This window comes from Castor canadensis, chromosome 3, assembly GCF_047511655.1.
Source record: "Castor canadensis chromosome 3, mCasCan1.hap1v2, whole genome shotgun sequence".
NCBI classification, from domain to species: domain Eukaryota; kingdom Metazoa; phylum Chordata; class Mammalia; order Rodentia; family Castoridae; genus Castor; species Castor canadensis.
Genome location: NC_133388.1, coordinates 163,419,898 through 163,491,986, shown reverse-complemented (window position 1 = coordinate 163,491,986; position 72,089 = coordinate 163,419,898). Strand labels below are relative to the sequence as shown.

The following is a 72,089-nucleotide window of genomic DNA, read 5'->3' as shown; positions in this document are numbered from 1 at the left end:
GTAAGATTTATTTAGGAGAAGCAAGTGCAAAAGTACAGCCTCAGAGGAAATTGAGGGTGGGGAGTTTGACCAAGCAGTCAAGGGTCCTAGGCACTTTTTTTTGAGACAAGTTTTCACTATGTATCCCAGGCTGGCCTTGAAATCATGACCCTCCAGCCTCTGTCTCTCCAGTGTTGTGCCATCAAGCTTGGCTGTCCTAGGAACTTTTATGGATGGGGTTTAATGATTATGCTAAGTATATGTGCATAATTGTGGAGTTTTCCAAGAAATAGGAGGGCATTTCTAAAAACCAGGGGATACAGTGGTTTACCTAATAAGGTACCCTAGGAGCCAATATGGCAATTTGAGGGGAGGGACATGCATGAAACCGCAGCTATAATGTGTGTATATGAGATCTCTGGGTAAACTTTAGGGTTGGGAAAGTCCCTGTCAGGGACAGTTGCTGGGGATTGTTGGCTATTGTACCAAGTAGTTGGTCCTCTGTGGCCAACCTTTACACCAGGGCAATGGTGGAGCAGTGTGCTGACAAACAAGTACTTGAATATGGTGTTGCGCTTGTTTTCTGGCCTTCCTTTCTGCCTGCCTCTACCCACTCAGTTGCACCTCTGTACCAGAAGTATCTTGGGGCTCTTTGGTACACGGAAAGAAACCACAACTACACATGGCAGACATACACATCTCTTTGTCCCACAATGCCCTGCTGTAAAGAAGGGTAAGGCCTGGAAGCTCCCCCAGCCTGTGCCCTTCAGAAGGAAGTTCTACTTGTAGACAGGAAAGGAATTAGATATAGTCACAGAAAACTGCTGATTCACAAATCCAATGGAAACCCAGGTACACACATGTGGTCACCAGGAACTGTCACAACAGCATAACAACAATCAATGGACATCGATAATGACCCTATGCTGGGCTCTGTTTGAAGATGCCAATGCTAGACCCAAGGGAAAGGCCCCAGGTTACAAAATACAAAGGAAAGATGAACTAATGTAGAGAGTTGCAGGGTCACCCGCTAAAGCCATTCCTCACAATGAAGAAGAAAAGTGATGCAAAGGGAAACTCATGTTGCTATGGTGACACCACATCTGGGCATTTGCACTTGCTGTTCTTGCTGCATGGATGTTCATACTCCAACAATCTAAGACTCCTTTCATCTCCTTCACTCAGATCTCTTTCTCAGCAACCCTGTTGTCTTATTTAAAAATATAACCCCTCTCCTCCATTGCTGAGGGCTTCCTGGTTTTAGTAGAATTTCCATTCCATTTACCATCTTACAGTCTCTGTTCTATTTGTCATTTTTATTTGAATTCAGAGGTAGAGGCATAGAGAAGCAAATTAGCAAATTTATTTAAGCAAAAGCTAAATTTTATTGAAGCAGAAGTAAATACAAAGCAATAGCACAACCCCAAAGGAAACAGGGTGGGCAGCTTAACCAAGCAGGCAAGTGTCCTGAGCCACCAGTCTTAAGCAATTTTACAGATAGGGCTTAATGATCATGCTAATGATATTCTAAGGGCATGTATATAATTGTGGAATTTTCCAAGAAATAGGAGAGCAGTTCCAATAACCCAGGACTGGGGAGGGTTTTACCTAATAGGGTGTCCTCAGAGCCACCACAGCAGTGTGAGGGAAAGTGCAGGCCTGAAATGGCAGCTACAATGAGGTGTAAACTCATTGTAGAGTCTGGCTAAACTCTAGACTTGGGAAAGTCCTTGTTGGGGCTGTTGCTAGGGACCATTGGCCTCTGTATCAAGAAGTAGCCTCAACCATAGTCAACTGTTACTTCAGGACAATGGTAGAGCAGACTGTTGGGCAAAATGTAGCCGACATGATTCTGCACCTGCTCTCAGGCTTCTTTGTGTTACTGTTCCCCCATCACCACGAGTCCAAGTAGACTATCCCTAGGAGTACTATGGGTCAGAAATAGAACTCAATTCTGAGCACACTGGAGGTGGCATTTAGTTCAGTAGTAAGTAGGGCAAGACAGTTGTTGCTTTTCTATTTAGCACTTGCTGTTTCGAAGAGCTAAACACAGGAACATTGCATCTATAAGTAAAAATAGAGTTGAAAGCTCCATCATCTATATCCAGATCCATTTACTGGAAATAGCCCAGGAAAATTAAGAATGGATAATTAAGCACACTAAATAGAATGGACCAAATAAGAATATCAGATAGGACATAAAAATCACAACTACACCATACATCCAAATCCATAATATAATGCATTATAAAAACAGCATGGGGTTATGGATTGCTTAAATTGTTCTCTTTGGTGGAAAACAAAAACGACAGAAGATGAAATTCATTTGGTTTTTGACATACGAAAACAGGGGTTCCAATGCTTCATTCCTTCTTCACACCAATGGCCACCGGGCCCCTATGTCCCAGCCCCACACTGTGATGGCAGCTTAGCCAGTCAGCTTAGCTCCAGCTCCAGAGAATATGGATCTGGTTAGGACCAGAGGAAGAAGAGAAGGAATAGCTGTATCTCCATGTTTAAATGTATGTCATGTGTGGTTGTCTCAGATATGTCTCTTAGCAGACATTCTATGTCATCAATACAGTTCACTGGTTTATATGAATAAATCTAACCGTGTCATTGCATAGCACAATGACAGCCTGTCCTAGACAACCTGCTCCAGGAAATTCTGCTTCTCAATCTCTCCATCTAAAAGAGTATCTCTCCTGGATCCTTTATTGATGGATCTGAAAACTTCACGATTATATGCGTACCTCTGACATTTCGCAATAAGAAGTCCAAGCAGGAAGAAATTCTCACCATGTCATTAGTTGCTGTCTAGTTTCCTCGTGAAATTACAAAAGTATGGTGTGCTTAACAGAGCCCTTGAGCAGAGCAGACCAGTTCCTTCATCAATATTTACAACTTCTTTGGGTTCTGCTTTTCAAAGTTAAATTTAATGAGCAAACGGTAAGAAAGAGCAAGAATAAACTTGAAGTGCTTGCTTATTTTTTTTCCCAGAGTTTAAATCACTCAAGATAGTGTACAGTACAAATACACAAAAGAAAAAGATTCAGTCTTCTTTTAGCTGCCTCACAAAGTCATGAAGAAAATGGGTTCAATTGGGTGTGGGGGCACAGGCTTGTAGTTCCAGCACTCAGGAGGCTGAGACAGGAAGATGGAAAGTTCAAGATCAGCCTGGGCAACTTAGTGAGACCTGTCTTGAGACACAGTCACAGTCTTACCACACAGCTGAAGTCTAAGACCTATGGGTCCCAAGCCCCATCCTGGGCCTCTTCCCAGAAGCGCCTGCTTGCCAGGCCTTTTCCAGGCATCTACACAGACATGGGCCAATGGGGAGATGGCATTTACTTCACATTTTAGTAATAGCATTGCCGGGATCTAGCATCTGCAGCCCCAAATCACAACGCCTTAGCACTTGAGAAAACCATAACAGTGGGAAGGTCCCTGTCAGCTTCCCCATGCTTCTCTCTGAAGCAGGTCATAAAACCCAAGAAGGACTTCCTGACCTCCTGCTAAAGAAGGTCATAAGAGTGTTGTATGTGGTTGCACATGCCTATATTCCCAGTTACTCAGGAAGCAGAGGTAGGAGAATCACAGTCTGAGGCCAGCTTGGGCAAAAGCATGAGACCCTACCTGGAAAACAAAATAAAAGCAAAAGGGCTGGGGGTACAGATCAATTAGTAGAGTGCTTGCCTAGCAAGTGCAAGGCCCTGAGTTCAAACCCCAATACTTCCAAACAAAAGTCATAAGACTCTCTGTCCTTATCCTTTGACTATGTGTTTAAGATCTGGTCTTCTTGTTGACAGATGGGAACCATTGAGTCTCAGGAAGATTAATTATTTTGCTGAGGACACATAGCTACCAAATGCTCAAACTGGGATTTGATTTGAAGCAATTGGCTTTGTTAGCCCTGGGAGTCCCACTGGGGTGTTGGGTGCTAGACACCTGACCAAGTGCTAGCTTTGCTAAGCTCATTACCACTAGGTCTTCTTCTCTTTGTTGTATTATATTTCTCCATGACTGCTCGCTCTTCAGCCAACAGCATAAAATGTACAGACTTACTTATTTAAAAATCTTTGTCCTATTCATGTTTTCCTCCACATTTGTCTCTCTGTTTATTGAGTTGGGTCCCTCTCATTCCCCTTGTTGGGTTTCTATTTTTATTTTTTGAGTGAAAGAAACAGGACTATGTTTATATAATACATACACAAAGGGGGAAAATAAACAGAAAAGTGGAGAATGTCATAGAAGCAAAGTGCCAGAACTCTGTGCACAGAGGGAGGGCACTGGATGGTGACAATGGAGCACAGGGTTGCCTGTGGAAGGGGCAGAGATGCGCTGGCTGGAAGAGGACATCATTTTCCAGAAATGAGAACAGAGCATAGAGAAGTCCAGAGGTGTTGCGAAATGAGATTGGTTAGCATTTGGCCAGGTGCCTAGCACCCAACACCCAGTGGGCTCCCAGGACTACTGAGACCAATTGCTTCAGCTCAAATTCCAGTTTAAGCATCTGGTAGCAGTGGGACCCTAGCAACGTAATCTTCCTGAGACTCAATGGCTCCCATCTGTGAACAAGACCAGACCTTAAGCACATAGTCAAGGGGCAGGAGTTTGGGAGGATCCTTGTGAAAAGGGAGGGGATTTGGGACACTTGTTTGGGAAATGGGAGACAGCTGATCACAGACCATAAAGAGAACATGTACAAAACATGGCAAAAGGGAACATACACAGGGACTGGGGCGTGACTCAAGTAGTAGAGTACCTGCCTAGCAAATGCAACACCCTGAGTTCAATCCCCAATAGCACAGAAAGAGTGAGAGAAATAAGGAGGGAGAGAGGAAGAAAAGGAAAGAGGAGAGAAAGAGAGAGAGAGAGAGAGAGAGAGAGAGAGAGAGAGATGGAGAGAAAGAAAGTGTCTAAAAGAAGGGACAAACACAACCAGGATATAAGACCAAGGTGGTACAAAACTTAAACAATGCTACAGCTGTGGACTAAAGTTCTGATTCTTTTTCTTTTGGCTTAATTTCCACACATACCAAGTAATAAATAATCCCAAACTCAGGATTGAGCTATATGCTTACTGAGAGAGCAGGAGTTGCCTGTACTAGCTCATTTTATGCCAACTTGACTGGGCCACAGGGTGCCCAGAACATTCTGGGGGGTTCTGTGGTGTTCTTAGATGCAGTTGACATTTTAAATTGGTGGATTTAGGGCTGGCACATGGCTCAAGTGGTAGAACACGTGCCAAGCAAGTACGAGGCTGTGAGTTCACCCCCTAGTATCACCATAAATAAATAGATAGATAAATAAATAAATAAGTGAATTTGAGTAAAGCAGGTCACCCTCTATAATGTGGCTGGGCCTCATCTAATCAGATGAAGGTCAGAAGAGAAGAAAACACCAACCCTAGGGAGAGCGACTTCTCTGGCCTGATGTCCTTCCTATTGGGTTATTGGGTCTTCCAAGTTTTACAGCCGCTCTGACCTTCAGACACAAATAAGGACATTGCATGTGTTCCTATGTGTGAAGGCTCCATTTCTCTGGAGAAACCTGACACACTGCCTCACTGTGGGATTATCATTTACTTCCCACAATTGCAGAACAGATTTTAAATGGCTGCATAGCTGCAGGAAGGTTCAGGCAAGCAGGATTTCTTTTACAGGAAAGAAAAGCAGGTTCATTGGAAAGAAATGCTGAAATGAAGCAAGAAAAGAGGAAGAACGAATAAACAGAATTACCAAGGTGAAATAGTCAAAAGGGAATAAGAAGGTTAAAATAAAAGATTTTTGACCAAGTAAAATTAAGAAGCAAAGAATAGGGTGAGAACCTGGCAGAGAATAGCTAAGAAACAAACAACAACAACAAAAAAAAAGCAAGAAAAGTAAGTTAATAATCAATGGTATTTCAAAAAACAACAACAGCAAGAGAAGCCTAATAAAAGAGACTGTCCCCTCAGTGGGACAACCAGGTGTACCAGATGGTGGCTGAAGAGTTAACTTCCCTGGTCAGGAGGAACTGGAGCTGTGTCTGGCTGTGGAGATAAGAGACTTCCAAAACCTTTAGAGAAGAAACTCTGACGTGAGGGCAAGCAGCCAATTAAAATCTGGAAAGCTGTGACTATGGAAAATTTTACATTTTCTTGCAACATAAGTGCCTAATTACCCTGGCCCCAATTCCACAACTTCAGCAATCAAGTCAGTATTCCACTCTGTAAGGCGGCCCTATTTCCCCTGGAAGAATGGGAGGGATTCCACAGAGCTGCCCAAACACCTTAAATGACATGGAGTCGGAGGAAAGAGACACTACAGCAGGGGCTGCTGTGACATTTACATTTTTGTGGATGTGTGGATATCACGCAGGTTGTCTGTCCACACGAGGCTGTAGCAGTTGGAACCAAAAAGACAACCCATCTGTCTAAGAGGAGTAAAAGATACTAACATATTGAAAAGAAAACCAGTGTCCCTACCCCACACCACCCCGCCAAAAAAGAAAAACACTCTATTGTCACATGTTGGCTATTATCAAAAGACCACTCTGACTAACAGAGTGCTACAGGGTTAGCCAGTTCTGGATCAAATATTATTTTAAACGCCAACAAATTTTATAAATGTGACAGTTTTGCTTTTTAAAGAATTCAGAGTAGCTGCAAAAGAATTCAGTAATAAACGTTATAAATTACTAAATTCTGCATGGATCTCCACTGAGTGTCTGTAAAACACTCTTAAAGAAGAAGAGTCCTTACCTAGCATGTGTACCCTTGGTTTGATCCCCAGCACTGCAAAATTAGAAAGAAGGGAGGAAGGAAGGAAAGGTGGGAGGGAGGGAGAGAAACAGGGAGGGAGGGAGGCGAGAGGAGGGAGGGGAAGAGACAAGAAAAGGTGGAGAGAATTTCAAGTGCAGAGTCTGGCACACTCCTGGCATTGACAAGACTCAATGAACTCACCTACTGGAGCCCAGGACCCAGAGCCTACTACGCACGTGCCAAGTCCAGTGTAATAGCTGGGCTTCCAGAGACATGAGTAAGACCACTTCCAGGGCAATCTCTGAAAAATGCAGGTGCAAACCTACAATGGGATTCCTGTTATTAGAATCAAATCTAAGAATCAAATCACTGTCCAAGGCAGTCCTCTACTGGCCCCCAAGCTTAGAGAGAGAAATCCTTTGTCATGGTTCCCAGCCTGGTGCTAACAGAAGGGTGGATCCCTTTGGAGGTGGGACTTAGTGGAAGTAAGTTAGGTCACTTGGGAGCATGCCACTGAAGGGGATCCTGGGACCCTGGGACCCTGGACCTTCCTCTCTCTCTTCCTTCCAAGGCACCATGAGACGAGCAGCTTTGCTCCACTAGTGTTCCCTGCCATGATGGTCTGCCTCACCACAGGCCCAGAAACACCAAAGCCAACCAAACAAGGACTAAAACCTCTGAACCTTTCCTCCTTTGAAGTTGATTTCTCAGGTATTTGGTCGCAGCCATGGAGATCTAAGAACATTGGTACCAAGAAATGGAGTTACAAGACTATAGCTGACAGCATGGTTCAGCAGTCTTTGGAACTGGTTTGTGGGAGGAGATTGGAAAAGTTTGGAGAAGCAGCTAGAGAAAGCCTAGAATGCTGAAGGCAGAGTTTGATGGGAGATTGTGGTGAGAACCTGGGAGACCAGAGTGCGGAAAGGAATGTAAAGGTTATGCTCACAAGGTTTAAGATGGAATGGAGGGCTCTATTGGGAGTTAAACTTGAGGCTACACCTATTACATTCTGGTGAAGAACTTGTCTACATTTTGTCCATGCCCTGGGACTCTGAGTGCGGCCAATTGTAAAGGTGATGGACTTGATCATCTGGCAGAGGCCATTTCAAGGCAGCCCAGCACCCAGGCTGTGGCACGGGAAATGCTAGCTGGTTTTAATCAGATTTATAGTGAGAATCAGGAGCAAAAGGGGGAGTGAAAAGATTTTAAAAATTTGCAGCTTGACCAGAAAAAGAAGTGTGTTCAAGATGATGCTGGCACCATTAAAAAGAAGACAGATACTTTGCAGTGGGACAGTGGAGATGATGCCATGATGGTCTATGAGGAATTAGCTGGACACCACCCCGCTCACTGCAAGCTCAAGGACATAAAAGTGTAAACTCAGTTCAAAGACTGCTTTGAGAAGAGAACCCCAGCATGTGGCGGGGTCAGAGTCCCTGCAGGCAGCCTAGGCAGGGTGATGCATGAAGTGTGAGAAGGAAGCTAAAGCTACAGAGGAGCCCCCAGGATACTGGAGCTGCCAGGAACACAGAAGACTGGCTAAGGGGAGTCGCAGGGAGTGGGCAGAGCCTGCCCAAGAAAGTGGCCATGTGGGCTGCAGCCAGCAAAGTCACAGGGGTGGGGCTTCCCAAGTCCCTTGGTGTCCCATCATGAACCATGTGCCTCAGGTGCTGAACATGGAGCTACGGGACTTAGTGCTGGCCCTACTGGCTCACAGTCTTACTTTGGTCAGAGTCCTTTTTGGTATTTTCCTGTTCTTCCCTTTGGGAATGGGAATGGGAAGGTGTACCCTGTGCCATTGTGTGTTGGAAGTATGTAGCTTTCTTTTGGGGTTTTACAGGGCCTCATGGGGCCTTCTCAGAAGAGACATTAGACTTGGACTTTGCGACAATATTGGACCAGTTCAGATTTGGGGGACTCTTGGGTGAATGCATTTTGCATTGTGAGTGGGCATGGGCCTTTGGAGTCAAAGGGACTGTTATGGTTTGGACCCTAAATGGTCCCCCAAAATCTGGTGCACTAAAGGCTTGTATCCCAGCCTGTGGCACTACTGGAAGATGGTGGAACCTTTAGGAGGTAAGGCACATGGGAGAAAGTTATCTCCTTGAAGGAGATACGGGGACTCCATCCTTCCTGTCTCTCTCTGCTTCCCAGCCACCATGAGGTGAGCAGATATGCTCCAACATGTTCTGCCTTGCCACAGGCCCCAAAACAGAGCCAGCCAACCAAGGACTGAAACCAAAGCCAAAATAAACTCTTCCTCCTGTTTAGTTGATTTTCTTAGACAGTTTGTCACAGTGACTGAAACCCAGCACAGGTGTTATCTTGCTTAGTAGCTATTATTGTCTGGCACCCAGCAGCAGGTGAGCTCCAGGTGGTGGGGTCCTTTTTCTTATTTAAGGGCTCCTGCCCCAGCACCCAGGTATTCAGCAACAGTTAAACATTTGTTGAGTGAATGAGGATTCTGCTCTCCATAAGTGGCAGGTGAATGAATGATCTAAGAACAAGGTGTCCTTGGGAAGTTGTTGGTAGCATGTACTAAAAGCAACAAACAGAGCCTGAGAACAGGAAAGTCAGACACCTTCTTCTCTGCCAGTTCTTTTCTTTGGGGACTGCTGGAGATGAATGATTGTGGACATGATGACCAGTGACCTGAACCATTCTGACGATGGTTCAGTGGACAAGGGTTTGCAGATGCTAAGTGGAACTCGTGCAAACAAAGAAAAAGACAAACAGGAAGCTAAAGTGAGAGTGAGACCCTAACCTTCATACTACTACTACTTCATACTACTTTCATAAAAGAGAATTCAAATCAATTTTTAATTATATAGATTATAAATATCAAAGAATTAGGAGAATTTTAGGTAATCCCTAGTAGGCTTTTTAAACTGACAAATAATTCATATATAATGAAACTCCTTTTTTTTTGGAGACAGGGTCTTGTTATATAGGCCGCACTGGCCTCGAACTCACCATTCTCCTGCCTAAGCCTCCCAAGTGCTAGGATTACAGGTGTGCCACCCTTTTCAAGTGTGTACCGTTCAGTGAGCTTTAGTATGTTTACCACTATCTAATTTCAGAACATTTTTGTCACTTTCCTAAGAAACCCTGTGCCCACTGGCAGTTGTCACAAACCCCTCTCCTTCCCTGTACCTGCCAACAACTAAACTCCTTTCTCAATCTTTGGGTTTGACTGGCATTTCATGGAAATGGAATCACGTGTGACTTTTTTGTGCCCAGCATCTTTCACTTAGCATGTTTTCAAGGTTCATCCATGTTGTGGCATGGATCAGTACTTTGCTCCTTTTTATAGCCAAATTATACTGTACAGTATACGAATAGCCCACATTTTGTTTGCCCATTCATTCACCAGCTGATAGGCTTATACGCGCTTTGCGCTTTCATGTCCAAGTTTTTATGTGGTACACCATTTCAGTTCCCTTAAATACATACTTAGGAGTGAAATTGCTACTCACGTGACTGGTGTTTTTGTTTTGGGTTTTTTGTTATTGTTGGATGGCTGGTTTGGGGTTGTTTTATTTGTTTTGAGATAAGGTCTCACTATGTAGCCCAGTTTCAAACTTACAATCCTCCTGCCTCAGCCTCCCAAGTGCTGGGATTACAGGAGTGTACCACCATACCTGGCTGTGGTAGTTTTAAATGAGGAAACTGCCTTCTAAATAGATGTAGTTAACTAGGACTAATTTCAATTTACATAAGACAACAGAAGGCAAGAATCAAAAAAGAAACAAAAACGTGGAAAAAGGTTCACACTAACAACAAAAGCAGCATTGAACATCTTGGCCCTCCTCAGTGCCAGCCAAATACATTGCCAGAAAACTCGTAACTGAGGTTTAACCCATGTCCTCCCAATCCTCTAGCATTACCCTAATCAGCCCTCTTGGGGGGGGGGCAGGAACATGGTTCAGACCCATGCTAACCATGTGGCCAGCCCCAAGGGAGAAGGAGACAAGGAGGCCCCTGGAACATTCCTAGCCAAGGTCCCATGGTCCAATCCCCGCATCAAAGAGGCTCTAGTCAAATTTAAAAGAACAAACATTAAACAATATTCTGCTTCCAGAAAACAGAGAAGCCAAGTTTCAAAGCTGGGGAGAATGCAACTTGGACAAAGGGCCTTTATTTCATGGCTAAATGAGGAGTTCTTCAGGGTTTGGAGCAGAGACGAGCCAGTCCTCTGCAGCAGAGCCAGGGTGAGCAGAGATCGACTGGGGACAAGGTGGCCATGGAGGGGGCTGCCAAATGCACTGGAGAGGACATGACAGCCAGTGGAGATGGCAAAGGAAGAGCCAGGAGGGGGGAACAAAGGAGCCCCAGAATGCTGGGTGCAAGGACGAGTGGGTCAGATGGGAAGCAAAAGGCAGGTGGGAGTCCCAGGGTGCAGGTGAGGTTTGCTCTGACACACATGCCCTCCTTGCCAGGCCCAGTGTCGGGCAGGGTAGTGTCACTGGGCTCAAGAGGGAAGTGAGACCCACGCCACACGCCATTCCTAGACAACCCCTTTCCTAGACAATGTGCCTCTTCCTCAGGACACCATAAACTGACTTCTCCCAAGAAGCTGTAACTGTTTCACCATTTTATGAACTTTTAAAATTCCTGTCAGTAATGACAATGTCGTTCAACATGTGCTGAGCACCTCCTTTACATCTCCTGAGAGCAAATGCTCTGTGTATAATGGATGCTAAGTGAGCACTGACTGACAGGAAATTATACTCCCACACAGCTGTGTTTTCAATTTTGCTGATTCAGTATTTTCCATCAGAAACAGCTTTCGGCCTTTTAATATGGCAAGTGGTTTATCCTCAGGCACAGAAAGGCACAATGTGTACATAGTGTCTTTAATGCTGTCTGTGCAGCAATCTGAGGCACAACAGTGATTCAGACAGCAATCCTTTGCTCTCCTGGCTTCTCAGATTGTTGGGAAATCAAACCTTGCAATAAAAGCAAATACAAGCTACAGGGGGGAAGAAAGGCAAAGCATTTAGCACATGTTGAAAACTAAAGAGAAAAGTGCTGATCGCTCAGGTTTGTCCAATCAGCAGCCACTGGCCACATACAGCCAATGTTAAAACTCCACTCCTCAGTCACACTAGTCACATTTCAAGTGACCTACTGTGATATGTGGCTGTAGGCCATCACCATGGGTAGTGGGTAGTACGGATACAGAACGTCACCACAGAAAGTTCTGTGCACAGCATTCAGCCAGACCTGGACATCTTTAAGTCAATATGTCTTAAGGCTTTAAGCTTCACAGATCAATGAAATCCTTTTTCTAATCTGGGATGACCAAGTTTGTGTTTTTTCAGATAAGGCAGATGAGCAGGCTGTAAGCTCCATGAAGACAGGCTGTGCCTGATTGCTCAGCATCTCCGCCCCAAGGCCTAAAACACCTGGCTCACAGTGGTGCTCAGTCACCATCAGCTGATGAGGGGTTGTATACACACTCACACAAACACACATGCATCTTTTTTTCGGTGGTGGCACTGGCGATTGAATTCGGGGCCTTGCACCTACTAAGTAAGCACTTTACCACTTGAGCCTCACCCAGCCCTTTTACTTTTCCTTTGTTTTTCAGATAGGGTACTGCACTTTTTCTCAGGCCAATCTTGGACCATTATCTTCCTAGCTCCGTCTCCTGAGTAGCAGGGATTACAAGTGTATGCCACCACACCTGTCTTAGCTTTTTAATTTTTTCTTTGGTGAAAATTAAAAACTAAAATTTGTCATAGGCTGATACCAGACTGCTGAAACGTGTTTTGGGTTTTACACACAGGCTGGGTTAAGTCACAAAATGAACACAAGTCTATCATTTTCTGAGAACTCTGTATCAATACATTTGTAACAAAATATCCCAAATCAGAATGCTACCTAAGGTGGGTTTCTCTAAATTGACAGTAACCATGAGCAGAAGACAGGACAAGAAACCACCAGCTTGCTTTTCAGTGGCATTAGAGTGCCCTCTTGTGGTAAGATAGAGGAGTCATAATTTTTATTTTAAAAGCAAGTGACTTCATGCTTCTGATAACACAGAAAACCTATACTGACCTATAACTGCTCTGAGAATCAGTCCAAATATATACTTAAGTAAATATAAAATACGGCCATATGTGTTGGTGAAAAAGATAACTAAGAATTGTCACAGATCTGGTGAGGTCATCCATGTACCTAGGAAGTAGCAAGATACGTGAAAGCTGCTCTTGGAACTTGATATTCTAGGATAGTTTCTGTCCATCTTTTGGTTACTCCACAATGATTCTCAAGTTCAAGGTAATATTGTACATAGTTTATTCCTTCCTCTGACACCAACAATAATCTTTCTTGCCTCCACTTTCATCTCAACTTCTTCCTTGTTTTCCTCATACAAACCATCTTTCGAAGTCTGTTTTGGTTTTCTTTTACACTTTTGACATTGATAAGTCATGCCGTGTGGGTTCTTGCAAATGTCAATTTGGTAATTCTATGGCCTTGCAAGTGAAGCCCTCTGTACTGATCAGCCTCCTCGGAGGTGGTTCTGTGACACGGGACACTTCTTCAGGTGACACAGCAGGAAAAGGTGACTCACCACAGTAATCCTATGAAGTACAGTTTCTATGACAGACAAGAATCACTACTGAATAAGGCCTAAAGATGCTCACAAAATGCAAGTCAATGCCTCAATCTGGGATTCAGATGAGGAATATTTAAAAGTGGTCTCAAGAGTGTAACTGACTGACCATAAGCACCAGACTCTCTTGGATGTTTGTTTAAAATGCAGATTATTTGGGAGATGGAGATGGAAGGATCACAGTTCAAGACCAGCCTGGGCAAAAGTTAGCAAGACACAATCACAGAGGCAAGCCAGGAATGGTGGTTCACACCTATAATCTCAGCTATGCAAGGGGTACAGGTAGGAGGATTTTGGTCTAAGGGTGGCTCAGGCAAAAATTCAAGATTCTATCTGAACAATAAACTAAAGGCAAAAGGCTGGGAGTGGAGCTCAAGTGGTAGAGCACGAAGCCCTGAGTCCAATTCTCAGTATTCCTCAGACCTACTCGACTATAAACCACAGCTGTGTTTAATAATAAATCTGCATTTTTATTAAATTCCCAAGTAAGAACCATTGCAGATATAACCAATTTCAGTATTAAATGGCCCCTCTGTGTTTGTTGACTGCCTTCTGCTCTGTTTTAAAGCTTTTTTCTTCTTGCATTATCTTGGACCATTTCTGACTGCCTTGTTTCTCTTCCATTTTATCTTCTGCAGAGCTTATCAATCCAAGGAGGCATTTCTCTGGCTGTTAATGACGCCACGGTTTTACTCTGGTCCTGTCCCTCTCTTAAGTCATGGGACTCAGATCTAAACATATTATAAAGGCGAATCTGCTGGTGAATTAAATGGTTCCAACATGCCATATTCCTTTTCATTAAAAAAGTCAGAACTACATGCTGATGTTAAAGGATCTCATGATAGAAAAATAAAAGCCATGAATAAATGTACATTATTGAGACAAGTGCTGAATTAGGAAAGTTTTCCATGTTTTCTCTACAACATAAATACTGTTAAAAACCTACAACAAACCATCTTTTACTGATGTTAACAAAACAATAACCATAGTTTTTCTAGAGCCAGGTAAGGTTTTCAGTGTAAGCTATCTGTAGTATTTGTGTGCGTGGCTTTTACCATTATGCACGTGTTACTTTGATTTCCTCTTAAAATGAAAAGGCAGCCAAGAATGAAGGAGAAACCCTTGTGTCTAGATCAGTTTCTTATGCTTTATTTCCAACACGTGAACTGAAAATAAGAAGTTCACATTGCTATACATATATGTACAAAGTATTACTTTAAAGGAACTGCTTGATATGCACTCATTCCAAAACCATGTGGAATATATTCTACAAAGGGTTTCTGCTGAACAACTTCAGGATTATCAGAGGCAGGAAAACCTCCCAGGCTGAACAATGTACGCTGCTAACATTGGCATGCAGCAACTGAACACATCATCACCCATCACTGAGTGCATGTTTTGGACTCCTGCCAAATACCAACACAGTTTAATATCTGATTACCCCCCCAACCTTGAATCCTCTTCTGTATCAATGTCTATCTTGGACAAAGGTTAGAGGATGAGTTTGACTTGCTCATACAATACCTGGTGGAGGATGGGAGTTATGCCATAAAGAACCCAGCAGTCAGAAATCTGAGGTTCAAATTAGACTCTGACTCAAAAATTGTGAGCCCAAATTTTTGAGCTGGGAACTGTAGCTCGGTGGCAAACTACTTGCCTAGCATGCCGGAGGCCCTGGGTTCAATCCCCAGCACTCCAAAAATAAATAAAAATTTGTGACTTTTAACCAAGAAACCACTTAACTTTTTTTGACCCTGACGTATGTAAAAGGGGAATAACCAGTCCCCCATCACAAACAAAATGGGGAACAGCTAAGGTCATGGATGTGAATGGTCTCCATATGTTTACTGAGTCTCAAGTTATCTGAGCCCCATCCAGAACAGCCAGGAGGTTCCTGGGTAAGGCAAGTGGATGGGGACAGTCTTTTTCCAGGATGGTGGTCATCACAAACAATATAAACAATTCAGTTTGGACTGAAGCTCAGTGACACTCAAACTGCTTTAATGTTGTGTTATAGACACAAACTCTTAACCCCCCTACACACAAAACTACCCCTTTCTAACCTTCAGACTGTATAAATGTATGCCTCAAAATTCCCAAACTAATCACAGCAAAAAAGTTACATATACTCTAGAACTGTAGATGCATGTATCACACAGGATCACACTTACTCACTACAATTCCCTAACTATCTCTAACGGAGATGGAACGCTCCAGTCATCCAAGTTCTATAAAGAAGGACCTGGGATGCGGAGCTCACGCTGTGCCGGACCGCAGCACTCATCAGTAGCAGAGCAGGGGCTGGCTCCAGAGCCACATCCTGGCTCCTTTGCTACACTGTATCCGAGTGGAAACTGTAGCGAAAGGACCATAGCTTAAAACACACACCAGGACTCCAAGCCTGTACTTGCATCAGGATAACAGCCTGATACAACCTTGTCCATCATCGTGTGGGCCTACCAATCACTAATTGTCCAAACACCTTCCCCTAGGTTAGAAAGATTATTCCCATTTTAAGAGATACTAAGGCTTAAAGAACACTTGCAAAAGACAAAAAAAATTCTGACATCAAAGCCAAAATTTTCAACTTTCTCTCATCCAAAGGAAAACTGTAACTAAAATTGCACTGCTGGCTCTGTCCCAGGATGAACAATCCCTCAAGAAGCTGGGCCTTGAGTCTGCGCCTGCAAACTCCTAAGACTTCTCAGAGTCCCGTGGACAGTGCCCGAGGAGATAAACTATGCAGGAACACTCCTGTGTTAGTCCTGTGTGTTTTAAGAAAAATTTGGGGCTGAAGTGTGACTCAAGTGTGCCTAGCAAGTAAAAGGCCCTGAGTTCAAACCCCAGTGCCATAAAAAACTGCATTCCTAACATGTGCGGAACTTAGAATTCTGTCCAGTAACTCAGCAGTGTGTGCCAAATTTTGGTACTAATCAAGTGCACAGAGATCTGTGCAAGGAGGCTTCCTGCAGCAGTGTTTGTGAAGAGCAAAACTAAAAACACACATCACTGGCTAAATCCATTATGGCACAGATGCATGATGGAAGGCCACGTGGCCAAAGGAATGAGGTAGCTCTTGCTAAACCCACACAGACAGGTTATCTTAATATACTATCAAGCAAAGAAGCAAGTGACAGAATATGTGTCGTAAGGTCCTAACTTTATTAGAAGGAAGCTCTATGTGTTCGAAAGAAATGTCAGACACAAAAGAATTAAAAAAACTTCCTCTGAGATAGAAATTGGAAAGTTGTATGGGGGGGTGTCTCTCAAGTTCTATTTTGTAAACATCTGTATTTGTTTAAAGTTAGTAATTACTTATGAAATAACAATGTAAAATTCCAAAATTAAAAGGATTTGGGAGGCTAATTTTCTAAAGGGACTGTAGTTTAGAATAGTTCTCCCATTTGCAAAGCTGTGTGTGCACAGTAACTGTAGCACTGCCACAAATCCTACTTTAAAAGCTCTTTCTAGATGTAAAACTAGTCATTCATTTCAAAGATTTTAAAGGTGAGCAATGCCTCTATTTTCAGACTATGTGATAAGTGACATACATTTCAAAACGATGCCTTTATAATTACAGGTCTTAAAAAGCGAACATGTGAAATAAAGACTTAGACAAAACAAATGACTAACGCTGCATAGTTTTACTGTATTTTATTCAAAACAGGCCCTACTTCTTATTTGGGAGAATTAAAAGCCTAATGTCTAAACTTAAGTACCCATCATATATTGAAAAATAATCTTCAGGTTTGTGCTCTGACCCAGATTTGGCACAATTAAATCATACACAAGTCAGACACAAATGGTCCCACTCAGCATGTAATAAAATCCTGAAAGTAGCATAGCAAGTCAGCTATGGCATCATTTATTAAACTTTCACAGTGAACTGTAATCTTCTGAAGTTAACGCACACCACAATACACCTTTGCACAGGTACTTTTATTCTTTCCTGTGGGTGTCAACAGTGCTTATAGATAGTAATTTAAATATTCAGAAAGCACATACCTGAATATTGTCACATTTCTTTACATCACGATTCAGTAACTATTAAACAGTTATGTCTACTAAGTACAGTGAACAAAATGGTATCAGTGTTTACACCATTCCCTTGTAAACAGGCTTTTGTACACAACAGTAACAAATGAAATTAATGCATACCACGGTATCAATGAGGAAAAGACTTTCTCTTTAAATAAACTCTTCTGTTTATAAATAAACTCTGATTTTTTAGTACACATTTACAGACCTGATCAATAAAAAGAAGCAACATATGTTTTTTCTTTAAAAAGAAATGCTGAGCGGGAGCACTATGGGAGAACTCACCAAGGGAAAGGGTAAGGAGCAAGCAAAGGTGAGAGAGTTGAGTACTGTCCTACGGCAGCCTATTCTGTTAGCACATAGCAACACAGGACAGGGTTGTCTGGGGTGGAGCTCATTTTTACTTGAATTCCAGCAAGTTGCAATCTATTTTATAGTACACATAAGGGTAGTATTCTTGTTGACTCAGGTTTAAGCCAGGAATATCCATAGGAGCCTATGAGAAAACCATAAAAATTAGTTACATAGGTACAGAGAACTTGAAACATAGTATATCATTTACCTTTTCCTAAACACTACTCTGGCTAAATTTATGTAAGTATGCAGATTTGGACTAGGCATTCTCTCCATTTTGCAAATGACGAAAACAGTCTCTGACAGCTGCTGACTGAACACAGACAAGTGAGGAGTAAAGCCAGACTCAAGTTGACTTGAAACCTTTGTGTGTTTAACCATGGCTCTACCTTCCTTTTTTATACTGCAAAAGTAACTTATGTTTTAAAAATCAGGCTTAGGATATTGGGTTTATAAGACACAGGGCTTAAAAAATGTTGTATAAAAGTAAACCAAGTATGGTTTTAATGATTCCAATCCATATGCATGTTATAAGAATTTACTGGTTGGAAATTATGTATCAAAGAGTTACGCCTCTTATTTTACCCACAATTACATTTAAATGTAGCAAGTCATTTCCTGCATTTTCTTCTATCAAGAAAAACTGATTTTCTTCATAGTTCTAACTAATGCATATATAGGCTACAACCACCTTAAAGAGAAAAGAAAAGCCAACAACACATGTGAAGTTAAATATATAAAACAAAAAGCCACTACAAGGGTAAACAGCAACAAAGGTACATATACTGCTTCTTTTGTTTAAAAACTATTTTAGAAAAATGATGAATTCTTTAAAAATGCTCATCTATTGAATTCATTACATCTGCCCAGTAGAATTAAAATAACTATGTATCTTCTTCCTCGCTGCAATTTATAGGTTTTGCAAACAATTAGTAACACAGGTTGCTTCGTATTTATTCAGGCATAAATAAACATCTGATTTACAACAGAATCAAAACAGGCTTTGAGAAATACCAAGAAGCATAGCAAAGCTATAAGTAGCATATAACAGGGTAAAAACAAACTATGTGTCAAGTTTACCTAACTAAAATGATTAAGTATCATGACACATATTTATATCCCTTTCCTGTGTCTACTCATGCAAAAATTTTTTGCTGGCCCTGCAATTCCTATCTAGTAAATACTCACATCAATAATAGCTGCTGCGCTGCTGTCTAGGTGTTTATATAGTTCGTATAACACTTCTCTCAGTTTCTTCATTGTTTTCTTATTAGGCTGAAGTAGCATTGCTTGGAAGTTCACTGGCAAGCCATACCTTACAAAGAAGCAGATAAAGAAATTTTTCTTCTAGAGCAAACATTCTCCTGCTACTCTTGTAATCACTGTTCAGGGTGTTATCATTTTAATGACTCCCTTTACAAGTTCAACTAATATCCACAGAAACTTAAGCTAATGTACAAACACAAATCTTTGGTCTCACTGTGCACTAAAAATCTCTCTTCAAAAAATGAGTCAGATGGCTAGGCACAGTGACTCACACTTATAATCCCAGATACATACATAGGCAGGCAGAAACTGGGAGGATCATGGCTTGAGGCCAGCTTAGGGAAAAAGTTATAAGAGATCATCTCAACCAGTAAGCCAAGTGTGGTGTCACCTCTCTATGGTCCCAGCTATGAGGAGGTATAAGAAGGTGGATCACAGTTCAAGGCTAGTCCTGGGCAAAAATGTGAGACACTATCAGCAAAATAAGGCAAAAAAGAGTTGGGGACACGGCTCAAGTGGCAGAGTGCCTGCCTAGCAAACTCAAGGCCCTGATTTCAAACCCTAGTGTATCCCTCCAACCCAAAAGAGCCAGAGCTGGACATGGTGGTGGACATCTATAATTCCAGCACTCTCTGTGGAGGCTAAGGCAGGAAGATTATGACTCAAGGCCATCCTAGGCTACACAGTAAGATCCTGTCACAAAAATAAGGAGCCAATCAATTATTAGGAATTACTTCAATTAGTATTCAATTTTTAAGGTAAACAATGAATGGAAGGAAGGCTAACACATAAGGCTAGTAGATACACTTATAATAAAAACAAGATTACTCACATCTACTTTGAAAATATTACCTATTTGTAATATAAGCAACATGTATAAAGGATCACAAGACAAGTGAAATTAAGTATCTCAAAATACTAAAATATTTTAGGTTAATATAAAATGATTTCAATAAGTCATTGGTATACTGTGTTCCAAACTACATGTAACATATTTGAAAGACCTTTTTAAAGAAACAATGGCTAATATTTTACAATCCACTGTTAGCTACAAGTCATGTGCCACGTATCAATGCTTTTGGTAACGACAAACCACAGGCACAATGCTGGTCTGTAAGACTGCAATAGAGCTGAGACGACTGCTGTTGCCCAGTGATGCCACAGCCACTGAAATGCATGGCTCATGTGTTTGAGGCAATGCTGGGGTTAATAAGCCTATGCTGCCAGTCATACAAATATATAGCCAATACAATTACATACAGTACACAATACCTGATAATGACAATAAATGACTATGTTACTGATTCAGTATTACAATACTACACTTTTTATCATTATTTTGGAGTGTATTCCTTCTAATTAGAAGTTTTAAGAGCGATGCCATGTTATGCCAGCAGTGGTCTCACACATCTTGTGTTCACTGCATCTCTTATGTTGTATTAAGAGGCCACAATGAGCTGCATGTGGTGGTGAACAACTATAATCCCAGCACTTGGAAGGCTGAGGGAGGAGGATTCTGAGTTTGAGGCAGCCTGGGCCGCACAGTGAGTTCCAGGCCAGTCTGGAACATAGCACTACTTTGTTTTAAAAAACAAGAAAAAGATGCCATGTCCAGTGACTGACGTATAGCCCGTGGGCTTGTGTAAGTGCACTCTATGATGTCTGAAGAATAAATCATCAATTTCTCAGAACGATCTCCTTAAGAAATCCAATACTATACATAACAGCCAACAACTAAAGCAGAATGAATCTTTCTCTAAACCTGGTGGTAAAGGACAAGAAAAACACACTCTTGATTAGCTGTGTAATGCTGACAAGTCTTTCCCTCAGGACCGACCCTTGCTTTCTTCAAATCAATTTTGTACTGCTGAAGTGTGCTGTAAGAAAGAGCTCCAATGAGCAACTCAGCATCTATCAACAAACTTCAGCTCCAAGTTTCCGGCTAATTTTCTTTACCTTAAAACAGACTCGACAAAAACCCGTAGTGCTTTCACATGAATCCACGCAATGAACGCCTCGCTGAAATTCACTTTCAGCCACCGCACCAGTGGTCCCTTTAAAAAGAAAAATAAAAGACTACAAATTTGGTCTTGCAAATGGCAGTTATGTAGCCCAAATATTTTTTAAAGAAGTGATGTCATTGGGAATACACAGAATTAAGTCATATCGTTGTTTCACTTCTCAAAAGCTTCAAGTATTATTCTAAATATACTGGGTCTCAGATTATTTTACTTCACTATTTTAAATTAAGACTAAAAGATTAGCCACTTCTTAGTAACCTCAATAGATCAAAATTAATTACACCAATTCACTAATAAAGAAAAATGCATAAATTTTTATGAAAGTAGTGTAAACTGGTACAAAATAGAGGGGTGCCCTGGGTTTGAAAACTAAAATATAAAAATCTGAATTTACTAGACAACACTCTAAAAGATTAAATACTTTTATAGAAAATTCAACTTACACCTTTTCAGGAATAAATACACAGTTATGAAGGCAAATACTCAATATCCCTAGCTCTTAGTTTTCTCATCTGTGATATAAGGGGCTCCAAGTCTGTAAAAACTCTTGTTCCAAATTTTCAATTCTATTATGTGGTAAAGATCTTTTTGAGCTAAAAATATCTAGGATGGTTAAATACTTCTTTAAAAACACAGATTCCAAATAATACCTACCCTCCACTCTTAAAAGACATGTGTGTTATCCACTCAGCTAACACTTAACTTAGGGAACATTATGAGGCTCTTTTCAATGTACCAACCAATTAATTTAAGCAAAAAGGTTAAAACAAAAGTAAAAATATTTGGTTAAAATATTTGTTCTTTCATAGGGTTTTGGATCACCAGGCATGGTGGTATGCACCTGTAATCCCAGCACTCAGGAGGCTGAGACAGAAAGATCACAAGTTCAAGGCTTGCCTTGGCTATAATGTGAAACCTTGTCTCAAAAATTAAAAAAAAAAAAAAAAATTGAATATCTTACAAGCCAAATAAATCAGAGAACTTTTGCTTTTCTTTCAGGTCAAAGAAAAATAATACTGCTTTATCTTCTGCTTAACATTGATATTACTAGATATTAAGAACACCTACAAACTGCTTCTTCTTGTCAGTAGAAAGTCTGTTCATTTCTTCTTTATCTGCTTTCATCTCCTCTTCATTATACTGGAAGTCTCGAACAATGAATCTAAATTTAGAGAAAAAAAAAATTTGTCCACACCGTACATAGCTGATCTAATAAATTAAAGAAAACAAAATCATAATAGCCTTACTTGTTTTCCCTGGCTTTGTGTCTGAAATCATCAACTGCCTTCCTAAACAAGGTGACATTACAAAGGTAACTGTCTTGATCCTCTGAGAGAACACTAGGGAAAAAAGGGAAAAGTTTATTTAAAGTGCTATACTTTAAATACTGTTCTTTATCATCTTAAGGGCAGGATTCAGAAACAGGGAGGAAGAGCAGCAGGAGGGCAGAAGGGGGCACTTCCTGAAGCACCTCCATGCTCTCATGAGCACTGTCTCCAACACTGAAGACACTGGATGTTTGGGTAGTTTTGCGTTCTGATGCCTTCATCCCCTCTGAACATTTATTACTCAAGTAAAGCATCAATGCTCTAAGAAGTCGCTTTCGGTGAAAGGCTGGTTGGTTACAATGTCTCCTTGCTAAGCAATCTTTTCTGGAGGACTAATTCTCTCCTCCTCTCCAGAAGCCCACCCAGCTTCACCCCCCATCAAGGGTTGGCCCAGCCTCTCAGCACTGCTACAACCTCACACCTCAGATCACACCTCAAATCAAAAATTCACAAACACAACTCTAAATAACCTCTGAATGAACACACTTGTGCACATCTAGGCTTTAGAAGATGCCAGTGAGCTTGGGACTTCTATTTAGTCACAGTAATGTAGATGTTACTGGAAAGACCTTTCCAGACACAACTGCCCTGGGGAAAAGTGCACTAACTGTATGGCTCACACAATATGTAACCTGGCTGTCAAAAATCGTCTAATAGCTCCTTATGAACAGAATCCTAGATGCAATATTTACACAGCTGAACACTTACCTGTTTCAACAGTCATGGCCTTGGGGTAGAGGCTCTTTTGCTTTCTATATTTCATGTATTAGGGTGTTCTAATACTTAATTTTATTGATAATCGACTTACAAAAATGCACATACTTATCGTGTATATAAGCTGAAGTTTGACACATGCATACACCCAGGAAACCAGTTCCATAATCAAGGTAATAAACATCCATCACTTTTAACCCTTCCCTATGCCCTTTGTTGTTTCTTTGTTGTATTTCTGTAATGATTTTATTTACAATGTGGTACATTTGAAATCAGAAAAAATAAGTTTGATGTAACTGAGGGAGGGCTGTGGGATTTAAAGCTCCTTCATTAATTTTTTTTTTTAAAGGCAAATTTCACTGCTCCCAGAAACCTAAGAACAATCTTATCAACCAGGTAAATCCAGGTGCCAACTACAGAGTGGAACTGAAGACATGCTTAAGAACTGCACCTGCCTGGCTATTGACCAGGCAGCCAGCAGGTGCCACCCCTAGCATAAGGCCAGCACACACCTCAAAGGTCCCACTGGTGTATGACTACAAACGTGCAGAGGAACTCAATTACTCTATATTTAAAACATTTAAACCTCCTTTTCAATTATGTCTTATAAAACTATTACCCTTAGTTCCTGCCTTTCAAACCCAAAAAGCAAAACAGCTACCAAGTGGGCAGTGCTCAATTTAAAAAGCTTTGAAACCAAAGGTGGTAGTACATGCTTGTAATCCCAGCATTCAGGAAGCTGAGGCAGATAAACCTTCAAAGGCCAGTCTGGGAACAATAACAACAACCTGTCTCAAAATACAAAAAAACAACAAAGCACCTCTCTGAACAATGTTCCAACAAAAAGCAGCAGAACAGCAGCCCAGCCCCTACTTCCTTAGTCGTAACACTGACATTCATTTATACATGTCCCTGAATTAACCACACAGTGGTAGTATTTCAAATTCTAGTTTTTTCAGACTTATGTGGAATATCTTGCAAATAGATTTTGTACATTTTAAAAATGAAGCAGGTGTGGTAGCTCACACACAGGGGGCTGAGGCAGGAGGATCATGAGTTTGAGGCCAACCTGGGGTACATAGTGAGACCTGAGACCCTGTCTCAAAAACACACACTAATTATTTCTTTCAAGTTTGAGGGTGGTATTTTTCAATCTATCTTGTACCTCAAAATCCCACTTTCATCTTCACTGCCTCAAAGGCTGGTTGGTCACTCATGCATAATGCTAAAAAGTATCAGTAAAGTGTTACTATCTGTATTTAGCTGACTTGTGTAAAACACTTGGAACAGTAACTAGCACATAGCAATTACTCAAAAAAAGTTAGCTATTATGCTAAGCAGCATTCTGCATCAAGTCACAGAGATTTTCCCTGAATAGGGAAGCAAGTGCCAGGCTGACCCCCCAAAGCCTGTCTGCTCAGATGAATTCCCCAAGCTCTTCCCAATGCTCTCTGAGCCAGTGCTCCATTATCTATGACAATGTATAAGAGCTATGTTTTTGAGTCCATGATTCCAAATGTACTTTCAACTGAGAAACAGGACAGATGCTTGCACTGAATGAGGTAGGGCTGTGACTCTAGGAAGATCTTTCACAAGACAGGTATTGCTTGCATTTAATTGTTCTCACCTGGCATTTTTTCCTTTAAACCACTAAGGTAATTTGCAAAAGATCTAAACTCTGAAGAAATATTTTTAAATGATCAAATGTGGCCTCACTTAACTAGCCTAACAGCAGTCCCTGCTACCCAGGCCTGCACATGCCCCCTCTAGAGGACAACGTGAACCGAGGCATCACCCTCCCTTTTCACCTCTCTCCTGGACACGAAATCAATCAAATGCCTATGGATAAGAAGGCATTACCTGGCAGCCTACATGAAAATCTAGTATCGACACAACAAAGTCTTTGGTCTCCTATGTGAAGGGCTGGTTTGAATGGAAGGTATTCCCTTGGATAGGAAAAAAATCATGATGAGCACAGGTTTGTGGTTTAGTTCTTAAAAGATCAACATTTGTGAAATGAACACATTATCTATCACCTTGTATTTTCATATACTCTATCAAATCTTAAACTAACTTCATGACATATAAAAGGAAAATGCTATGCTCATTTTACCAAGAAAATGAGGCCGAGAGAAGTTAAGACTTACCCCAGGTCACACAGCAATTTGGTAGCAGAACCAGCAAAAGAACTCAGATCCCTGGGTCCAGGACTCTTTCCATTATACTAAGCTACCTCCCATATGACACAATGAACTGGAAAAAAATTATTTCATGGGCCTGACCTTACTAATTCCACCTCTTTACTATCTACTTATACCTTTCTTTCATAAGGTTGTCTCCTCTTGAGGTATTTTATATACAAAAGAATTTTGGGGTGCACATATACCGTATTTAATATTTTCTCAAAGAACATCTTGTGTGGCAATGGCAGAATACGGGAGACGATAACATGGAATAGAGTTAAAGAGTATAGACCCTGGAGTTAAAAGATCTGAGTTCTAGTTCTAACTTTGCCTGAATACTTATATAGCCATATGCTTTAGGTAACCACTTAAGCACCTGACTTCCTCATCTCTACCTAATAAATCACTTAACAAAATTGTTGTAAATATCAAATTAATATAAATTTGTTAAAACCATAAATTTAAAAAGTGTTAATAAAAGGGGAGGTGTAAAGGAATGTATAGATTCCTGGTAGCTACCTCGTTTATTTTCTCTGTAAGGTAAAATGAAGACTTAGAGGTATATGCTAGGCATGCAGTGCACAGTGAATAAGGGGTTTTCAGAAGACAGCAGAGGGCAGCAGAAAAAGTTCCACACCAGAGACCTGGGTTCTGGTTCTAGCACCATTACTAATGACGTGTGACTCTGGGCAAATGACTTCACCTCACTGGCCTCAAACTTGTTAAGTCTAGAAACATGAGTGTGTCAAACAGACTATGCCAGGTCCTGCTCAGGTTTGAAATGATGATAACTAAATACAACTCGCCTATAATGTAAAATTGAAGGCTCTAAAATTATAGATTTACCACAAAAGAAAGACAAAGGTATTTCCTAATCCAACATCTAAACTGTAAGAGGAGTTTGAGGAAATAAACTTTTTTTTTTTTGCAGTGCTGGAATCAAACCCAGAGCCTTCCACATGACAGACAAGCACTCTACCCTGTGAGCTACATTCCCAGTCCAGAAAAAAAAAATGGTTTTATAAAAACTACTACTTACTTGCTAGACCTCGGAACGACCATTTCAGCTAGTGTTTCATACTGCTTAATCCAGTCATTGTGGTTTAATCTGCAGAAAAAGTACAATAAGCACTAGGGGATGGAAAAAAAAAAAAAAGTACTACTTCTGACCATATCCAGGAAGAGAAAAAATTATGGAACAAGTAGGAAATTTGGTCAGTACAATATGTTAAATATATGTCATAAAAAAATTTAAGTTTCCTACTGAGAATGATCTCAAAAACACTGAATGAAGCAGGAAGCACAAAGCACCACTCTCATAGCCAGTAACAAAAAAGGCACATCCTAAAACTGCAATTGGAAAGGAAGCAAAGCAAAGTATAGATTCCACATTATTTTCAAACTGTATGGTTGATAAATATTATGCCTTATTTATATTTAAAAAGGGTCATACTGAAATCACTATCACTTCTATTCAGCAGCCATTATGAAGAGCTGACTAAAACTTTATTTATAGAAAGTACAGAGTACCAGGAAGCAGTGAATAAATGAAGTCACTGTAAATGGTGCTGCCACAGATCATTGTGCAACAACCTTCTCTGACCACTGGTTTCTGGGAGTGTTGGGGGACAAAGGACAACTAAGTCTGTGGGCTAGAATGGAGAATAATTCATAATGAAAGGTAACCTCCATGCATCCTAGGTTTCAATTACAATATACAAAAAACTACAACAAATTTTAAAGAAAGGCTGAATGAGATAAATCCATGGGCAAAGGTTATTTTCCTATAGATACATACAAATTTCTTATAGTTAATTGGTGTTGCAGTATAGCAGGGGAGTTATGCAACTAAAACACAAAACTTTCAGAGCCAAACCCTTAGTTTTAAGCCCTTCTCCACGTGCAAAGAAAAGTCCAAAAGGCTGAATGTTGCTCAAGTCAGGTAACATTGTGGCCATTGTATATTCCATGGAGCCACTGTTTTCTAATCAAAGGAAAATGCAAAGCAAAGCAAGAAAGGCTTCATGCACTGATGCTATGAAAAGGCCTCAAGTCTCCCCTTCTGAATTTGGATCCCCCAGAATCCAATAAGACTTCAAGCATAAGAAGTAAAACCATTAACAGTGTTACACATGGTTCTACTCTTCCTACTATTGTCCAAAGGTTTCATCTTTATAAAAATTAACTACGATCAAATACTAATTAATACAAAGAATTATTCAAATGGACGTTTTCAAGAGTTATCTAATCCAGGGGTCAGAAAACTATGCCTATTGCAGAACCTGTTTGGCAAACAGTTTTACTGAAACAAAGCCACATTGATTTGTTTATATATTGTTTGTGGCTGCATCATCTCTAACAACAAAGTTGACATGGTAGAGTTGAGTAGCTGTGACAGAGATCAGACAGCTGGCAAAGCCAAAAATACTATCTGGCCCTTTACAGAAAAAAAATATGCACTCTGATCTAATCCATTCTTTGCTTCTTACAGGACTTAAATTCATCCTAACTATAGATTTTTGTTTTTTTTAGAAAAGCAAATCCAAAGATCTTCCTATTTTGAAAAATCCAAAATCTTTATTTTAAAAAAATACAATAACTTAGCATTATTTAATTTTTAATGCACCCACTCTACCAATCTCAATTTACAAGTGGTGTCTCCATCATCAGGTTATGAACTCAGTTTCTACTGTATGTGCCACATGAGTAAATGCTGGTTGACAGAAAGAATTGCAAGGTCATATTCTTTTTACACTTGAGTTTTGTGGAAAACTTCAAATTGCAATATTACAAATTAACATTTTTTTCTTATATTTTAAGAAATAAAACCTTTTATAATAGAAAGACATACTTGGGAACAACTACCAGTAATGTGACGAGATACTCTGAATCAAGAACAAAGTCATCCTTCTTCACAATTTCTGCTAGACTTCGAGTTAGCAAACTTCCTCTAAGGAATTAAGAAAAAAATTGGTGAATAATCATGTTTTTCTGTAACATAAGTAAAGAAACCGTAAACCAATCCTATTCACATATGCTACGTACACATCTCAAGAGAGGGATGAGTCTTAGTTAACATCTTTGATTTATTAGAAGTCACCAGTTAGCCAAATACATCGCATCCCTGCAAGTAAAGAAGTGTCAACATTTATCAAAATTTGCCTCCAGTGTCTACCTTTATGTCTGCTTTAATTATTATAGCTCAGCGCTTCCCTTGATCACACAGCTTCACTGGGAAAGTGCTATTCATTAGATATCAAAGTCTACTTCCTCATCATTATGATACTGTCATCTACGCATAACCTTTGGTTTTTCCTCCTTCTCCTTGGGTTTCATTTGGTACCAGGCAATTTTGGTTACTTAACCCAGTAAACAATTCCTTCAAATCAGTCTTTATTTGGTCTTCCAGTATGATGTACCCATAATGAAAATGACTTGTTGAGTTTATATCACTGATAGTCTCCAAACAACTCTCCCTCTGGGCTATGCATACACAACGTGAACAGTTACATGCTTAAAACTGTATTTGTAGTAGTTATCTAAGGAGATCAACCAAAACAAGGATATCCTATTTTTATACTGTGTGAAAAACCAAAATCTGGAAAACAGAGAAAGTAGAGAGTAATTTTTACAGCATGAAAGGACTCCTCTATAGAATGTTTTAAGCAGCAGGTAATTGCTATACAATTACACAATGTGCTGGTTTAAAATTATTTAGGCAATTTTTCAGTGAAATATCAAATGGAGAAAGGGATAAATTAGAGCCCAATTTACAAATATTACTTATGAAATAAGTACAACAAATCAGTCTCACATCTGTTTTTGATCTTTCTGAATTATGTTAACTTACATTAATGAACTTTCTCCATGAAATTAAAAAACACATCACTTTGATTACAGAAACAGCATAACCTGGAGCTTACTAATAATCCCAACAATATCTCATTCAATGCATGCTAGTGTGCTACCCCACTCCTAAAATTCTCATATACTTGATGTGCTTACGCATTCTTTCGTTCCAAATTCTGAAGATTCCCTTTCAGGTTGTTATATGCAGATGCTCGAGATTTCAGGTCATTATCAATCTGAGTTACTCCCTTCAAAAAAGAAAAAAAAAGGAAAACAGGCAAAATTTTCCTAAGTCTGCTTTTAATATAATCAAAGTAGCTGAACTTTAGCTTCTACAAAAAAAAAAAAAAGACAAAAAACAAACAAAAAAACCACTAGTTTCTGATGTAAGAGTATCTTACTATCTTAAAAGTACATTAAAGGTCATTTAAAAAATAACCAACTTTTTTTTAATAGGATTCATACATACATCTCTTATACTACTAGTCTAACTCACATGTATTGTACTTGTTATTACTATATTACCTCTTACACCATGAAAATGGAATCTAGGCTTGAAATTTTCTAATTAAAAGGCTTCAATTCATGAGACTGAAGGACTTAATTCCAAAAGTAGTTAAATTACAGTTTTTCTATCTCACAAATTCCACTATTATACAAAATATTTTCTCAATGACTTGAAAATTATAGTTGAATTTATAAATGTTACAAAACATTTGTAAAAAAAAAAAGTTGAATTTATAAATGTTACAAAAGCTGATTTTTCCAAAGAGGATTAACACTAGTTACTTCTTAATAGTTAATTAACTAGTTAACAGGGAGAAAACACAAAGTATGATTAACATCTGAAGAAGTGGTTTCAACTCAGCTCTACTTTACAGTTATGTAGCACTCACTGCAGTAAGTTACTTCACATCTCTGAAACCATTTCCTTATCTACTACAGCCACAGAAAGCAAAAAATTAAATCCCAACAATATCCAAAGAATGTAAGGCTCAGTCATAGAACAAACACTATCAGCATTATCAAACTACTCATTTTTCTTAAAATTATGATGTCAGTTGCAGTCTTTTAACAGTCTACTCATTTCCATTTAAACTAGAGCTCAGTGTACAATTAAAGTCAAACAGCTGAAGGAAGTCTATCCAATAAATTAAAACTTGCCTCAGCTAGGTCACTTAATGCTTTAATGGTCTAGTTTCTGTTAAGACTTAGATTTTCTCTTAAGTTCAAAGACTTTTCAACAAAAAGGAGCTTTTAACATAAAATTATGTGGTACATGAATATGTACATTTGTGGGCAGAGGATCAATACTAAACGGAGTCAGAGAACACATAAGGTTTAATGTCTGAAGAGATAAACAGATACTGCACACATACATCCCTAAGTTACTGTTACCTACCTGGATAAGTCATAAATCTCTACAAGTTTCCCACTTCCTATTCTACAAGATCTAAGTTAACTTTAAACTTTGTACAAGTAATAATAGAATTTGAAAGGTTCCTATTGACACACTATTGATGCAACATTTAAATTAGCCAGTTAAATAAGCAAATTACACAATCTACACATGAAAGTGCTGTACAGTATAGCATCTTTTAACATCTGAAGTTACAGTAAGGATACCTCCTATTTCTATCTGTGACATGTAAATAAGCTGCTTGTCAAAAACCTAAAAGCATTTCATAGCTAAATTATAAAATAAACAAAGCCACTATATATCAATGGATCTCATCTCTCAATTTTTGTCTTACCTTGCCAATTATTTCAGAAATATTTTTCAGAGACTGCTTGATTGGATATTTGGCCATGTCCCACTGGAACCTTGTTATATAAGTAACCAAGTCAACTGAAATAAGGGAATAAATTAATTGCTGAAGAGAAGCAATACCATTTTTTAGAATTTTTTTTAAAAAATAGCAATACACTTTAATGCTTAAGCTGGCATTGGAGAAATTAGTGTAGATGTCATTTCTGAAGAGTCCTGATTAAATAAATGTAGAATTATGTTAAGTAACACGTATTAACCAAACTTTTTACTATGTGATCTCTTCTCCTAACTCAGCTTACAAACACATAATGTAATGTACATATAATATGTATATACACATTAAGATGTTCCTAATTTGATGACTTAATGGAGTATGTCCATGACAAGCCTCATATGTAGGAGAGAGACGTAAGTATTAAGAAATTACTTCAAAGTGTCTGTTGTGTAAATTTAATTTGACCAGTAATAGTCTTTCTTTGACAACTCTGCCTGTAATCCCAGCATTTGACAGGCTGAGACAGGAAGATGACAAATTTTACCTGGGCTACACTGAGAGACCCTGTCTCAAAGAAAAACAAAACAACAAAAACTACAGAGATACTTAACAACAAATTTCCTACAAGTGTAGTTATCTAATACAATTTTACACTTGAAGTCTAATGGAACCAAGAGACCAGGGAGATATGTGTCAAGTACAACAAAGTTAACTGACAAAAGTAATCTATATCAAATCTCTCTCCCCTCAATTACATGAAACCCATGAATCAACAACACAGATTTTTTCCAAAAGCAATTCTAGATGTGTCACCACCATTGTCAACCACCTAGAAGATCAGCAAGGTATATCTGCTTCCATTCTGTCGTTAAAGCATAAATTAACAGAAACAGTAAGCAATCAGATAGGACAAAGAGCAAGAATAAATTACTACATTTTACTGATTAAATATTTATTGAGCATCTATTATTTACACAGAGAAGAAATAAGAGGAACACTAGATTAAAAAAAAACCAAAAAACAGTGATCTCACCAAGCTTGGTAGTATATGCCTATAATCCCAGCACTCACTAAGTGGAGGCAGGAAGATCATGAGTTTGTAGCCGGCCTTAACTACATAGTGAGACCCTATCTCAAAACACCAAGGGCTGGGGACGAAACTCAGTGAGATAGAGTGCTTGCCTATCATGCTCCAAGCCCTGTGTTCAATCCCTAGCACCACCACTACCATCAACACCAACAACAAAAAACAGTGACTATTGCAGGCGATATGAATAAGAATGGATATTTACTATTACAATGACATATCACTAAGGATGGACCTAAGTGAAGATGAAACAAATGCTAACGTGCTATTTCATAAGAAAACAAGTCCAAGTAAAAATAACAATTATGAGGCCAAAGCCATCTTTATAATGCTGTTATTACACACAGCAAACTCTACATAAATATTATTTTCTAATTGCAAAACATCAGTAGTCTATTTTATGGGTATAAAGAAAAGCCATATTAAGGTTTGAGGGAAGAAAGGCATTATTCTGCAATAAAATTAACAATTTAATTCTAAGACTTGAGCAGTTGGATGCTGTTAAGTAGAAAAGCTAGAAAAGACAACAGGTATTCATCTGGAATAATGCTTATAAATTTAGAAAGCCCCAGAAAGAGCTGAAGTAAACTTTGTAATACTGCTCTTGCAGAAGACTTGACATTCTGTTATAAGCTACATTATGTATTATGTAAGATTATCTTATTTGAAATTGTGTTTCACGGGTTAATAATGACCAAATCATGAAATACTAGCTTACCTCCGTTGGCCAGCAGATTCTCCTGAACTTTATCTTTACTGTCCTCCAGTACATCAGCCATGTATTGAGCCACTTTCTTCACCACCCTTAGGGAGTAAGGAAAAAAAAAAAAACACCACTATCACCATTTCAGGAAAAAGACCTCTATTCCATATTATACAATCCCATTATACAGAGCTATTTAACATAGAAGAAATGAGTACTACTTTATATATAACATTTTAAAGATAAAATTGACCAAGATTTTGTTACATACAAAAGTCAACTGAATACAAGGTTGTAAAGAAACTACGTGTAATGTGTCCATTAGCCTAGAAAGAAAAGGGGTGGGAAGCTAATGAGAAGTGGTCCATAAACAACTGGAGAAAGGAGGAGGCAGGGAACTAGCATTTACACTTACCTACTACAAGCCAGACACTGCCTTCACTTAGGACAAAAGGCATCAAACAAGCAACAAAATGTCAGCAACTGTCAGATGAACGATGTCGGCCTCCACTATTTACTCACGAGCAACTACTATTTCAAGGAGCTACGTTATAGATGAAAGCATAGTGCCAAAATTACAAAGGTATCTGGACCTGATCTTGTCAGTCCCTTCATTTTGTAAGTAAGATACTTAGATATGAGGATAAGTGACTTATCCAAAGTGACAAGAATTAAAGGGAGAGCTGTGACAAGAAACATGGTGCTTGACTCTGAAGTCCAGTGCTCTCTTCCCCATTCCATGCCTGCCTTTAGGCCCTGGGTAGAATTCAAAACTATACAAAACAAAATCACTACTCTCACTTTGCTTAAAGACTAACTAGAGCGATACAAAGATAATAAATGACTAAACAAAGCAATCTAGGGTAAGCACCAGCTATGCTTACCAGGTTATAGACAGAGAAGCATACGGGGAAAAAAAGGGATCACTTCCTACTGCTATAATCAAGAAAGCCTAGCAGTTCATGAGCAGGGCAAGGAAGGAAAAGGAAGGGTTTTGAAAGGATGATGGTATGGAAAGTACATTTTTGCCACAAGGCATCATCTGCATCAAGATAACTAGATGCGGAAATGCACAGGCATTCAGAGAATGGTGAAGGTTCAGACTGACTGAAGTGGCATGATGAAATGTAGGGGAGTTTATGTTAGGAAGGGGGTGGGGCAGACTACAGATAGCAAGCCTCCATGTCAGACTCTAGATAGAAATACAGGATAGAAGACAGGACTCAGAACAGACACTCCAATGGTTATATGCTTGATGTCTGGGAAGGGAAACTGGAAGACTTTAAGCAATATAAACAAGAACTAGAAAGGGCCAGAAAAGAAAAAGATGAGAGAAGGACTAAACTTGAATGACAGTCTTATGCTGAGTGATGTCAAACCTAAGAAAGTGGGACAATTTCATAAACAATGACGAAAGCCCTAAGCCTTCCAACATGTTTAACTTGAGGCTTGTATATATACTTGGCTGTGTCTCCATGATCTCCCTATGCATCACTACAAGAGTATCTATGTCACATCACCTCAAAACACCTGTTCTAATGATGATAGATCATTGACAAATGTACAAATCATGACTTATTCCACATACTACAATGCCCAGACTTTAAAAGCTGGAACATCCAAGGCCTCAAGCTACCATCTGTCAGTTCTACCCAGGTCTAACTGCAAGATTTTCTAGTTCCTCATATCTTTCAGGTAAACTGAAGAAGACAGGCTTGCAAAACACCCTAGAAGAGCTGACAAACTGCACAGGTAACTCTCACTTCTACTGACCAAGCTCACTATATCTGCCTTAAATATGTTTCAGATTCCTTCTCTAAAACACCTTGACAAACTTTAAACCACATCCATTTTCAGGTCAGCCCACTAACAACTGGAATAAGACCTCCATAAAGCCAGCAATGTGTGTATCATGTTAATAATTATATTTTCAAGAGCTTCCTTTCTCAATGTCTCTTCGGTTGTCATGATTTGAAACTGGAAGGAATGAAGCAAAATGGAACCTTAGTCAACTCAGGGATGACAACTGAAAAAGTTTCTGCAAGCTCTAAAAACCCATCAGGCTGGAGGTGTAGCTCAGTGGTAGAGTGGTAGAGCGTGCTTAGCATGCTCAAGGCCCTGCATTTGAGCACCAGCATTAAATAAATAGACAAATGAATAAATGCAAAAGCCAGTAATCAAGAAACCAATAGGCTACTCTTTCCATCAGTTACTCCTTTGAGTATATAATTCCTAACTATTTGCTCCATTTGAATGCATGGAATAATTCTGAAAGTCATTTGTTCCTTTTTCTTTCATCCTTTTCCACTCTAGTGGCAAGTGCCTGGCCTCAGTTGAGGTTTTAGTATCTCCTGACTAATTTGCTATAAAACTGTCTTCTGCAAGGCCTTCTTGCCTCCAATATTAAAGACCATCAATGCAACATTAACTGTTTCACTTCTTTACTACATGTTATTAGGATAAACAATCTTTCTCTGCAACCTGATCTCAGCCTCAACTGCCACAGCACTTGCTTTGTGGTGGTTCTACCAATGCAGAATTGTGCAACAGCATAAATGGGAAAACTGCCTGCACAATTTTAAGAAAATATTCCCCCGGATTCAAGCCTATTCCCTTAAAAGTACAACCAAATGTACCTTTTGTTGTTGTTGTTTTCCTAGCAGTACTAGAGTTTGAATTCAGAGCCTTGTACTTGCTAGGCAAGTGGTCTACTGCTTGAGCCACGCCACCAGTCCATTTTTTTGTATTGGGTATTTTTGAGATAGGGTCTTGGTTTTTTTGCCCAAGCTGGCTTCAAATGTTGATCCTCCTGATCTCTGCCTCTCAAGTGGCTAGGATTACAGGCATGAGCCACCAGCACCTGGCTCAAACGTACATTTCTTAAATTCTCCAGAATTCTGTATTTTACAAATCATACCTATTTATGTAAGCCTTAACTATAGTATTTTAAAGCTCTGCATTCCAAGAGTCAAAGGGATTTTAATCAAACTACCGAATGTTATAACTTATACCCATTTTCAGGTAAAATACACAGTGCAACCGAATTTCAAAAGCGACAAACAAAACAAAACAAAACCAAACCTCTGCTAATATAACTGAATTTTGAAGACAAAAGCATTACCATCTTCGAATAAAGGGAATGGTATCCCACATTCATAGATTAAAGACAATAGTGTTAGGATGTCAATGCTCCCAAATCGATCCATACATCTGTGACTCCCTCACAGAAACTGGACACTGTGATCCTGAAATTCACATGGAAATGAGCTTAAATCCCAATACCATCAAAACAAAAAACCAACTTAAAACTTTTGTACCTTATGACATGATCAAGAAAGTGAAGACAATGGCCCTGTGTGGTGGCTCAAACCTGTAATTCTAGCTGCTCAGGAGGCAGCAATTGGGAGGATGGTAGAGCCAAGGCAAAAAGTTTATGAGACACCATCCAATGGCCAGGTGCATGGTATACACCTGTCATCCCAGTTACTCAGGAAGCATAAATAGGAGGAGTGGTCCAGGCCAGCCTGGGCATAAAGCAAGACCCTATCTCAAAAATAATGAAAGCAAAATGGGCTGGTGGTATGACTCAAGTGTAAAAGTGCCTGCCTAGCAAGCAAAAGGCCCAGAGTTCAAACCACGGTATCACAAAAAAAAAAAAAAGTAACAATCCACAAAATGGGATAAAACATTTGCAAGTCATACCTCATAAGAGACTTATATCTAGAATACATGAACTTTTACAACTCAATAGTAAAAGAAAACGTAAGCCAACTAAAACCGGGCAAAGAATCCAAACAGACATTTCTCCGAAGAACAACAAATGGCCAATGAACACATGAAAAGATACTCAACACCTCATGAAGTATCAGGGAAATGAAATCAGAAGCACGCTGAATATCACTTCATACCATTAGGCTACAATTTCTTTAAAAATGTAGTGCTTTATAACTAGTGTAATTTGGAGAAATTAGAAAACCTTAACAGTGATGGCAAAAATATAAAATAGTGCAGCCACTTTGAAGAACAGTCTGGCAATTCTTTCATAAAGAACCAAATGACCCAGGACATAATCCAGAAAAATGAAAAATTTAGGAGCATACAAAAAACTTGTACAGAATTATATTTCACAGCAGCACTATTCATGTAAACCAAAAAGTAAAAAAAACAAAAAAAAAATTAAATGTTGATCAACTGATAAATAGATTAATAAAATGTGATATATCTATAGTGATATATTACTTGATAATAATGAAATATAATTAATTTTATTTGGCAATTTAAAAAAATGAGCCATGTGTGGTGGCACATGTCTATAATCCCAGCCCTCAGCACCTGGGAGGCTGAGGTAGGAGGATGGAGAGTTTGAGGCCAGCCTGCACTACATGAAAAGAAAAAGAAAAAAAGAAATGAGACACGGGCATACAGAATGGGTGAAATTTGAAAACATTTTTCTCTAAGTAAAAGAAGCCAGTTACAACAGACCACAACTGTACCCCAGTTATATGAAATGTCCACAATAGGCAAATCCTTGGGGTTGGAAGACAGATTAGTGGTAAGCAAGCATGAAGCCAAGTTCAAATCCCAGTAACACAAAACAAAAAAGAAAAGAAAGAAGATGTTTATTGGGGGGGGAGGGGGACGATGGAAATGTTCTACAACTGTGGTGGTGATTGCATTTCTGTGAACATACTAAAAATAACTGTAACATACTTTAAATAGGTGAACTACATGGCTTGCAAAAAGAATATTAGTATTTTCACACTTTAACAGCTGCATTTATTGTATGTAAACTGTATGTCATAAAACTGATTTACAAAGAAGAGAGTCATCATTTCTTAAAACCATCCGTAAGCAGAGCACGCGTGGTAACAAACATGATGCTGGAACAGTCTGGTTAACAGCATCTTTGCTTTGCTTTGCCCCATGCTGTAAGGACATTACCCTTCAACGAACGCATCCAGTTTAGCCAGTTCATCTGACAAGCCAACCAAGACATCCAGTGTGCCGACCTAGGAGGGAAATAAAGCATTTTATTATTTCACTTTAGCCCCTTCCCCCCTTTTTTAGGACAGGGTCTCGCTATGTAGCCCAGGCTGGTCTCCTCCCTCTACCTCCCCAGTAGTGGGATTACAGGCATGTGCATGATGCCTGGACCCTGCACACACACTTCTTTCAACAAGAAGAAGTTATTTAAAGGGCTCACAAATCTTATGTTGTCTACTATTTACTTCACAAAGTATAAATGTAGTTTAAAAAAAAAAAAAGGTGTTTGCCAAACATTTAAATCTATTTATATGTGAAAGCTAATTCTCTAATGCATATAAGCACCACTTGGGATGTGAAGACTTGTCAAGGCAGGCTTGTCTTGTACTGTTCAGTGACAACAGGTCATTTGAAGTCCCGTTGTACAACATGGGTCCTTAAGCAGGGGGCCCGTGAGTGTACATCAGCTCTGTAGTTGAATTTGCATGCTCAATTATGTGCAAAGCTGGATGCCAGTGGTTCACACCTATAATCCTACCTACTTTTAAGGCTGAGATCAGGAAGATCCCAGTGCAAATTAGTTTACCAGACCCCCATCTCCAAAATAACCTGAGCAAAATGGACTGGAGGTGTGGCTCACATGGTAGAGCAACTACTTTCACAAGCATGAAGCCCTGAGTTCAAATCCCAATTTCACCAAAAAAAAATGTGTAAATGATGTTTTGAAAGGAAAATCCTATTCTAAAGTAACTTACAATGCCAAAAAAATATCAAAAATCAGTAATCTTAAGTATTTCTTGAGAATGGTCCATATGATTGTCTCACTGAGCAAATGTAAACATCATGATCTTTTCTGCTGTTTACAAGAGTCCTGTCAAGGGATTACTGGCAACCTGTAAAGCTACTAGATTACTGATCTTCAAGAAACATTAAATACACCAACTAGGTTAAGTAGTGAAGTTAGATTTCTCAAGTATAAATAAGTAAGTGCAATGGTAACACATTTAAAGTGCTAGTGAACAGAATATAAGTAACAAAAATTAATTCACTGTGATGTTTTAAAATATGTAATGACATGATTTTTTACTCTGAAAATCATGTTTTGTGGGTATATGTTCTCCTAAGGTTTCTCATAATAATTTAGAAAAGTACAAAGAGTCTAAAAATTTCAGTTGGCAGTTTACTTGTAACCTCTCAAACAAGAAGACACATTTTAATTTATGCCAATAGCAGGAGAAGAGGGGCTTTGCCTCTGAAGGAAACTGGGAATCCTACTTCTACCCAAAGACACAACTGGCCCCCCGAGGACAAACCCACAGTCTTCTGCACAACGCAGCTTCACCTTTAAGTCGGGAATGTTGAACTTGGAAGTGACAGCAAGATTATTGTTCTTTGCAGTTGCTGCATGCAGTTTCTCCCATGTTTGCTGACAGGTTTTCTCCCCAGGAGCTGATATAAGCCAGAATTCAGTCATGTTTATTACCAGGTACTTTGGAAATCAAGAGAGAAGCTGCAATGTACAATAAAACAATACATTTAGTATCATTTGTTTCAAAAACGTTTCAGTCGCAGAGTAAGTGCTAAAGTGTAAACCTGCTATAGTATGGATTTAAAATGCCCCCCAAAGACCCATGTTTTCAAAGCTTGGTCACCAACCTATGGCACTATGGGAAGGTGGTAGAATCTTCTAGAGGTGGAGCCTAGTGGGAGGAAGTGAAATCATCGAGGAATGCCAAGAAAGGGATACTGGACCCTGGCCCCCTTCCCTTCTCTTTTTTTTTTTTAGGGGAAGATGGGGGAAGCAGTACTGGAATTAGGAACTCAGGGCCTTGCACTTGCTAGGTAGGTACTCTACTACTTGAGCCACACCCCCCAACCTTTCTGTTTAGTTATTTTTGAGATGGGGGTCTCCATATTTTTCCCTGGGGCTGGTCTGGACCTAGATCCTCTTATGCTTCCCACACAGCTGTGATGACAGGTGTGCACTGTAACACCCAGTTTTTTTGTTTAGATGGGGTCTTGCTTACATTTATACCTGGTTGGCCTCAAACAGTAACTCTTCAAATGTGTACTATTACCTGGTGTGAACCACCACACCAGGCTCTCTTTGCTTGTTTTGAGCTGAGCAGTCTCACGATGTTGCCGTGGCTGGCCTTGAACTCCTGGCTTAAGCCATCCTCCTACCTCAACCTCCCAAGTAGCTGGGCCAGACACGTGCCAACCTGCCTGGCTTCCCTCTTTTTGCGTTCCGCTGCTGTGAGGTGAACAGGTCTCCTCGGCCACACGCTTCCACCATAATGCACTGTGGTAGCACAGGCCCAAAGTACTAGGATCATGTGACCATGGAATAAAACCTCTCGAACGATGAGCTGAAAAAACCTTTCCTCCTTTTAAGTTGATTCTCCCAAGCATTTTGCAACAGTGATGGAAAGCTAACACAAGCCCATTCCAAAACTAACCCAACACTAGTATATAATACCAAGTCAAATTTACTTATCTGAAAGTAAATTCATCTAAATGATAAAAACTGATTTATTGTTGATACTAGGAAAAAGAGATGGTAGAGACCTCAGACATAATTACCTGTTTTTTTAAGATATAAAACATGCCAAATAGAAATTATTCAAGAAGAAACGACCCAAAACACCAGTCACTATTAGTTTCTGAGTCACAAATTTATAGATTAAAATTTTTTAATGCATACAACTGAAATAGGAAATTTTTTAAATGCATAACTTTCACCTTTGAGAAAAAATTTAATTGAATCAATACATATGAACAGAAGTCCCCAAATAAATTTGCCACATTAGCATTAGCAAATCTTACAATGCGGTCAAACTGGTGGTTAATTCTAGTCCATATTCAACCTGGGAGAATCTCCTCAAATTCCTGATGTTTGCCATCAAATATTTACAAATTTACAAAAGAAAATATCTTGCCAATCTTCCTATTTTAAAATGGACATTTGTATGGGGTGGGGTAATACAACACTGCTGAATCTGAGTGACAGAGGAGGCTGTGGCTCCTCCCTTGGAAACAATCCCACTAAGACACATCCAACACTCTTCTACAATCTCTTTTCCTCCTTCCATTTCTTCCCTCTACTCCCCACATATGAGGAGGAAGAGTGTTTCAGAGAAAAAATCTACTCAGAACCTACTAGGTAAAGCATATAACACAAAATAACTCATAAAATGAAAATATTACACTATCATCATTTCTACTTTAATGTGCTTCATGAGAACCACCCTGTTTTCTATCACTACTGCTCCTTTAATCACTCCTGAAAGTAGGACTCCATGTCTAGAAGCTGAATATAACTAACTACCATCCAAAGTTATCCTGAAAACAAAATCAAATAATGAATGTGAAAGGACTTTGTGAATTCAAATTTCCATAAAATGTGACCTACTCATTAGGATACCATTGAAAGTTGAACTTAATGGTTGTCATACTATGTATTTGTTCATTTTTCTAACTAGTGTTTATCAAGCATCTAATATATAGTCAGGTACTGCTCTAAGTGTTTTATACATTACTATCTTAATCTTCCCAGTGCCTCTCAGATGAATATTCTCCTCATTCATAAATAAGGAACCAAAAACTCACATTAAACTGGCATAAATACATATGGTGGTAATTAAATGAATGCTTCAAGAAAATGATTTGGGGGGGGGGGATGGGCAGTACTGGAGTTTGAATTTAGGGCCCCATGCTTGCTAAGCAGGTGCTACCACTAGGGCCATGCCCTCAACCTGAAACTGATGATTTTTTTTTTCTTCCAACATTAATAATAAAGCTGTACCTCTATTAGCTTTTAGTGATGAAGAGCTATACTTCTCAAGTCAAAGACCTATGCTTTGCCAAATAGCCCATCAGCTAACCATGGCCTGTGAGTGATGGCTAGCCCAGACAAAGTACTCAGTCTGGCCAAAGAACAGTACAACTTACCTTGCCATGCAAGAATGGAAGCCATTCACAGAATGGAGTTCTGATAAGGTAGTCCAAAAATAGCTTTGACTTAAAATACAAAAGTGAAAAAAAAAAGCTAAAATCCTATTAATCTTCATGAGAAATGTCAAATGTTAAAATGTTAGTCTTTAAGGTTATTTAATACCATACTAACCATATTCTTTTTTTTTCAAACCTGATTTTTTTTTATTCGACCTATTTTTACAGTTATCCATTGTGATCCATGAAGATATGGATCACATCTATATCTTCACCCATTTTAATTACTACATGGAATTCCATTATATGAATGAATTAAAATTTAATACCCATTTGCCTTCTGGAAGCATTGTTAATTTGTGTGGTGGTGGGTATTGCTGTTATAAACAATTCTGCAGTGAATAACTTTGTACATGTGTCTGTTTTGTGAAAGGGGTTCTACAGGACCACAGGAGTAAACTAGCTGAATTTAATTCATGTGGCAGATCATCTCTTTCAAAGATGGAAGAAAGAGGTATTTCCAGTCCTATACAATGTGACTTTGCCACTCCTTCCACTGAAAGAGCTGGCCTTGTGATTTCTTTTGACCAAGCCACACCAAACGAGTTCAACATGCAGGCCTAAAAAAGACAACTTCTACTTCTGTTTCTTGAACTACTGCCCTCAGACTGCCATGAAAGGAGGTCACGCTAGCCTACTAGAAGATAACAGGTTTCGTAACAGAGAACTGACAGCCAACATATACTGCCAAACACTGAAGGAGGCCATCTTGAACCTTCTAGTACAGCCAATCTCCCTTCTGAATGCAGCCATATCAATCAACCCAGGTAAACCAGCAGAGGGACCACAAGACAACTCACAGAATGAAGAGAAATAAGAAATCACTGTTTTAAGATGCTACATTTTAAGGTGATTTATTATGTATACCTGACACCATTGTCACCTTTATTGAATATTGTCAAATTCTTAGCTCAAGTCGTTATCAACTTATATTCCTACCAGCAAGAAGTTTTCTATTTCCACAACTTAAAAAGCACACAGTGGTATATATTTTACAGTTATATACTTATAAAAAGTACAAAAACATGCATAGAAGATAGTAAAATTTTATTTCTTGACATTGACTTTTTGTTTTTGCAGTACTGGGCATCAAACCCAGGATCTCCAGCAAGCTAGGCAAGCACTCTATAACTAAGCTACATCCCCAGATTTTATTTAAGAAAAATATCTGGGGCAAACATGGCAAAATGTTAGTAATACCTGTTAAATCTGGGAAGTGAGTACATGGGTGGTCTATTAATCTGCAATATTTGACTTTTTTCTTTATAACAGAAATATTCCAAAATTAAATATTTCTAAAACTGTTTTAAGAATGTAATTACTTATAAGTTAAAATATAATGCAGCTTAGCAAATTTATTAAAAAATAAAACTTTAGTGAACTTTGAAATAGAATACTCAGAGACTAGAACAATCTAATTTTCAAACAAATCTTTTGGGTTGATAAATCCAATAATTCTAATTGTATAATGGTATCTATACTAACTTCCAGAATTGCATTTTATAATTCCTGATGAAATTTTATGGGCCTCTCTTTTACCTTCCTGTCATCCTATCTCTGTTCTCCACTGTGCCTGGGACACCTCACCTATGCTGTTCCAACAGTTGGCATCCTTTCCACTTCCCTCAACTACTTTGGCCTTGGCTACTTCCTATCTCTGGTTTCCTCCACACAATACTCTGGCATTTACTGAATCTAGCTACTTTAGCCCAAACACCAATTACTGGACTACCTTGAACCTTAAAAGGTTTAGCAGAAAATCCATTAACTTTTTTTTTAAGAGTTCATTTTATTTTATTTTTTTTTATTATTCCTATGTGCATACAAGGCTTGGGTCATTTCTCCCCGCTGCCCCCACCCCCTCCCTTACCACCCACTCCGCCCCCTCCCTCTCCCCACCACCCCCTCAATACCCAGCAGAAACTATTTTGCCCTTATCTCTAATTTTGTTGTAGAGAGAGTATAAGCAATACTAGGAAGAAACAAGGGTTTTTGCTGGTTGAGATAAGGATAGCTATACAGGGAGTTGACTCACATTAATTTCCTGTGCGTGGGTGTTACCTTCTAGGTTAATTCTTTTTGATCTCACCTTTTCTCTAGTTCCTGGTCCCCTTTTCCTATTGGCCTCAGTTGCTTTTAAGGTATCTGCTTTAGTTTCTCTGCGTTAAGGGCAACAAATGCTAACTAGTTTTTTAGGTGTCTTACCTATCCTCACCCCTCCCTTGTGTGTTCTCGCTTTTATCATGTGCTCAAAGTCCAATCCCATTGTTGTGTTTGCCCTTGATCTAATGTCCACATATGAGGGAGAACATACGATTTTTGGTCTTTTGGGCCAGGCTAACCTCACTCACAATGATGTTCTCCAATTCCATCCATTTATCAGTGAATGATAACATTTTGTTCTTCTTCATGGCTGCATAAAATTCCACTGTGTATAGATACCACATTCTCTTAATCCATTTGCTGGTGGTGGGGCATCTTGGCTGTTTCCTTAACTTGGCTAATGTGAATAGTGCTGCAATAAACATAGGTGTGCAGGTGCCTCTGGAGTAACTTGTGTCACAGTCTTTTGGGTATATCCCCAAGCGTGGTATTGCTGGAACAAATGGTAGATCAATGTCTAGCTTTTTAAGTAGCCTCCAAATTTTTTTCCAGAGTGGCTGTACTAGTTTACATTCCCACCAACAGTGTAAGAGGATTCCTTTTTCCCCGCATCCTCGCTAATGATGGCTATTCTAACAGGGGTGAGGTGGAATCTTAGTGTGGTTTTAATTTGCATTTCCTTTATTGCTAGAGATGGTGAACATTTTTTCATGTGTTTTTTGGCCATTTGAATTTCTTCTTTTGAGAAAGTTCTGTTTAGTTCACTTGCCCATTTCTTTATTGGTTCATTAATTTTGGGAGAATTTAGTTTTTTAAGTTCCCGATATATTCTGCTTATCAGTCCTTTGTCTGATGTGTACCTGGTAAATATTTTCTCCCACTCTGTGGGTGGTTTCTTCAGTTTAGCAACCATTTCTTTTGTTAAGCAGAAGCTTTTTAGTTTTATGAAGTCCCATTTATCTATACTATCTCTTAGTTGCTGTGCTGCTGGGGTTCCATTGAGAAAGTTCTTACCTATACCCATTAATTCCAGAGTATTTTCTACTCTTTCCTGTACCAACTTTAGAGTTTGTGGTCTGATATTAAGATCCTTGATCCATTCTGAGTTAATATTGGTATAGGGTGATATACATGGATCTAGTTTCAGTTTTTTGCAGACTGCTAACCAGTTTTCCAAGTAGTTTTTGTTGAAGAGGTTGTTTTTTCTCCATCATTTATTTTTAGGGTATGTTTGATGAAATTGGGTGTGTTGACAATGGGTGCATACAGGTTGATAATTATTCTTTCCTTTTGGTCTATTTCCCCTTTTATTAGTATGGAATGTCCTTGTTTATCTCGTTTGATCAATGTAGGTTTGAAGTCTACTTTGTCAGAGATAAGTATTGCTACTCCTGCCTGTTTTCGGGGGCCATTTGATTGGTAAATCTTCTTCCAGCCTTTCATCCTTAGCCTATGCTTATTTCTGTTGGTGAGATGGGTCTCCTGTAAGCAACAAATTGTTGGATCTTCCTTTTTAATCCATTTCGTCAAGCGGTGCCTTCTGATGGGTGAATTAAGTCCATTAACATTAAGCATTAGTACTGATAGGTATGTGGTGATTCCTGTCATTTAGTTGTCTTAGTTGTTTGAAGGTTTGATTGTGTGTACATAAGTTGAGGTTACTCTCTACTGTCTTGCTTTTTCTTTTCCTGTGGTTTGGTGCTGCCTGTCTTTTCATGGTTAAGTTGGGTTTCACTTTCTGTGTGCAGAATCCCTTGCAGAATCTTTTGTAGTGGTGGCTTTGTGGTCACATATTGTTTTAGTTTCTGCTTATCGTGGAAGACTTTTATTGCTCCATCTATTTTGGATGATAGTTTTGCTGGGTAGAGTATCCTGGGGTTGAAGTTATTTTCATTCAGTGCCCGGAAGATCTCACCCCATGCTCTTCTTGCTTTTAATGTTTCTGCTGAGAAGTCTGCTGTGATTTTGATGGGTTTACCTTTGTGTTTTACTTGTTTTTTCTCTCTTACAGCCTTCAATATTCTTTCCTTAGTTTCTGAACTTGTTGTTTTAATGATGATATGTCGTGGGGTAGTTCTATTTTGATCTGGTCTGTTTGGTGTCCTGGAGGCCTCTTGCATCTGTATGGGAATATCTTTCTCTAGATTTGGGAAATTTTCCGTTATTATTTTGTTGAATAGAATTACGCATTCCCTTTGCTTGCACCTCTTCTCCTTCTTCGATGCCCATGATTCTCAAGTTTGGGCTTTTGATGGAGTCGGTGAGTTCTTGCATTTTCTTTTCACAGGTCTTGAGTTGTTTAATTAATAGTTCTTTGGTTTTTCCTTTTTATTACCATTTCATCTTCAAGTTCTGAGATTCTGTCTTCTGTTTGTTCCATTCTGCTGGATTGGCCTTCCGTTTTGTTTTGCAGTTCTGTTTCGTTCTTTTATCTGAGGGATTCCATATCCTGGCAGTTTTCCTCTTTAATGTCTATTTTTGTCCTGAGTTCATTTATCCGTTTATTCTTCGTGTTCTCTGTTTCACTTTGGTGTTTATACATTGCTTCTATCATTTCCTTTATTTCTTCATTTGCTATTTCAAATTCTCTATTTTTGTTGTCTTGGAATTTCTTGCGTGTCTCTTGTACATTTTGGTTGACCCTATCCAGTATCATCTCTATAAAATTCTCATTGAGTACCTGTAGCATGTCTTCTTTTAAATTATTCTTGTGGGCTTCATTGGGTCCTTTGGCATAGTTTAGCTTCATTTTGTTGGAGTCTGGATCTGAGTATCTGTTTTCTTCATTCCCCTCCGGTTCCTGTACTAACTTTTTGCTGTGGGGAAACTGGTTTCCCTGTTTTTTCTGTCTTCCCGTCATTGTCTTTGGTGTTGTTACTGTCCCTGTACTGTGTGCAATTAAGTATTTTCTAGCTTGTAATAATAACAATGGTAATATTTAGAATGGAAGGGTGAGCTGAGATGGAAAGCAAGAAGTTAAAGAAAGGGGGAAAACAAATACACAGACAAGAAGGAGAAAACAGATCAAGGTATCAGACAAGAAAGTTTCAAAGGTATAAACAGGGAGCGTTAGTGTACTAATTGACAGTAAGCTGAACAGACATTAGAGAGACAGAGAGAGGATTGAAAATCAAAAATAAAAAAAAAAGAAAAGAAAAAATAAGTAAATGAAAGAATTAACTATATATAAAAATGAATTGAAGTAAGATGAAAAATAGAAAATTATAAAAAAAAATACCAAAAAAACCAAAAAACCAAAAATCTTCCAAGTTCAAATGCAATGAAGTTTCAGTCTTAATAATTTGGGTGTCCGTCTCAGTCTCCAATCCTAGAGATGGTGCCTCAGATGTTGTTCTGTAGTTGTCTCATCAAAGGCGACGCATAAAGTAGAACAAAACTACATACACACACACACAAACAAAAAAACCCCACCAAGTGTCCCGAGTTCAAATGCAATACAGTTTCAGTAAGTTTTTCAGCATGCAGGCGTAATTCAGTTGTTCTCTCATCAAGGGTAGGGAGAAAAAGAAAAAAAAAAGAGTCTGGAGGCAGTTCTGAGAATGGTATCTGTGGCTGTGGCTTGCCTGCCCGCTGCTTTCAGCCTGCTGTTGTTGGTGGCGTTATTTATGCAGATCTCTGGGGTGAGCTTAGCACTCACCTGGCCCCGCAGGCTTTGTTTGCTCAGAGTTCTCCTGTGCATGAGACTCTGCTACAAGCTTTCCCCTTCCCAAGCACACTGGGAAAGGTGACACTGCACCTGCATTGTCAGGCCTGCGTGTTTATTTACAGTTCATGTAGGAGGTGGGTCTTCCCCCCTCTCCTGTGGAGTTTTCCTCCCACCGCCAGTTTCACAAGCTTTCCTGCTCCTGATTACTGAGCGGTGCTGCTGCTCCTGCCAGCCGCCATGTTTGTTTACAGTTCACGTGAGAAGTGGGTCTTCCCTCCTCTCCTGGGGAGTTTTCCTCCCTCCTCCACTCTCACAAGCTTTCCCGCTCCTGGTTGCTGGGTGCGCACCCCGCTCCTGCCAGAGCCTCTCCGGCCCGCCCGGCTTGTTTATTTACAGTCCCGGGAAGGATTCCCTTCCCCCAGTCTTCGGTGCTCAGTGCGCCCCACCCTCTCTCCCGTGTGTCTTTATTGTTCTTATTGCTTATTACTCAGTTTCTCTTTTTTTCCCCGGGTGGAGGTCGGTCTGTCCAGGGGGCTACGCTGCTCTGGCCCAGGCTTGTCTGTGGGAGTACCGCAGTACCGCGAAGCTCACCTGGTGCGCATCTTCCCAAGTTGTCTGGGCACAGGCGACTGGTGGCCCCGGGGGGCCCTCCTGGTTTCTCCATTTAACGTGAAGTGGAGATTCTCTGCGCCGGCTGGAGGTGTGGAGGGGTCAAAGTTATGCCTCTTCTCAGTGATTATGCCTGCAAAGTGTGTCTCCAGCGTCTCTCCAAGATTTCACTATAGGAGGCTCGCTTTCTGCTTCCTACCTCTAGCCGCCATCTTGGACTCTCCTCCAATAACATTTTTAAACCTCTTAAGAATCCTAATCTTCTCAGTGACTTAAGTTTTCAGAATATTGAGCTTTTACTTCTTTATTTATGCAAGTGATTCTGTTACAGCATACTTGGTGACATATTTTTGTATCTTCTCTCCCTCAAAATGGCAGGTAATAAAATTATTGCTGAAATTCCTCCTAATAGTGCTAAACTGTCTAAATTGCAGCAGACTGTAGTAATATGAGCTATTACAGTAGATGTCACTGTCATACCATTTAGAATTCTGAACAGCTTTCTTGTTTCCAAAAGATTTCAAGAAATGGGAAAGAGGACCCCATTTTCTCACCTATAAATAATACTTGCCTATCTACTTCACTGAGCTTTTATCAGGATCAAAGAAAATAATATCATGCATAAGTCTAAATAAAATAGTAGTCCAGAAATGTCTAGGAAAATCACAGAAACTTCTCTAATTCTACTCTTAACTGAAGTCTTCTTTGGAGGAGGAGGAGGAACAGAAAAAGGGCCCTTTCTGGTACTTCCCATATTATTATATCTAATTCTCATAGCATCCTATGAGATATTCAGAGGTTAGTAATTTACCTAAGGTCACACAATTGGCAGATGATACTCAAATGGAGTTGGACTTGACTCCAAGGGCCATGTTCTCTTTATTGTACCTTGGTAGGAGAGAGGAATCCTCTGTGCTCAACTGCACCTGCGCTCACCCCTTTGAAGAGAGATCCACATGTAAGCTTGAACCCTGCCACCCTATGTTCAGTTCCAGGTTAAAAGCTCCTTTCCCTTTTCTTTTCTTCTGCGATTGTCACAATTTCTAAAATAGTCCATAGCCCATCATCCAAAATTATCCTACCTCCTAGAACAACCATTAACTCTACACGGACCAAACAAACAAATTATGGAAATTACCAGATCACAGAAGAACATGAACTTCGGAGCCTCACAACAGTTAAAACCCTGACTCTATCCCCCTTACTGGTTTCCTCATCTGCAAAATTGAAATCCTAAAAACCTTTTCATGCAGTTGCTAGAAGGAATGAATAAAACAATGGACCTACACCTTCCTGGAGATTACTGTATCAGCTGTAGCCCAAACCCATTGCCCTCCCAAACTCCCCTCAATGCCCCAGGTGGGAAACAACCTATTAGTTAGAACTTGCAAATGCCACTATTGTGCACTTGCCACACTATCTTTTTTTGGGGGGGCAGGGAGTGCTAGGGATTGTACCCAAGGCCTTGTGTATGATCACTGTCTAAACTCCCAGCCCTTCCTTTTCATTTCTCATCTCATTTATTTATTTTTTGAAGACAAGGGTTTTGTTATGTAGTCCAGGTTGGCCTTGAACTCATGATCCTCCTGCCTTAGCCTCCCCACTGCTGGCACTGCAGACATGCCCCACAATGCCCAACCCTTCCCTCATTTTTCTATAAAGCATTTTCCTTTCCACCCGACTAGAAAATCCTGAAAGCCCCAAATCATATCTTCTCTGTGAAACCCTAAGACCCAGCAAACCAAGGACTTAATACTTGCTGAATGACTAGATAAAATGAAACATCACAATGACTTTGAATCAGTTAAAGAGTCTAATTAGACTCTGTAATCCCAGCACTCAGGAGGCTTGATAAAGGAAGAAAGCTCCTGGTCTCAGTTCTTCTATCAAAGCCAAAGCAAACTAAAAATTCCTACTTGGAAAGACCTATGTAAGTGCCTAAGGGTAGATGCAAGAACTGCCCACAACAACAACATCAGTAAGCCTATTGTAAAAAAAAAAATCCGGGTTTTTCTTTTTCTATGTTTTTAAACAAGATCCACTAGTCACACTAGTCAGATTTTTTAAAAATCTAGAAATTTAAGAACAATTTAAACTTAATTCAAACAAAATGCATTGCTGCAGATACATGTGTACTTTTGGTCACGTGTACTTTTCTGATCAGAAAATGGAATCCATGTTTCCCTCTTTAGCTCAGCTACAAGGAGTCTAAACTGGCAGATACTGCTTGTCAACTAGAATATGGACACTGCCACCTCTTCCAGCTGCTTCAAATAACTTGTTTTCATTTCTAATTATCTCCCTTTGTTGAATCTTATATACTGAAATTTAGACATAAATACAGGCAAATCACCTGCTCACCAGAGGAGACGATCAAAAAGGCAGTGATTAGATGTTGAAGTTCTCAAGACTAAGACCCAGAACTTCATCCCTAGTTGTGTGTGTGTGCAGGGGGGGGGAGGTTGAAAACGTTTATCTCCTGATGGTTTTCTCTACACTCAAGGCAATTCCAGACCAGATGCTCCCAAACCACATTTCTAGCCCTGGCTCTCCTACAGCAAACAGTTGTATCCAACCATTAATACAATTGACCATGTTTCCATTTGGATGTCTCAAAAGCACCTCAAACACAGCATGTCTAGTTAACTCATCACCCCTTCTCCCAAACTTGGCCCTACTCCAGGTTCCCTGAGCTAGAACAGGTGTGCTCTTGCAGCTAATATTGTCAAGACACCAGCAACACTGACTGGACCCAGCCTACACTGTGTCCAGTAATGCTTCATAATACTTCCCACGTTTTATGAACTCATTAAGTAGTTAAAACAACCTTAACAAGCTGGGTGTGGTGGTATGTGCCTGTAATCCGTGCACTTGAGAGGCAGCAACAGAGGCAAGAGAATCACAAATTTGAGGACAGCTTGGGCTATGCAGCAAGGCCCTGTCAAAAAAAAATACTACTAGGCAAAAGAGAATCTCAAAAATACCCAACACAAAAAAGGGTTGACAGAATGGGTCAAGTGGAAAAGCACCTGCCTAGCAAATATGAGGCCCTGAGTTCGAACCCTAGCAATGCCAAAAAAAAGTCCTATCAGAGGGTATTAATTATAGAACCTAAGCACAGAAACGTATGTATGCATTATGTAACTACATATCATGTTGTATGGATGAAAGTGTATATTATATGCTGACGATGGTATTATACATTCTCATAGCATATTCTTTTCAGTATTTCCCTAAAAGAACCTTTTTACTAAGGTCTACCTTCTAAATAAACTGCTTGGTCAATCAATGTAGCTCTAGGTAAAGGCATATCTCTTAGAAATGGAAAAAAAAAATAAACTGCTTGGGAGGGTAAGTAGAAACAATGGAAATTTTTGCTCACAACTGTATCCTCACAGTACCTGGCACAGAGGCTGGCATGGCAGAATGTCAAAATGCATTTTGAGGCATAGTGCCGCAAGCCTATAATCCCAGCTACTCAAGAGGGCTGTGGTTCAAGGCGAGTCCCAGCTCAGGCAACAAGTTAACAAAGACCCCCATCTCAACCAATAGCTGGGCATGGTGGTACTCACCTATCTCAGCTATGCAGGAAACATAAATAAAAGGATCGTGATCCAGGTCTGGGCAAAAAGCAAAACCCTATCCCCAAAATAACTAAACAAAAAGGGCTGGGTCCTGATTCAAGTTGTGCAGCACGTGCCTAGCAGGCATGAGGTCCTGAGTTCAACCCGCAGCACCATCAAAAAAAGCATTTGTTGAGTAAATATAAGTGAATATAAGAAACTGTGAGGATTAAATGCATAGAGTACTTAACTAGGTATGGTGCCTCAGACCTATAATCTCAGCTACTCAAGAGGACTGTGGTTCAAGGCCAGCCCCAGCTCAGACAACAAGTTAACAAAAGACCCCAGTTTGACTGACTGCCTTCACTTGCCCTGTTCTTGAAATATATCTATATATAACAACATATACCCATTGTAAAAGTTTTCGCCACATGCATACACCTGTGTGGTCACTGCCAAAACCAAAATTAAGAACATGTCTATCATTTCAAAACCTCCTCTCACACCTAGTTCCATCAATCCCTTCTCCACTTCACCCTGGGCAAATGCTGATTTGCTTCCTGTTACTACAGATTAGTTTTGCCTGATCTAGAATTTCATTGTTAACAGAAGCATCTGTCATGTACTCTTTCGTATCAATCTTCTTTTGCTCAGCATGCCCTGGATGTTTGTCCGTATGTCTATACAGGAGTTCACAATGTGTCATTGCTCGATATGCCGTTATAAAAGGATACTACAGTTCATCCGTTCACCTACTGATGGGCATCTCCATTTACTGATTTGAGGCCATTAAGAACAAAAGCACTATGAACCTTCCTCTACAGAGCTTTTTGTGAAGCTGTATTTCCATTCCTCTTGGACGAGCTTCTAGAAGTGGAATTTCTAAGTAGATAATCAGAGTATATTTAGCTTTACAAGCTGCCAAACTTTTCCATAGAGCATATAACCCTTTATGTCCTTGTTAACAAGGTCCACTGTCCTACGTGTCACCAACATTCAGTGCTGTCAGTCTGTGTGTTAGCCTTCTAGTGGATTCCAGGCTATTTTGAATTTCCACAATGCATTTCCATGGTGACTAATGAAGTTTAGGGTGTTTTTACATTATATATTCTTTTACAAAGTTTCTCTTCAAATCTTTTGCCCAATTTCTTTAAAAAACAGATTCACTTACTGAGCTGTAGAATTTTTGTATATTAATACCATGTGTGATAAACACATTGTTAGTTTGTGCCACCATAACAAATGCCTGAGGCCATCAATTTGTAAAGAAAAAAGGTTTATTTTGGCTCACAATTCTGGAGATTTTAGTCTATGACTGGTTGGCTCCATCACTTTTAGGCCTGTGGCAAGACAGCACATCACAATGGAAGCACCTGGGTGGTAGAGTAAAACCACTCACCTCAAGGCCAGGAAGCAGGAAAGAGGAAGTGACCAGGACACCACAGTTCTCTTCACAGGTATGCTCCCAATGACTTACAGACCTCCCACTAGGTCCCACCTGTTCAAAATTTCCATCACCTCTAATAGCACCATGGGGGCACCAAGCTTTTCCACATGAACTTTTGGAGGACACTTAAGATCCAAACTATAGTACACACATACGTATTTACTTATTTCTATCAGTTTGTGGCTTGCCTTTTTCTCAGTTTTTTTTTTTTTTTTGTGGACAGGGTCTTGTTATGTTGCCCAGGTTGGCTTCAAACTAACAATCTTCCCAAGTGCTAGGATTACAAGTGTGTACCATCATGCCCAGCTCTTCTCTTCTGAACATGTTTTCAGGCTTTTTGGTAGTACTGAACTCAGGGCCTCCACTTGAGCTATGGCACCAACCTTTTTTGCTTTTGAGACAGGGTCCTGCTAACTTAACCCAGGCTGGCCTCAAACTCACAATCCTCCTACCGACAACTCCCCCTATCAATTTGTCAGGTTTTGTTTTGTGGTAATGGGGTCTGAGCTCAGGGCCTACACCTTGAGCCACTCCACCAGCCCTTTTTTTGTGATTTTTTTTTTTCCCCAAGACAGGGTCTCTCAAACTATCTGCCTGGGCTGTTTTTGAACCACAAGCCTCCTGATCTCTGCCTCGTGAGTAGCTAGGATTACAGGCATGAGCAACCAGTGCCCAGAAATTTATTAGTTTCTTATAATGTATTCTTTCCATGGCATATGAAAACTTTGCCTATCCCAAGGTCACAAGTACTTCTCCTACTTGGAATTTGTTGAGCCCCTTGATCTTTATAGTTTTCATCAGATTTGGAAACTTTTCAGTCATTATTTTCTTCAAGTACTTTTTCTTCTGCTTCCCCCCACTTGAAACAAAAATCACCTGTTAAGACCCCTGATATTGTTCCATGGGTCACTGAAGTTGCACTTGTTTTTTTTTTTAGTTATCGTTTTCTGTGTGCATTTGTTTGGACAATCTCTTGCTCTATCTTCTATTTTGATGACCCTTTATTTAGAGTATCTAATCTACCATTTATCACATCAAGTGAGTAATTCACTTCACATGTAATTTTCTGCTTTGTGAGTTCCCTTGGGTTTTCTGTTGTTTGGTTCGTTTTTTTTTTTCCAATACTGGGATTTGAACTCAGGGCCTCTTGCACTTGGTAGGCAGATGCTCTACCACTCAAGCCAGGGCCCCCGCATTAAGTTCCATTTTTAAAATTTTTCCACTTCTTTGCTTATGATCTGTCAAATCGCTGAGTATATTTATAATTCACAATGTTCTCACCACTAGATTTTGCTGTCTTCCTTGTGAGGGTGTTCTTTATACTGGAAGAAGAGAGAAAAGAGAGGGGAGAGATCAAGAAAGAGAGAAGAGTGTTGTTGTACTTTGTTCTAGCAGGCAGTTAAGTTACCTAAGAATCAGTTTGATTCACTCAAGGCTTGTTTTAAACTTTGTTAGAATGGGTCTAAGGCTTTACTACTTTGGCTTTATTACTAAGGACTGATCTTTGGGGAATTTAGTGAGTGTCCCAGCCATGCGAGCTCTGACAACTGTTCAGCCTAAAACACTCTAGTTGTTCTTTGCTGGACCTCCTGCAAAGAGTCCTGTATGAGTTTCTGCTGTTTACTTCTCTGCCTAGTTCCATCTTTGCCAATCTGACCTTCAAATTCCAATCAGCTAAGCCTTTCCCATAACCTAATCTTAAGTCAGCAACATCAACATGCTCTGCTTGGGTTTTCCCTTCCTAAAATGTGGTGTAGCATGTCTGCAGGGAGAGGGCTGGGGGAATAGAGCTCACTTCATCTGTCTCCTTTCTGGCAGCTCCTGTACTGCTTGATGTGCACTGTCTGGAAGCAGTTTCTTTACATGTCTTGCCCAGATTTGTAGTTGTTTATGGTGGGAAAGCAAGACTGTAGCCAGAAACTAAAGTTAACTACTTTGCTATACACATTATTCATGACTTTTTGGTTTTGCTATCTAATTGCTCTGTTTATTTGTACAGGGAGTCAGCCTCTCAGTAACCCCAGCCTCTCTGTCTTGTTTTACATTTAAATAGAAAACAAGAGTAACAATAAGCATCAAAAACTAAACAAGTCTAGGCCAAAAAAACGAAAGCAACATTGTGTTTGTGAAGAACAGACCAACATAAAAGGAGTAATAAAGGGAGAAATGTTCATTTTTATTTTTAAAAAAACCAGATGCAGTGTGGATACATATCTCCCACATTCTTTATGTGCTATTAATATGCAAATACATAGCAAGCTATTTGATGGGTAAAATATAAATTCATTTATAAACATTAATGAAGTCATAATAACTTGCCATCATTGAAAATATATCTAAAATACATAGTCCTTTTTTTTTTTTTTTCCTATTTGGCAGTACTGGGGTTTGAACTCAGGGCCTCACACTTGCTAGGCAGGCGCTCTACCACTTGAGCCACTCCTCCAGCCTTATTTTTGTGAAGGGTCTCACAAACTATTTACCAGACTGGCCTCGAACCATGACCCTCCTGATCTCTGCCTCCTGAGTAGCTAAGATTACAGGAGTGAGCCACCAGTGCCTGGCAAGTTTTGTTTCTGGCATTTGAATTCAGGCCTCATGCTTGCTAGGCAGGTGCTCTACCACTTGAGCCACACTACCACCTAAAATACATTTTAGATATGTATCATCACTATCTAAATTATGTATTGTATGAGAAGCCAAGAAAATTCTGTGGAATGGAAAATTTCTGGAATTGCAATTTAGCAATACTCCTTTACCAAAAGCATAAAAATGTGCATATCCTTTGAACCAGCTATACCAACCTCAAGAAAGGAAATAAGGCTGAGTGCCAGTGGCTCACACCTATAATCTTAGCTACTTAGGAGGCTGAGAGCAGAAGAATTGAGATTCAAGGTCAGCCCAGCCAAATAGTTCATGAAACTGCATCTCCAAAATAACCAAAACAAAGCGGACTGGAGGTATGGCTCAAGCTGTATGTAGAGTGTCTGATTTGCGAGTGCAAAGCCCTGAGATCAAACCCTAGTCCCACCCCAAAAAAAAAAAAAAAAAAAACACACACACACATAGGATGTGTTTAAAGATAAACTTTAGCTTATAAAAAAGCCAATAATCCCACCACTAAGGAAGCTGAGGAAGGAGGATCAGGAGTTCAAGGTGAGATCCTGTCTCAAAAATCAAACTAAGCCAGGCACCAGTGGCTCACACCTGTAATACTAGACACTCAGGAGGTAGAGATCAGGAAAACTGAGGTTCAAGGTAAGCCTAGGCAAGAAAAAAAAAAAAGTGAGACCCTATCTCAAAAACACCCAACAAAAAAAAGGGGGGGAACTGGCAGAGTGTTCAAGTGGTAGAACGCCTGCCTAGCAAGCATGGGGACCTAAGTTCAAACCCCAGTACTGCCAAAAAAGAAAAAAAAAAAAAAATCAAACTTAAAAAAAGCTGTTAATGATTACTTCCTAGGAATGGATTATGAATGTTTATTTTCATTTATGTGTATATTCCTATTTCCTAATTTTTAATAATGAAGCATTATATATAAACACCAAAAAAAAAAATTACACCCTTACTAGCATAGTATACTGATTCGTTAAAATGTTTAAAAGTTTAGAGACTATTAAATTACATCATGACAAAGAACCCTGGAGATAATACAAAAGACAAGGGTAGTAGCAGCCTCACCTGAAGCATGAGATCCAGGTTGGTCAACAGCCTTTTTATCTCACTGGGAATTAGAGCCTAAATGTCAACTTCAGGAAGCACAATGTCACAGCTAGGGCACTGCACTTAGAATAGAAAGACTTGCAATCTAATCTGGGTCCTGAGTATCATGGTCTACATAAACGTCTTCATTTGTAAAACTAGAGAATTAGCTTATGTTATCCAAGACTCTGTGCTCCTGTACTTATTTCCTGAACCTGTACTGGGTGAAGCTTTTCTTTTTTCTATTCTCCACGTTCCTCTGGTAAATCAGATGATCAGCCAGGTTTCTGAACCACTATCCAACAATAGTCATTCCCATGATTATATAGTGAATTCAAAGTTACAAAAAATGGCAATATTCTTTAATAAAAAGATAGCTAAATGCTCTATCATCTTCAAGAACCACACAATATTATTAGTTCTGTTATAATGCTTAAATGATTTTTGCATGGGTTTAAAAATCACATACACACTCTTTTTGTATACTTTTGATGGGAACAAAGTCAACAGCAATATATGAAATCAAGTAAAGAACAAAATAAAATCTGGGTAAACTCTGGCTTTGCTCAAGAATTTACAATTTAGCCAGGCGTGATGGCACACATCTGTAATCTCAGCACTCAGAGGCTAAAGCAGGAGAATCTTGAGTTCAAGGCCAGTCTGATAGTGAGACCCTATCTCAAGAAAAAAAAATTTTTTTTAATTTATTTCTGAAGGACAGAATACAAAGGATTATAAATGCCATATGTACAAATAACAGATGACTTTGTAACCACAGTGTTTCCTCTCCAGGTGACAGAAGGATGAGTAACTCATAACAACATATGCCCCTAGTCTTACTGCTTCTTGGAAATAAAACTCAAATTTGCCATTACTCCTTGTGTGAGTTCTTCTGCCTTATCCTCACAATCTTCCTGAACTCTGTTTATCCATATTGATCTCAGGCCTGCCCTTAGTTCTCTTTCCCATTCTGCCTCTGCTCAGTCCATTTTGTACAAAACAACATCTCTGTTTAAATCAACTCAAGCTTCCCTTAACAAAATCATTTTCCCATCCCTAAACCAGACAAGGACACAACAAAAAAAAAAGAGAATTACAGGCCAAACTCTCTAATGAACTTAGATGTAAAAATCCTAAAATACTGGCAAACCAAATTCAACAACATATCAAAAATATCATACACCATGATCAAGTCGGTTTCAATCCAGGGATGCAGAGATGGCTCAACATAATGCAAATCATTAAATGTAATACAGCACATTTACAGAAGCGAAGACAAAAACCATGTGATCATCAATGGATACAAAAAAACCTTTGACATAATTCAACATTCTTTCACAATAAAAGCTCTGATGAAACTAGAAATGGAAGGAATGTACTTCAACATAATTAAGGCTATATATGACAAGCCTGTAGCAAATATACTAAGTAGGGAAAACTGAAACCACTTCCCATAAAACGAGGAATGAGTCAAAGGTGTCCACTCACTCCACTCTTAATCAACATAGTCTTGGAATCCCTAGCCACAGCAATAAGACAGGAAGAAGAAATAAGTGGAATACAAATAGGAAAGAAAAAAGTCAAATTATCCCTATTTGCAGAGGACATGATTTTATACCTAAAAGGCCTAAAAAAAAATTTACTAAAAACTTCTACATACATTATAAAAACCTCCCACAAAGTAGCAGGATACAAAAATCAGTTTACAAAAATCAGTATTTCTATACACCAACAATGAACAGACTGGGAAAAAATCATAGGAAAACACTTCCTTTTACAATAGTCTCAAAAAAATTAAATACCTAGGAATAAACTTAACAAAGGAAGTAAAAGACCTCTACAATGAAAACTATAATCTATTGAAGAAAGAAATCCAAGACTACAGAAGATGGAAAAATCTCCCATGCTCATGGACTGGCAGCATCAATATTGTGAAAATGGCTGTATTACCAAAAGCAATCTATATGTTCAATGTGATTCCCATCAAAATTCCAATGACATTCGTCACAGAGATTGAAAACAATCAACCCTAAAGTTCAGCTGGAAGCATAAAGACTGTGATTAGCTAAGGCGATACCAAGCAAACAGAGAAATGCTGGAGGTATCACAAAACCCAACTTCAAACTATACTACAGACCCATAAGCAAAAAACAGCATAGCACTGGCACAAAAACAGAAATGAAGACCACTGCAACAGAAGACCCAGATATGAATCTACACAGCTATATGCACCTGATTTTTGACAAAGGCACTTAAAACACACAATGGAAGCCGGGTGCCAGTGGCTCACACTTATAATCATAGTTACTGAAGAGGAGGATCGTAGTTCGAAGCTACCGGGCAAATAGTTCTGAGACCCTATCTCCAAAACACCCATCATAAAAACGGCTGGTGGAATGGCTCAAGGTGAAGGCCCTGAGTTCAAGCCCCAGTACCAAAAGGAAAAAAAAAACATACAATGGAGAAAAGGCTGCCTCTTCAACAAATGTGGCTAGAAAAACTGGGTATCTTCACACAGAAAACTGAAACTAGATCCATGTCTTTCACCCTGTACAAGTATAAACTCAAAGTGGATTAAGAACCTTAATATAAGACCTGAAACTTTGAAGTTAGTGCAGGAAAGAACAGGGAATACACAATAGGCATAGGCAATGACTTCCTAAATAGAACTCAAATGGCTAAGCAACTAAGAGAAAGGAGTGTCAAATGGAACTACATGAAACTAAAAAGCTTCTGTACAACAAAAGAAATGGTCACTACACTGAAGAGGCAGCCTGCAGAATGGGAGAAAATCTTGGCCAACTATACATCTGACAAGGGATTAATAACCAGAATATACAGGCAGTTTAAAAAATTAAACTCCCAAAATAAATCAATAACCCAATGAAGACAGAGCAAATGAAATGAACAGAGCTTTTTCAAAGGAAAAAGTCCAAATGTCCAAAACACACATGAAGAAATGCTCAATGTCCCTGGCCATAAAGGAAATACAAATCAAAACCATGTTAAGAGTCCACCTCACTCATTTTAGAATGGCTGTCATCAAGAACACAAACAACAAATGGTGGCAAGGATGCAAGGAAAAAGGAGCCCTCATACACTGTTGGTGGGAATGTAAATTAGTATAGCCACTATGGAAAACAGTATGGAGGCTCCTCAAAAACTAAAAATTGATCCAGCAATACACTCCTAGGGATATATCCAAAGGAATGTGACACAGGTTACTCCAGAGGCACCTGCAAACCCATGTTTATTGCAGCACTTTCACAATAACTAAGCTATGGAAACAGCCAAGATCTCCCACTGCTTATGAATGGATTAAGAAAATGTGGTATTTATATACAATGGAATTTTATCCAGCCATAAAGAAGAATGAAATTTTGTAAGCTGGGCAGTGGTGGCTCATTCCTATAATCCTAGCTATCCAGGAAGCAGAGATCAGGAGCATAGTAGTTCAAAGCCAGCCCAGGGCAAATGAGACCCTATCTCAAAAATACCCAACACAAAAAACAGGGCTCTGGAATGGCTCAATTGGTAGAGCGCCTGCCTAGCAAGTGTGAGGCCCAGAGTTCAAACCCCAGTACCACAAAAAAAAAAAAAGAAAGAAATTTTGTCATTTGCAGGTAAACGGCTGGAACTGGAAAACATCATCTTAAGTGAAGTTAGTTAGGTTCAGAGAGCAAAGGGCACACGTTATGTTTTTCTCATATGTGGAGTACAGCCCTGATAGAAATGTAAGCAACATGATGAAAAACAGGGGAGGTCACATACAAGAGAGGGAAGGTAAAAGAAGGAAGTTCAGATAGAAAATATGGTTGATGTACTTCCTATACAAGAATGAACATAGAATTTTTAAACCTGCTGAAATCGCCACAAGAAGGGAACTAAGGTAGAAAGGAAAAAAATAGAGAGGATGAACCAATTTGGGTTATAATACATATATACATGGAAATGTCACAATGAAACATTCTAATAGCTATCTTAAACAAACAAAAATGTCTTTTTTTTTTTTTTTTCAAAAACAGAGAACAGGGAAGTAAAACAGGTCCTATTTGTCTCTATTTGGGAGACTGGTACCAGTGGGAGGGGGGAGGATATAATGAAAGGGTATAGGAGGGTGAATGTGGTGGGACTATTATGTACTCACGTATGTAAATAGAAAAAGCTGTTGAAACTGTTCCAGGAATGGGGGGAGGAGGGATAAAGGAGAATGATGGAGGGGGTGAATTCAACCACGATATATTGTAAGAAGTATTGTAAGTGTTACAATGTACCCCCAGTACAGTAATAAAAAAAAATAACTTTCCCAGGTCCACCAAACCCATTCATATACCTCCAATCTCTACTCTCTTATCCTCTGTAATTCACTGCATTAAGGCAGATATTGATTCAGCGTTTTGTCACATGTCTCTTACTTAACTGTAAATTTTTTTCAATTTAGGATCATATCATTTATCTAGTTTTGGGTGCTAGTCCCCTAACTGTGGTAGGCTCTGAAAAACAAAACAAGTGAAATGTAGTCCCTATCCTCAAGGAGTTTATAATGGTGGGAGGAAGGTGTGGCAGATCTATATGAGTAGGTATGTCTGTGTAGGTGAGGGAAAGCTAGGAAGGAGACCTCATACAGGTGCTAAAATAGAAAAAAAAAAAATCTCTCAGAAAAGTGCAGTGGGGACACAAGGCAAAATACTCATCAAATTTTTAAACACTCCTATCTTGTCTGGCCGCAATAGATGTACTACTGGTTTTCTGTTTGTTTGGGGGTTTTTTGGTGGTACTAGAGTTTGAACTCAGGGCCTCACACATGCTAGGCAGGTGTTCTACCACCTGAGCCACTCTGCCAACCTTTTTTTGTGTGTATTGGGTTTTTTTCAAGATAGGTTCTCAGGAACTATTTGCCTGGGCTGGCTTGCAACCATAATCCTCCTGGTCTCTGCCCCCAAAGTACACTGTTTTGTTTTGTTTTTTTAATAAAAAATAATACTCTTTCAGAATAGAAGGAAGAAAAGTGGCAACAAAGGGGGAAAGGAAGGTAAACCTAGGTCCAAATCTCTGAGTCTGTTTATTTATTGTAACTATTACTTTGGGTAGCCCAAAGACTTTGAAATTTTTTTCCTATCACAATTGATGAAATAAAACTACAGTAACATACACAATAGCACAAAAGGTAGGAGTACTGAGCCTGCACAAATCTGCTAGCACTGCTTCTGTGAATAAAGACATGAGCTGGACCCAGCACAGGGGCAACTACAGAAAACAGGACAGTGCCCCCAGTAAGCACTTCACTTAACTGATCGCAATGCTCTCAAGAAACCATTACTGTAGTCTCTGAAATGCAGTCATCTCTCACAGTAAATTAGATTCCACAATAAATTAAGCCTGGAAGGTAGTCTACATGCAAAACTACTTCCTTTCCAGTCCCTAAAATTATCATCTCTCCATATCCACAGGTTTCACACCTGAAGATTCTATCACAGATCAAAAACATCTGGAAAAAAATGTGCTTGTGCTTGTACTAACTATGTACATTCTTCCTTATCATAAATCCATAAACAATACAGTAGACCAACTATTTACATAGCATTTTCATTGCATTAAGTACTAGCAGGAATTTAAGTGGATGGGAAAATGTGTGCAAGTTACATGGAAATGCTAAGGCACTTAAGCATCCTTGGATTTTGGTATTCACCAGGGTAGGGTCCTAGAAGCAAGTCCCCTCAGAGGCCAAGGGACAAGTGTACCAAGTTTACTAAAAAGAGGCTTCTTTTAACACACAAGGGAAAGGCATACATCAGGTAACCTCAAAATATCACACACCCTTCCAAATACACACTTCAACTTTCAATGGAATTGATCAGTATAAACCATTTTTCCTAAATCATCCATTTTAAAAGTTATCCCATCCTATTGTAGAAATCATTAATGCTCTACAAATAAAAAGTAAAAATAATTGAATAAATAACTTAATAAAAGAGTAACATTCCTTTTTGAAAGTAAAAATTTTATCCTTCAAAATGAAGTATCTTAATTGGGCATGTGGGATGAGCTTGTTCCTAATATACCTTAAGTGTTTCTAACAACTAAAAGAAAATTTTACTTTTCAAGGAAAGGTTCCACGATTCATACAGAATGAGATTTTTAAATTGTCAGAATATATACCTACGTTAAATAAATCTTAACTTTTGCATGTCTGATTTTCAACTGAGTTCACAGTTATAAAATGCTCTATAGCCTATTAAAGACTACCTAAATTTCACACAAGTACATTTAAATATGAAAGAAAATTTAATCTTTAAGAAATACATTTTATGAACAACTACCATCTTTTCATTCCACGGTGGACAAAAAATAAATTTGTAAAAGGAGAGTCTTACTTTCACACAGATGCCCATCATAAAAACTGGAAACACGCTGCAGTGGGGCACTTTGGAAATAATACAAATACAATGTTGGAAAGTTTCTGGTAATTTCTGGCACAGCTGACTGTATAGTATGCCTATTACTGAAAGTCATCATCAGAACCTTCTCAGCAACCAGGGACTCCCTCTCTTCACAGGCAACTCTGCAGTAACCCAAAAGAGCAGACAGTTCCTTCCTTGCATGCCAGGGGATTCCCTGAACCTACACTCATGACTCCTAAAAGTCATGAGTGTAGTTTTCTTTTGGACTGGTCATTTAGAGTTGTGACTGGACCACAATAACACAATCTGTTAAAAGGTGCTGATATCTCTGATATAACGTATTTGAGTCTGAAATTCATCAAGTTAAACACTCAAATAAAGACCTTCTCCAACTCATGAGTCTACTAAGTATGGGATTCTGTTAACTGGTGAGAACAGCCACTTATTAAATATGTTCTATGTACACAGCCCAGTAATAAGCACTTTAATATGCTAACTAAGTCTATATTACTTACTTCATAGTAGGTATTACCTCTGCCCCCACTTGTAGACAAGGAAACTAATGAAATTACTTGCCCAAGGTCACACATTAGAAAACCAGATTTTATTGGGATGGAAGGAAACCTATCTGAGTTACTCATGTAGTTTTAGGTTCCTCAAAGAAATATTAGAATACAGTTTTATACTAAAGGAGTTACATTAAAACACTGAATTTAAGAAAATACTACTTTCAATCTCCATATCTTCAACATTCAGTATCTGTCAAGCACACGATCTGCCACAGACATGTTTTGCAACCAAATAGCTGCAACTTCTCTGGAAGTGAATGGGAGCACTTCAGGTTGAACCAGTGTGAGGATCATTAATTAGAATTTGGTGGATGAAGGCTAAACATAGGGCTAGTACTGCAAATACCAATGCCAAAACCACCTATGCAGAAACACTGAGCTGTTACAGGCTGAAAACCTTTGACTGTAAAGTTAATCCACTATTAATCAGCTTAAATTACAAATAACTTCCTATTCATTAACAGTCTGCTTAAATTTAAGCTTAGAAAACATATCAACTTCATTCCATAAAACACCATTTTTGCATTCACCTGGCATTGTATTTTCCAATACACACACAGTTTAGATACCCAATTAATAGTTCATTTACTATCCCAATACAACCAATGCAGCTCTCATCCATTGCTAACCTGACGAACTTTTTAACTAAATAAATGTATAGCACACTTGCACAATAGAACTATGTTAATTTCCCACTGGAAAAGAATTTTGCTTCATTATCAAGAGTATAGATTGACATTTCTAGTTCCAAGAGTCACTCATGTCAACAGGAAATTTTAGATTGCACTAGTTCAATGCCTAAGCTCCTTCCAACAGCACCATGCTAATGGTTTTCACTATGTCTTAAAAAAAACTGATGAAAGGGAAATCTAGTATGAATTTATAACAAAAATGGTATGTAATTCCACATACAAAAGGTGAAAGTATGCATCTTGTGTATAGATTAGAATATGTGCAAGAACAAAATTTAACTAGGAGGTACTTAGTCAAAACTGCCATTACTCCTAAGCAGAATCAAGTTCAAAAGGAAGACTGTGGCTTAGGGGCTGTGACCTACACAGAGACCCTCTGCAGAGGTTTATCTTGGCATTTCAGTTTTGCTTTTTGGCCAACGGAGTAAGTTTTAAAGGCCAGAAGTTTTTTTTGTTTTGTTTTGCTTTTGTTTTTGTTTTTTTCCTGTTTTTCTAGGTTGTAAAAACTAATGAGACTCCTAAGTTTTACACCACCAAAAAATAAAAATAGGTATTTCCTGCCTAATTTTAAAAGGAGAATTATAGCAGCCACCTAGATCTAAGCATTTAGTTAGCTCCTGAGTACTGTTCCTTAAGATTTTTATCTAGTATCTGCCAGGTACACCAAAAGGGGAAAGGATTCCAGAGTTCTGAGACACAACCCTGAGGCTCAGTATTAAGCACAATTTGAGACTCACTTGTTGCCAAAGAACTGTGATTGACACTGAGCACTTTCAACTCACCTTACTGCTCATTATCTCCTCCAGCTAGACTCCAAATGAAAGGCTTTACCCAAGCTCACAGAAAAGCAGTTTCTAAACCATAGACTACTACTGCCAATCCCTTAAAGCTGTCCTAGTAGACAAATTTCACCCAAAGTGCCAAATCAAAGATTACCATGCACTTCAAAATACTCACCCTTCTCTCTAGATGTGATTGTGGTAAGTACGGGGTAGGTAATCAGCAAAAATAATCTATCAATAGTCAGAAGACCACAAAGTTATGTCAGACTCAGGCAAATTACTTCTCTTCTAGTTCCACACATCTAGATAGGTTCCTGTCTGCACAATGAATAGCATTTCCAACTATTATCCTTTAAAGATCTGAGAGAACAAAAAAACATGAAAGGGAATTGATTCCTCCCTGTGACCAGCTATATTTCAATAAAAGCTACCCTGAAATTGACATTAGAAAGAGATAAAGGCCAAGACAAATTTTTACAAAGGAGGCCTCCCACAGAACTTCAGGACTACTTAGCAGTTACATTACCCTCAGGCAGGAGGGCAAATACAATCTAATCATTCTTTCCTCCCCAGTTCCTTAATCCCTCTAAAGGTGAATACATTAAACATTCTCCTTAATTCTTCAGTGCAGAGAGAAGAGTCCCTTAAAATCCCTAGTGGATTTCAACAATGTCCCTGAGATGGTCTTCCCTCTCTCACTTCTGCCACTGTCCACATTCTTCACAAAATTATGTTTCAAAAGCCAGAGTTTGACTCACTCTCCTGCCTATAATCTTCACTTGCTTCTCTGTGCTGTTAGGATAAAAGCCCTGCTAAGCCTAGCCCCAGCTCTCAATTTTTCACCACCTACAACTTCTCAAAAGTTTTATTCCTCCTCATGCCTCAGGGGCTTGACACATGCTGTTCCCTCAGCCTGGAATGTCCTTTTCACTCATACCTTCACATACCCTTTTCAGCCTCTTCTCAGACTTCAGGTCAAGTCATAGCCTCAGCAAAGCCTTCTTCGAATCTTCCACAGAGGACATAATCCTGGTAAACTCTTTCACACCACTCGTTATTCCTTCAAAGCATAATCATCAAACTCTTTCTCCTCCACTTGACCATAAACCCTATGAGGACAGAGACCTTGCCTGTTTTCTAAACCTTAACATCACCACAGCACCCGGCATATAGCATGCACTCACTACTAATGCATTCATTAATTGAATGAATTAATAAATAAATATCATTCAGAAGTCCGTATTACTTGACCTAACTTTATTTCTCACATTTCCACAATACACCACACCGAACCCGGCCTTTGGTTTCCCAGAAACTTTCTTCCCTTCCCTTCAGGCCTTCAAATCTGTGGCTTCCCCGCCTAAAAAGCTTTCCCTATTTCAACCAGTTCAAACCCCACTGGCATGCCAAGACCTGGTTCACGTTTTGTTTTGTTTTTTTCCCCCTGCAGGATATTTTCCCATAAAGCCAGTTCATACATTTGTCTACACTTCACTTTCAAAGCACTCTGCATGCTCTTTTTGATAACTCTATAGAACTTCATAGCACTTTAATGCCTCTTTTGTGTGTCTTTCCTTGCCATCATTTGTGCAAACTCCTAAGGCTGGACTATATACACCCCACTCCTCCACTCCCAGAGCAGTGCTAAGTACTGAGCTCTCACTGAGATGCTTGATTTTTCCCTAACACACCAGATTTTTCCTCTGAAAAGAATACTAGTTCCTTCTTACTCCTTTATTTCGCAGGTGATTCAGAGGCCTTATGAGCCTCTCCCCGAAGTTCCTTCTCAGGGGTTTTGGACTACCCTTCCCCCATTCCAATAATAAATGTTTTGAGTTCCCTGAACTCCTGTTCTTGGATCTGTCTACAACGTCTCTGTGTCCCCTGTCCGCAGTGAGGGGCTCTTAGGCCCTTAAAACCTGCCATTCCCCCTACTCATACCCAAGCACGCACACCCAGAAAGACCATTGCGCTAGCTGTGACCTTACACACAACCCCAGATCCTCACCCGGACCACTCTGTCGCCTTTCAACCTCTCATCAGGTGGCGTGGATTCGCCGAGATCGGCACCACCCCCCCAAAGAAGAAAGGCCCCGACCCCGCTGTGCCCGTCCTTCCTGCCTCTACCAGGGAGCACCCCCTTTCTCGTTCTTCCTCCCCTCTTTCTTACTGACCGCGCCTAGGCCCAGGGAAGCGCTGTCTCCGCGCTGTGAGAGTAAACACCGACAGCTGGCCAGTCCCAGCTGCGACGCCACGCAGGGTCCCCGCGCCAGCCCGCCCGCAATCCCTCCCGGGCGGCCACCGCAGCACCAGCTTCGGCCTGGCCAGGGCTCCCACCCAGGAGCACCATCGCTCACTGACCCAGGAAGGTGTCAAACGAGGAAGCAGCAGAGGAGGCAAGCAGCCTGACAGACGTTAACGGCTCAGCGCTCCATCCCTCCCCGACCTAAGCGCCGGCCTCTCGGCTTCCTCGACCCCAGCGCCCACCGAGCAAGTCACGTGCCGGCCAAGGCAGTCAGCTGACCGCGACACGCAACGCGCGCCGCTCCGCTTACGCACACGCCTCTGCCCAGGCGCAGGCGCGGCCGAGCTTCCGGAGGGGGCGTGGCTAGAACGCGCGGTTCCTAGTGGGCGGGGCTTTCTGCAGAGTTGCTGGCTGCGTCGCGTCCGCCTCTTAGGAACGTCACCTTCTCCTTGCCTAAAGCCCTGTCACTTCGGGTTTCTGCGGGTCAGAACTTGTCTCCAGCCCTTTGCACGGGATTTCTTCCACAGCCCCATTTTTTGAGTAATGGCTCCAGTAGTTCACTTCAGCGGATTCACATTTTTCTTGCAGTCCAATTCCAGCTAATCCGTAAATGTCCATGGATCATTTACTGTGCACCATTGAGCTAACTTTTTGGATTTTTTAAAGATTACCTGCTGAAAGGCTGATAGAGTGGCTCAAGTGGTAGACCTCTTGCTTAGCAAATGTGGGGCCCTGAGTTCAAACCCCAGCACACCAAAAAAAAAAAATCACCTGCTGGAGTGAATCATCCCTTGCCGTGAGCTCCTTGTCCGGTTGAGGGGGCAGTATGTGTGGTGACCACCATAAATAGTTCAAACCACATTGGATAGGGGAAACCAAGGAAGTTTCAGGACAGGGCATGGTCAAGGGGAGGATTATCCTTTGGGGAAAAAATAAGTGGCAAACTGCTTTTCTGAACAATGCATATTTCATTAGTTGGGGAGATAGATGGTATTATTCTTCGTACATAGAGTTTTAGAAACAGTTCAGGATTTTGAGGCTCTCTAACAATCCTTTTAAATTTGCGCTGAGGAAGGTGAAGAACCAGAGGCCACAGAGCTGTTTAGCACACAGACAACAGACACATCTTGTGTTAAATCCCAGCTGTGCTCCTCATTAGCTGTGTGACCTTACACTCTAACCTTTAGCGTCTTCATTTGGAAAATGGAGATAATATGTACCTGCTCAATGTTTCGTGAGCGCTAAATGAAGCACAATGCCTGACACATAGGAAACACCCAGTAACCGGTCACCGTTTTACTATGATGATGGTATGTAGGTTTTCTGACCTATCCTATGCATTTTCTGTCCTGTGTCCCAGCAGAAATGTACGACAGAGTTTGTTAGAGCCTCCATATTAGCCTGAACAAAAAGTAAAAACCAGCCAAAATACCCAGTTTGGGATGAATTTTAATAACCACTTCAATAACAGTTTTGGAAACTTGTCAAAAATCCAGGAAACTTTATCTGGCATCACAAGATGAGTCTGAAAGCAACTTTGTTAGTTCCAAGTTGTCAATAAAACTTCCTCTGATGATATGTTTTTCTGTGCTTGAACTGTCCATATGATACCTACTAGCCAGGTAGGCTACTAAGCACTTGCAATGTGGCTAGGAAGCCACATTCACTTAGGAAGTGAATTTTAAAGCTTACTTCACTTTAATTAAAATTTAAATAGCCACATGAGGCTAGGGACAACTTTGGATGGTGCAATTTTAAGGTATGCATTTGAAACTTCTTGATTTCTTCATGCTTATGTGTGGTCCTGAAAGCAGACCTCGGGTCACAGATTCTTAATTTGTGAACTCAATTTCATCTGCTTCTGATCTTGCTCCATGTTCTAATGTTTTAATCACCACTTGAAAGGCAGAATAATATAATGCTCAACAATGTTAGTTCTTTTTTGGGTGGGGGGGTACTGGGGTTTGCGCTCATGGCCTACACCTTAAGTCAGTCCACCAGCCCTTTTTTTGTGATGGGTTTTTTTCAAGATAGGGTCTCACAAACTATTTGTCTGGGCTGGCTTCGAACTGCAATCCTCAAGTTCTCTGCCTCCCAAGTAGCTAGGATTACAGGAGTGAGCCACTGGTGCCAGTCCAAGGTTAGATATAATCATTATTAACGTGTATCTCATTTAAAAACCTAGCAAGCATATTTAATATAACCAGGACATGATTGCTTTCTGTGGTTTCTAATAGTAAGGAATGCTCACTCTTCTATCGTGTTGGTAGCATTCCACGAGGTATCCAAATATGCAACACACATGTGAAACCTTTTCTTCCATTTCCAGCACTAAACAGTGCCCATCTAGCACATTCTAAGCTTAAAGCACTGACAATATGCATATGATTTTTCCTTGCAACCTTTTCAAGGAAAAAAATTAAATTTCACTTCTTTTTTCTTTATTAAGTTGCTGAGTTTATTTCACCTGTATATTTTTATCTCCTCACCTGTTTTTATATCTTACCATTACTACTACTGTGTCCAGTAATAACTTTCCCTACATTAAAACCAAGCAAAGAACCAAGTAAAGGATGGAGCTCCATCTTTTAAAAACTAAACTGGCAATGTTTTTTAGTAGCACTGGGTTTTTGAACTCAGGGCTTCACACTTGCTATCCAAATCTCAACTACTTGATCCAAAAGCCTAGTCCTAAACAGGGATTTTAGATGACACTTTCTTGGCAATGATAACCTGGACAACATCATCATGGTATGGAAAGTTATCAGTTGGCAGTATGAAAAGGACAGCGGGGCTGGAGGCGTGGCTCAAGCAGTAGAGCTTGACTAGCAAGTGCAAGGCCCTGAGTTCAAACCCCAGTACCTCAAAAGGACAGCCAGATAGAAATTTTTACAGATTGTTTAAGCCCAGCATGATGGTGCACATCTATAATCCCAGCTCTTGGGAGGTTGAGGCAGGAGGATCTCCAGTTCCAGGCCAGCCTGAACTACATAGCAAGACCTCATCTCAAAACAAAGAAAAATAATTGTTTAAACTATTTTCTTAAAGAAACTGCTTCTACAGCCAGAGATCTTGAATAGCCTCCTGGTGAATCATCTAGAAGCAATTCATCACCAACTTTTCTATACTTTATTATATGTTTAATTTTTCTTCTACGGAACTAGGTCCTTTTAGTATTTTAGTGATTTTTTTTTTTTTACTGTTTTTGTTTGTTGGTTTTTGGGTTTTGTTTTTTCTTTTTTTTTTTTTTTTTGAGACAAGGTCTCTCCATGTAGCACAGATCAGATAGAAACTCACCATGTAGCCCAGGCTGGCCTTGAATTCACAATCCTCCTCCCTGAGTGCTGGGATTACACGATACACCATACCTAACCCTACTTGTTTTGAAAAGCTTTTGATCTTTGTGTTGCTAGTTTTGAGGCTTTTCCATTCTGGCTCACTTTTGTATATTTTTGGTTGGAGTACCTATCTCATATGGATTCGATTTTTTTTTTTTTTTGGTGGGGCTGGGGTTTGAATTTAGGGCCTCAGTGCTTCATGCTTGCAAAACAGGCACTCTAGCACTTGAGCCACATCTCTAGTCCATTTTGCTCTGGTTATTTTGGAGATGTGATCTCTTGCCCAGGCTGGCCTTGAACTGCGATCCTCCTGATTTCACCCTCCCAAGTAGCTAGGATTACAGACAAGAGTTATCAGCACCCAGCTTACATAGATATCTTCAGTGGAGCTTTTCTTCCTTCAGTTTCCTCCTCATAAAATCAGCAGCAGCAGCATATTTTACCTTTTTATTTGAAAATGCTACTACTTCCAGGGACAGACGCATCACTAGATAGCTTAAGAGCTTCACACCCTCCTCCTCTTCATCTCACTATGCATCTTCTGTTCATGTACTCACATGTGTCACCCATGAACCACACTGTATACACAGGTGGTGGTATTTTAACACTCCCAAGGAAAACTATTGGCTAGGCAGACTTTTTTAAAGTTGCCAACATGACTTACCCACACCACCATCATAATTCATTGCCTCTGCTTTAACAATGTACAGTTCATCCTTTGCATGCCCCTTGAAGATAACTGACACTCATTTTCATCACTGTCCACCAAAGTGATCATCTTTGTCGGCCTTCAGTTCCCAACGGAAAACACAGTTATGAGGCAACTGGAGGCCCACGTCCGTGGAGTGATGGCATGAAACTTAAGTGGGAGAGAAGGAAGCTAGAGATAAAGAACCTCACAGGTAGAATCACACCAACAATAAATTCAATTTAAACAGAGTGAGGAAAGTATTTGAAACAAATAGGACAGGAGAAATCATCATATTTTTTTCACTCTCCTAGATGAAAGACATTTTGAAAGTTGGTACAGGTATTAGGAAACCATATGTTCTTGTTTAGGATAATACCTTGGTGAACTAACTAGTAGGGCAGAAGATAAACAGAGCTTGGATAAATGGAGACAGATTCCAAAAAAAATAACTAAATTGGTCTCCAAGGGGAAGTCCATCTACTGGACTGTAGATGGGTAGAGGAAGGCATGGGAAGTGAAGGAATGAGGAATGAGAAAAATTAAAACAAGCCCAAGGACTTGTAAAAGCACCACCAGGTGAGGATGCAGCAAGAAGTTGCTGTCTCTGAGGAATGGGTCCTCAGCAGACACT

General features: G+C 39.7%; 1 protein-coding gene across 3 annotated transcripts; it reads right to left on the bottom strand.

Annotated features, from left to right (window-relative positions):
* Positions 1-16,975: 16,975 nt before the first annotated feature.
* On the bottom strand, positions 16,976-67,731 carry Atp6v1c1 (ATPase H+ transporting V1 subunit C1). Of its 3 annotated transcripts, XM_074068967.1 has the most exons (14): positions 67,546-67,731; positions 54,320-54,360; positions 38,981-39,148; positions 37,597-37,664; positions 32,671-32,756; positions 30,854-30,948; positions 29,256-29,347; positions 28,102-28,200; positions 26,290-26,358; positions 22,273-22,365; positions 22,094-22,187; positions 20,961-21,058; positions 18,927-19,053; positions 16,976-17,880 (listed from the first exon to the last, which is right to left on the bottom strand). In XM_074068967.1, the coding sequence occupies exons 3-14, from the start codon at positions 39,110-39,112 to the stop codon at positions 17,785-17,787; spliced, it is 1,149 nt and encodes a 382-aa protein (XP_073925068.1). In that variant the 5' UTR covers positions 39,113-39,148; positions 54,320-54,360; positions 67,546-67,731; the 3' UTR covers positions 16,976-17,784. The 3 variants fall into 3 exon arrangements, with proteins under 3 accessions (XP_073925068.1, XP_020031678.1, XP_073925067.1); XM_020176089.2 differs by lacking the exon at positions 54,320-54,360 and having other exon boundaries at positions 67,546-67,730; XM_074068966.1 differs by lacking the exons at positions 54,320-54,360; positions 67,546-67,731 and adding an exon at positions 65,360-65,538.
* Between the last annotated feature and the right edge of the window lie 4,358 nt (positions 67,732-72,089).

Coding starts and splice junctions, on each gene's coding strand:
- Atp6v1c1 (XM_074068967.1), bottom strand. CDS start 39,112: ATGACTGAATTCTGGCTTATATCAGCTCCTGGGGAGAAAACCTGTCAG. Junction 28,201..29,255: donor AATTTGGAACGAAAGAATGC/GTAAGCACATCA, acceptor TTAATTCCTTAG/AGGAAGTTTGCTAACTCGAA. Junction 22,188..22,272: donor CACAAAGCCAGGGAAAACAA/GTAAGGCTATTA, acceptor CTCTAAATTTAG/ATTCATTGTTCGAGACTTCC.